Source organism: Sorex fumeus, unplaced genomic scaffold (assembly GCF_029834395.1).
Source record: "Sorex fumeus unplaced genomic scaffold, SorFum_2.1 ptg000061l, whole genome shotgun sequence".
Taxonomy (NCBI): Eukaryota; Metazoa; Chordata; class Mammalia; order Eulipotyphla; family Soricidae; genus Sorex; species Sorex fumeus.
The window spans coordinates 33,007,370-33,066,120 of NW_026606118.1; the positions used below are offsets into that span (position 1 = coordinate 33,007,370).

Consider the following 58,751-nt stretch of genomic DNA (forward strand, 5'->3'; position numbering starts at 1 on the left):
GTTTTTGTAGTTTACCAAAAAAAAAAAATGTTATCAATGATGTCTTGATTTTTTCACAGGGGTGCTAAATTTTACTTTTTTTTACTTTTAACTTAATGAAAAGGTACAGTTGGACCAAAGTAGCAGTATAGTGAGTAGGGTGCTTCCTTGTACCTGGTTAACCCAGGTTTGATCTCCAGCACCATATAGTTCCCTGAGCATTGCCAGGTGTGATCCTTGAGCACAGAGACAGAAGTAAATCCTTAGCATAACTGGGCATAGTCCTGCATATAAATCAATAACGCTAATTAAATGGTAAAATTATACTGATAATTTTAATACTTTAATACTTGAGATGAAGACTTAGCAATAAAACCTGTTGTACTTTTTCTATATTATATTCCATTTTCATTTTGTTTTATGGAATGCTGGAGATTGAACCTGGGTCAGTCACATGCAAGGCAAGTGTCTTTCATGCTGTACTATCTTTCTGATCCATCCTATAATAATTTTTTATTGTTACTGAACAGAAATGTTTTACCTTCTAAAGTTGTCAATCATAATATATTAGTGAAATTGTAAAGTAAGAGCATTCAAGTTGGCAGTCATATATTGTATTAATGTTCCTCCTCCTATCAGTAATAACTGAATGCTGGTTTTGCTTTCAGAAATCATTGGACCTTAGCCATGATCATTTACTCTTTAAAACCACTGATAGCTATTATGACCCTACTCACCATGCATGTCAGTGCCCTGAAGACTTTCATAGCTGCTGTATATGAACATGCTGTCATATTACCAAACAAAACCAAAACACCTGTTTCTCAGAATGATGCATTGCTCCTTATGAACAAAAATATAGATGTCCTGGAGAGAGCAATTCAGCAGGCCGCTAAGCAGGTATACTTTCATTTTGTTAACCAGTTTGTGGGAGGGAGGTACATGAGAACTGGTGGAAGCAATTGAATGCCAATGTAATATAGAGAGAAATTGTCACTGTCCTCCCGTTGTTCATTGATTTGCTCCAGCGGGCCCAGTAACATCTCCATTGTGACAATTGTTACTGTGTTTGGCATATCGAATACGTCATGGGTAGATTGCCAGGCTTTGCCGTGCAGGCGAGATACTCTTGGTAGCTTGCCGGGCTCTCCGAGAGGGGTGGAGAAATCGAACTCCGTCAGCCATGTTGGCCACTTGCAAAGCAAACGCCTTACCTGCTGTGCTATCGCTCAAGCCCATAGAGAGAAAAATATTTTTTAATTTGTATTAGTGCCAGCAATCAATCCTGGGACTGCAGACATGTGACACCTGAGCTGTACCTGGATCTTTAATAATTTTGTTTATTTCTGAGTCACATCCCTCAGTGCTCAGGGTTTACTCCTGGCTCTGCACTCAGGATTTACTGCTGACTGTACTCTGGGATCATATGGAATTCCAGGGATTGAGCCTTAGCTGGCACCATGCAAGGCAAATGGCCTACCTTCCCTACTATTGCACAGAGTCATTTTTTTTTTGGGTTTCGATTATACAATGATCAGATACCCATCCCTCCACCAGTGCCCATTTTCCACCACCATGGATAATATCCCCCCACCCCCATCCCCCCCATCCCCGCCTGCCTCTGTGGCAGGGCAATCCCCTGTGTTCTCTCTCTCCTTTTGGGTGTTGTGGTCTGCAAAAGAGGCATTGAGTGGCAAACATGTTCAGTCCATAGTCTACTTTCGACATGTATCTCCCCTCCTGGGAGGATCCTCCAAACACCCTTTATTTGGTGCTCCCTTCTCTATCTGAACTGCCCTTTCCTCTAGGATACCCGGCTGGCCTCTAAGTTATGGAGTAATCCTCCTGGTGCTGATCTCAGCTATTCTTGGGTATTAATCTCATACTTTGTTACTTTATATCCCCCAGATGAATGCAATCTTTCTATGTCTATCCCTCTATTTCTGACTCATTTCGCTTAGCATGATACTTTCCATATTGTACCACTTGTATGTAAATTTCATGACTTCATCTTTTCTAACAGCTACATAGTACTCCATTGTGTAGATGCACCAAAGTTTCTTTAACCAGTCATCTGTTCTTGGGCATTCAGGTTTCTTCCAGTTTCTGGCTATTGTAAAGAGTGCTGCAATGAACAAACAAGTGCAGATGTCACTTCGACTATACATTTTTGCCTCTCTGGGATATATTCCCAGGAGTGGTATTGCTGGGTCAAATGGGAGCTCAATTTCTAATTTTTTGAGCATCGTCCATACTGTTTTCCAGAAGGGCTGAACCAGTGGACATTCCCACCAACAGTGAAGGAGTGTCCCTTTCTCGCCACATCCACGCCAGCATTGGTTGCTTTTGATCTTTTGAATGTGGGCCAGTCACACAGAGTCATTTTTAAACATTTTATTTAATTTATTTTACTTGGTGAGTTTTAATTTGAAAAACTATTTTGATTCCTGTTTCTTTGAACAGCATGCTCAAATCATTGTGACTCCAGAAGATGCACTATATGGATGGAAATTTACCAGGGAAACCGTTTTCCCATATCTGGAGGACATTCCAGACCCTCAGGTGAACTGGATTCCGTGTCAGGAACCACAAAGGTATTTGAATTCTTCGCGTTGGACAAAGTGCTGTGTTTCTCTAAAATGTGCCCATTTACCACATAAAATGATACATCCAGAGGAATATTTAGATGATATATCCTGTTTTTATACTTATGTTGGCATTTGTTAGATTTAAAATATTGTGCTTATAAAGCACCTGATAGCTCAGTAGATACAGAATGAGACTCTTAAAATATCATACACACATATCTTTGAGCAATCATGTTTGAAAATTTTAAAATCTTGAGAAAATATGCAAATACAATATTTATTAGTAGGTTTAGGAACTAAGGGATAGAGAATATATCATGAGTTTAACTATTAAGTTAATTTCTGAAATGGACAGTGTTCTGTGTTTGAAAAATATTCCAAGGTCCCTATTGAAGATACCTGTGCCAATTTCATGGGATCTCAGCTCCTGAATTTGCTTTCTAGGAAGAAAGTACTTCCCTTTCCATGTACTTTCTAGTGAATCTTAAGATCTTATACTTTGAAGCAGAGCATTTTACTAAGCTCAGAAAGCTAACTTTCCCAAGAATAAAAAAACATAAAAGAATATTTAATATAAAATAGTTCATAATACAAGTGTGTTGTACACATACTATTGTTTAATACAGGTTGAAGATTAAATTATTTAGGCACCTAAAACACTTGTCTATGTTTACAGTAAGTATACATTCTAGTAGAGAATTTAGACAAGCCATTTTTTTCTCAGCAGCTAATAGGATTGAATTCTGGGTTTGCTATAAACGTGATGTGTAAATTATAACAATAACTATAGAAACTGGCAAATTTTAGGGGAGAGTTATATTTCATTTCTTAGTACTGGAAAAAAAGGAACATATTTTTACAGAAAACATAATTTCATGGCCATCTAGTGTAGTTCATTTAACAATTCATCTTTTCATTCGTTCAACCATTCAATGTGTACCAGCTGTATTCAGGGCTTACTCCTGGCTCTGTGTTCAGGGATCCCTTCTACTGGCTCTCCGGGGACCATACTGGTGCAAGGGATTGCGCCTGGGTCAGGCACCAGGCAAATCAGATGTCTTTTTGTCTGTCCTATTTCTCAGGCGTTTTTGGTTGCTGATGGACTGCTCTGATAGAGAGGTTTGTAACTATTAAGTATGTTGGCAGGAGGGTCTGTAGAGATAGGGGTTCAATTCCCAGCATTCCATATGGTCCCCCCGAGCACTTCTAGGAGTAGTTGAGTAATTCCCAGGTTCAGTGCTAGGAGTAACCCCTGAGCATTGCTAGGTGTACCCCCCCAACAAATAAAAACAAAAACATCTTTTTCTTTTTTATCAGTGTTTATCACTGTATCACTGTCATCCTGTTGTTCATCGATTTGCTTGAGTGGGCACCAGTAATGTCTCCATTCATCCCTGTCACATGCTAGTGTAGCTTGATGGCATATTGGGGACTCTTTCAGGGTCAGGGGAATGAAAACCATCATTGTTACTGTTTTTGGCGTATCGAGTATGCCACGGGTAGCTTGCCAGGCTCGGCTTAAATTACTTGGCTTTTACTATTGTTATTATTTTTGAATGGAGTGATTAAAATATTTTTAATTTTAAGTATCTTTCTTAAATTTTGTTGTTGGATAATATTATGAAAAGTTAGAGTACACACGTGTTGATTTGCTGCTCATTATATCTTAATATGACTACTAGTATCGTCTCATCACACTTTTTTAATGGTAAGAATTAAGTCTTAATTGACTAAAATTTGTAGCAACTTTGAAGTTTGTAATAGATTACTGTTAACAAAGATCACTATGTTATTTCTTAGATCTCCAAATCTTATTTATCTATTAGTTGCTAGTTTGTATCCTTAAACTATATTTGTTCAATTCTCCTCACAATTCTGGCCTTAGTAACTTATCTGTTATGTCTCTGTGAGTCAGGCTTCTATATACTCACTGTATATGATATCATACAGTATTTTTTCTTATTAAGATGTCTTAATTAAAATTTGATTTAGATTTGGTTACACACCAGTACAAAAAAGACTCAGCTGCCTGGCCAAGGATAACTCTATCTATGTCGTGGCAAATATTGGGGACAAAAAGCCTTGCAAGTCCTCTGAGTCTACATGTCCTCCAAATGGGTATTACCAATACAACACCAACGTGGTGTATGACACAGAAGGAAAACTGGTGGCACGCTACCATAAGGTAAGAGGGGTGGATGAACGAAATCAAGTCTGTGATAGAGTGAATGCTCTACTTAGGAGTCTGAGCTTCAGTGCCTTTATTATACAAGGTTATTAGAGATTTTTTTCTAGAGCAAACATTAAAGACATTTAAATTATTTTTACATTAAATTATTTTATTTTATTGCCCGATACTAATACATGTACATCAAGGAAATAAAAGCATATTAATGAAAATGATAATATTATACTTTGTGGGATGAAGCTCTTATGGAGTAAGAAGTTAAAATTGGATGAATAAGATTCTTTTGGACAATCTTGGTGGTGCTCAATGGGAGAAGAAGACATTCCTTTTAATTTTAAATTTTTATCAAAAATACCGTAATTTACAAAGTTGCTCATCATACAGTTATTTTAAGCATATATTGTTCCAACACCATGAGTGTGACCTTCCCTCTACCGGTGTCCCCAATTTCCCTCCCAATCCGAACATACCTCCTTAGTTTATATTGCTTGTTTCTACAAAACTTTAAGAAGTGACAAATAGAATGATCAGATGATAAATCAGTAGTAGCCAATTTGTGATTACTAATAATTCTAATAATTCTAACCTATGTAAATAAGGAAATTAAAACAATTTAATACAATATAATAAAATGTCTATTCTTACTTATGGGCTGGAGCGATAGCACAGCGGGTAGGGTGTTTGCCTTGCACACAGCCAACATGGCCACCCCGAGTTCGATTCCTCCGCCCCTCTCGGAGAGCCCGGCAAGCTACCGAGAGTATCTCGCCCGCATGGCAAAGCCTGGCAAGCTGCCCGTGACGTATTCGATATGCCAAACACAGTAACAACAAAGTCTCACGATGGAGACGTTACTGGGCCCACTTGAGCAAATTGATGAACAACAGGAGGACAGTAACAGTAACAGTAACATTCTTATTTACATAATTGAGTTTTCAACTCTGAATCTAAGTATATTGCATTCAATTTTATTTTGTACTAGGATCTCATTATGTTAATAATCATGTCTTCCTGAAAATGACGTTTTAGAGAAAACTAAGCTGAAATAAAAATGTAAGTGAGACTCAGTTACAAAGATGCTGTTTGCATTCAAAAATGACATAACTCTTTGCATATATGAAACAAAAACTTTAATTATTGATAAAAGCTACTAAAGTAAGCTAATCTGTATAGTTTAATAATAAAACAATGGAAAAAAATGTTTCCAAATTAAATGACCTGATTTTACTGAAGTTAATTTTGCTTCTTTCTATTGAATCACTAAATGGTGGTCTTATTTATTTTCTATGCCACTTAATTTAATTCCTTTCTTAAATTTTAAAAAATAAAATTATGAAATTTTAACTCAGCTGAGTGTGGCCAGATATATAGTTCAGTGGTAGAGCTCTTGCATATCTGAGGCCCTAGGTTTGCAAACAAACACACTATAAACTTAATTGAGAGTTAAAATTACCTAAAACAATAATTTTCCACTAAATTCCTCAAAGAGAGAGAGACTCTGACCTCTTAAGTGTGTTTGTAATGCATATAGCTCCTGTGACTGTCCTATTTCTTTCTCAGAGAATCCTAGTGATGCTCAGGGTTTATTTTTTTTTTTTTTTTTTTTTTTTTTTTTTTCCCCTTTATTTTATTTTATTTTTTTTAAAGTTGTAGATTTACAATTTTTTGTGCTTTGGTTTCAATTATACAATGATCAGATACCCATCCCTCCACCAGTGCCCATTTTCCACCACCATGGATAATATCCCTCCCACCCCCATCCCCCCATCCCCCCGTCTCTGTGGCAGGGCAATCCCCTGTGTTCTCTCTCTCCTTTTGGGTGTTGTGGTCTGCAAAAGAGGCATTGAGTGGCAAACATGTTCAGTCCATAGTCTACTTTCGACATGCATCTCCCCTCCTGGGAGGATCCTCCAAACATCCTTTATTTGGTGCTCCCTTCTCTATCTGAATAGCCCTTTCCTCTAGGATACCCGGCTGGCCTCTAAGTTATGGAGTAATCCTCCTGGTGCTGATCTCAGCTATTCTTGGGTATTAATCTCATACTTTGTTACTTTATATCCCCCAGATGAATGCAATCTTTCTATGTCTATCCCTCTCTTTCTGACTCATTTCGCTTAGCATGATACTTTCCATATTGTACCACTTGTATGTAAATTTCATGACTTCATCTTTTCTAAGAGCTACATAGTACTCCATTGTGTAGATGTACCAAAGTTTCTTTAACCAGTCATCTGTTCTTGGGCATTCAGGTTTCTTCCAGTTTCTGGCTATTGTAAAGAGGGCTGCAATGAACAAACAAGTGCAGATGTCACTTCGACTATACATTTTTGCCTCTCTGGGATATATTCCCAGGAGTGGTATTGCTGGGTCAAATGGGAGCTCAATTTCTAATTTTTTGAGAATCGTCCATACTGTTTTCCAGAAGGGCTGAACCAGTGGACATTCCCACCAACAGTGAAGGAGTGTCCCTTTCTCGCCACATCCACGCCAGCATCGGTTGCTTTTGTTCTTTTTGATGTGGGCCAGTCTCTGAGGTGTGAGATGGTATCTCATTGTGGTTTTGATCTGCATCTCCCTGATGATTAATGATGTAGAGCATTTTCTCATGTGCTTTTTTGCCATTCGGATTTCTTCTTTGAGAAAGTTTCTGTTCATTTCATTGCCCCATTTTTGGATGGGGTTGGATGTTTTCTTCTTGTGGAGTTTAACCAGTATTTTGTATATCCTGGATATCAACCCCTTGTCAGATGTGTATTCGGTGAATATCCTTTCCCATTCTGTAGACTGTCTTTGTATTTTGGTCACTGTTTCTTTGGAGGTGCAGAAGCTTCTTAGTTTAAGATAGTCCCATTTATCTATCTCTGTTTTCACTTGCTCGGCCAGTGGCGTGGCATCTTTGAAGATACCATTAGCTTCAATGTCATGGAGGGTTTTGCCAACTTTATCTTCAATGTACCTTATGGTTTCTGGTCTGATGTTGAGGTCTTTAATCCATTTTGATCTTACTTTTGTACATGGTGTTAGGCAGAGTTCTGAGCCTATTTTTTTGCATGTAGCCGTCCAGTGATGCCAACACAATTTATTAAAGAGGCTTTCCTTACTCCACTTCACATTACTTGCACCTTTATCAAAGATTAGATGAGCATATGATTGAGGAGAGATGTCAGTGTATTCAACCCTGTTCCATTGGTCTGCAGTTCTGCCTTTGTTCCAGTACCATGCTGTTTTAATTATTACTGCTTTGTAGTACAGTTTGAAGTTCGGGAGGTTGATTCCTCCCATTTTCTTTTTCCCAAGAATTGCTTTAGCTATTCGTGGGGGCTTATTGTTCCATATAAATTTCAAGAGTGTTTGCTCCATTTCTTTGAAGAATGTCATGGGTATCCTTATAGGGATTGCATTGAATTTATACAATGCTTTCGGTAGTATTGCCATTTTGACAATGTTAAGTCTCCCGACCCATGAGCAGGGGATATCTTTCCATTTCCTCATGTCCTCTTTTATTTCCTGAAGTAGCGTTTTGTAGTTTTCTTTGTACAGGTCCTTTACTTCCTTAGTTAAGCTGACTCCTAGGTACTTGATTTTCTGGGGCACAATTGTGAATGGGATTGTTTTTTTCATGTTGCTTTCTTCTCTCTCACTGTTTGCGTATAGGAAAGCCATGGACTTTTGGGTATTGATTTTATAACCTGCAACTTTACTATACGAGTCTATTGTTTCTAAGAGTTTTTTGGTGGAAGTTATTGGGTTCTCTAAGTAGAGTATCATATCATCTGCGAATAGTGAGAGCTTGATTTCTTCCTTTCCTACCTGAATGCCCTTAATATCTTTTTCCTGCCGAATCGCTATTGCAAGTACTTCCAGTACTATATTGAACAGCAGTGGAGAGAGTGGGCATAGGGTTTATTTTTGACTCTGAGCTCAGGGATCACTTTTGGTGGTGCTCAGGAGAATATAGGAGGGATTAAAGCCAAGTCTACTGCATGCAAGGCAAGTGCCTTATGTCTATGGTCTTGCACATACAACTTTTAAAATGTTTTCTTCACAACTTTGAGAGCTTTGGTTACTTTAAAAAAATGTGTAGCTAAACTTCTATGTCTTCAAAAATGTGTCTCATACTGGAAGTAGAAATGTCAGCTATTCCTTTTCTTGTTTGTGAAACAGTGTTTGCATTTTTAATATTATTTATTTATAAAGGTATTAAAATAACATTACAGAAGTGGGTGCCATTTTTCAGCCAAGGACCATTTGGACATTTATAACGATATTATCAAGGACCATTGGACATTTATAACATAATTCATAGGTTATACATTACAGACAGGGGGATCATGGGGAGTCTGACAAGAACCACATGTGTCTTTCCTGTAATGTACCAGAGGACATGATTTTATGGGCCTTACACACCATGTTATAATCACTATCAAAAGTCAGATCCATACATTACATTTAATTAAAACTCTATGTACATTTCTCCTCTTATCCACCTTTCCCTTTGATTACATTAATTTGTTTTCTGAATCTAAGATTTTTGCTTTACTTCTTTGATTTTTACATAGTAAAATTGTGGGGTTTTTTTACTTGGTTTATTTTACTTAGCATAATAAATACCCTCATAGTTGAAATTATATTGTTGCAAATTACAAGGTCTAATTTTGTTGTTTGATTATGGATGAGTAGTATTTAATTGTGTATATGCACAATCTTAATTTTTAATTCATCTTTAAGTGAGCACTGAAGTTGTTTTCATTTCCGGACTTTTGTGAAAAATGCTGAAATGAATGCAGAGGTATAAAAATGGCAACCAATTAAAAACTGGGCAGAGGATCGAAACAGATATTTCTCCAAAATCAACATGCAAACATCAAACAGGCATGTGAAAAGATAATTATTACCCCTTATTAGGGAAATGCAAACCAATAGACCTGTTAGAATTTGACTATTATATATATATATATAAAGAATATATATATATATGACAAGAAATAATGAGTGTTGGTAAGAATATGGCAAAAGGGCAATGCTCATATGTTTGTTATGGGGCCTAGGAATTAGGGCAACCACTCTGGAAAATGGTGTGAAGATGCTTCCAAACATTAAGAATGGAAATGTCATAATTAACTTACTTTATTTCAGACTAATTGTCTGAAAAATACAAGAGCACTAATTTGAACAAATATTACACATTCCAATGATATTTTTTTCCCTCTGGCTTCTGAGCCATAGTTTCTAGGGATCCAACCTAGGTATTGTAGGACTATTCTCATGCAAAGATGTGTTCTAAATTCTACTATATACAGTTCTAATTCTAGTATTTGGGATTTTGGGGTGACAGCTGGTGGTACCTTGGAGCTACTTCTGGTTCAGTGCTTAGAGATAGCTCCTAGTGGTGCTCAAGGGGACCCTGTGGTATCAGGCTGAAGTCTGGTCTCCCTCATCAAAAATATGCATAGCCCCTATCTTGCAAGTATAATTTTTACTCTTCCATTATAAAAATGTTGGTTTGGTTAAACTAGTAGCATAGGCAAACAGTTTACAAAGCAAAATGAACTGTAAGAAGACTCAGTGCACTAAATGTGGACAAGCAAACTGAGGGCCATTTATTCTCACTTCGCACCTTGGGACTCTTTGTTACCCGTGACCCATGAGATATGTACCTAATAAGAATGGCTTTGTCAGTAAGTTTCAGTAAAGTTAAAGCTGTTTTTAATTTTTCACAGAGAAAATAAAATTAGAAGTTTCAATAGTCTTCTTTATAACTTTCAGGATTCCTTGTATGGTAGGTCGTCTTATTGAAGTGTTTATCCTTATTATTAGATTAGACAAGGTTAGTTTCTCAATTTACCTGGAAAATATGTGGGGTAATTGAATAAAAAAAAACACTCATTTTTGATTGCTATTTTGCTGTGAAAACTCTTTGCATGTACCGAAGTCTAAAGAGGAAGGTGACGCCTCTCGACTGATTAATATTTGTGGAACTAGGATCGGGGAATCAAAGGAGACTCTTGTTTGGTCTAGCTTTTTAAGATGCGCAGAGTGTTTGGGAGTTAGGGGAAGGAGAGAGAGATAAGAGAACTCACTGGATAAAGGGGAGAGAAAGACAAATGAGAATTTTCTTAGAAATTAACTTTTAATTGCCACCTTCATTCTCTTCTCATAGATTGCTACTGGTGACCATAGCAGTCAAAACTAGTATTAAGTTTGGAGGGTCACTTTAACAATAAACAAGACTTTTCTACTTTGTTTTGTTTTTTCCCAACACATTTGTTCCAGTACCACCTCTACTCTGAGCCACAGTTTGATGTTCCTAAAATGCCGGAGTTGGTGACTTTCAATACCACCTTTGGAAAGTTTGGTATTTTCACGTGCTTTGATATACTCTTCCATGATCCTGCTGTTACTCTGGTGAAAGATCTCCACGTGGACACTATATTGTTCCCCACAGCTTGGATGAATGTTTTACCCCTTTTGACAGCTATTGAATTTCATTCAGCTTGGGCCATGGGAATGAGAGTTAATCTTCTTGTGGCCAATACACATCATACAAGGCTAAATATGACAGGTAATTCATGACCAGGTAATACTTCAAAATATGGCAGATACCTCTAAAGACATCTTTTATCTCAGGTATAGCATATTGTAATTTTTTGTTTCTTTCTGTAACTTCTTTTTTTTTCTGCTTTTTTTGGGTCACACCCAGCGATGCACAGGGGTTACTCCTGGCTCATGCACTCAGGAATCACTCCTGGCGGAGCTCAGGGGACTATATGGGGTGCTGAGAATCGAACCTGGGTTAGCCAAGTGCAAGGCAAATGCCCTACCCACTGTGCTATCATTCCAGCCCCTATGTTTGTAATCTAAGATAGTGCTTATTTAATACAATGGCTCTGGTTGTATTAAGACAAATCTTTGTGTTCAATTATATTTATTTTCCTAGCCACTATATGACATGGGCATTGTCCTCCCATTTGTAGACTGGAAAGCTGAGAAACCCAGAATGCAAGTAATGTATCAAAGGTCACTAAGCCAGAAGCAAAGCTGGGAACTAAATAAGTTGTGCTCTAAAACTGGCAAAAGGCAAAGGAATATATTATATATTATATTACATATATAATTATATGTAATCAGCAATATAACTATATAATAGTAAAGTAAAAGGCCCTCCCGTTGATCATCGATTTGCTCGAGCGGGCCCAGTAACTTCTCCATTGGAGACTTTGTTGTTACTGTGTCTGGCATATTGAATACTCTCGGTAGCTTGCCAGGCTCTCCGAGAGGGGCGGAGTAATCGAATTCGGGTCGACCATGTTGGCTGCGTGCAAGGCAGATGCCCTACCCGCTGTGCTATACAATTATAGATTAATTATATTAATTCTCTAATATAATTATATATAATTGTATGTTTATAGAATTATAATAGTATTATAAGATATTGCAATTGTATAGTCTATACTATATTATATAATTATATATTATTAATATGTTTCCATATAACAAATTATCCTAAAAATAAAAAATAAAAGTGACCTAAAATAGTATCACTGTATCACAGTCTTCCTATTGTTCATCGATTTCCTCGAGCAGGCACCAGTAACATCTCCTTCATCCTAGCCCTGAGATTTTAGAAAGTGCCACATTCGAGACTCTTTCAGGGTCAGGAGAATGAGATCCATTATTGTTACTGGTTTTTGGCATATTAAGTATGCCACGGGGAGTTTGCCAGACTCTGCGGCATGGTCAGGATACTTTTGGTAGCCTGCCAGGTTGTCCAGAGTAAGAACTAGATAATAAGATGTCGAGTGGCTGTGAATACCGCTGTGTGCTTCCAGAAGCTGGGTTTTATAGTTTCTGGGTCTTGGCCATTGGTGGGATTTCACGGTGCCGGGGGCAGTTGGTGGGTGTAACACCTACATACTGGAAGATGGGGGATCTGGGTGGAGGAGGTCCAGTCACAATCCAAGCAGGCCTGGAGATCTAAGCCCCGGGTCCCGCACACCTGAGTTCCTCTGCAGGTTCTTTCATGAGTGAGCCTCATCCAAATGTGTGGAGAGTGGTCTTAAGCATGACTGTGGCTAGAACCAGAGGTCTTCATCTGCCGGGGCTCTGCTCGAGGTGGAGAGGGAAGCTCAGCCCACCATCTTCCAAGGGGCCCCTGTGAGGACAGCCAGCAGCGGAAGCAGGAGATTACCTAAAATAGTAATCTGTTAAATTCAATAATCACTCATTACCAGTCATTTCAGGCTGGAGCAATATCACAGTAGTAGGGTGTTTGCCTTGTTCTCAGCTGGCCCGGCGGTGCCGGGTTCGATTCCTCCTCCCCTCTCAGAGAGCCCAGCAAGCTACGGAGAGTATCTTGCCCGCGCGGCAAAGCCTGACAAGCTACCCGTGACGTATTCAATATATCAAACACAGTAACAACAAGTCTCACGATGGAGACGTTACTGGGCCCGCTCGAGCAAATCAATGAACAACAGGAGGACAGTGCTACAGTCCTACAATGCTACCAGTCATTTCATTCATGTTGGTCAGGATTTAGGAGTATATGAGTTGGGTGTGGCTAACTCAGGCTGTCTCTTCAGATTGCTTCCAGCTAGTTTCTGGGCTTATAGTTAACTGAAGGCTTGTAGGGTAACAGTTCTGCTCTAGGCTGGCTCACTCACCTGGCTAATGGTCTGGTCCCTCATTCAGTGACTGTTGAAAGGAGACCTCTATTTCTTCTTTCTTTTGCTTTTTGGGTCACATCCAGCAATGCTCAGAGGTAACTCCTGGCTCCCCATGCAGAACTTAATCTTGGCAGTGCTTAGGGGACCATATGGGATGCCGGGGAACAAATTCGGCTGCATGTAAGGCAAATGCCCTACCCTCCAGCCCCATTCTTCATCTCTATTTGCTTGTGTTTTTTCATTAGGTCTATGTTACATATCTTCATGGCCTGGCATAGCATGGCAACTGGTTTTCCAGACAAGTGACAAGAGAAAGATATTCTCTCTCTCTCTTTCTCTCTCTCTTTCTCTCTCTCTCTCTCTCATGCAAAGGGAAAGGGAACAAACCTACCTATTCGAAAAAAGAGTGTTTAAGAATTGAAGAATTTGTGGTTGCCAAAGTGATAAGCAAAGGCAGAATTTTGTGTCAACTTCCTCTACCTTTCAAAAACTGCTAAATATAAACATTTTATCTTTGATTTAATCTTCCTTAACTGTAATAAGTAATCCTATTATATTCAAAATTAATTTGAAGTTAGACCATCAAACATTTATTTTGTTTTATTTTAAGTCTGCAATAAATAAGTATTTGCCTAGAAAACTGTGGTTAAAGGAGCAACAGCATTTTAATTTTCAATTATTTGTTATATTTTCTTCTTCCCTTGCTGCTATAACTAGGAGTTTATGACCCAGGAGATGGTCATGAAGAGAAATATATATGTATATATATTTATATATTTCTCTTTCTTAGCACAGCGGTAGGGCGTTCGCCTTACAAGCGGCCAACATGGCCGACCCGAGTTCGATTCCTCCGCCCCTCTCGGAGAGCCCGGCAAGCTACCGAGAGTATTCGATATGCCAGACACAGTAACAACAAAGTCTCCAATGGAGACGTTACTGGGCCCGCTCGAGCAAATCGACGATCAACGGGAGGGCCTTTACCTTTACCTTTTACCTTTACCTCTCTATATATATTTATGCCTCTCGAAGAGCCCAGCAAGCTACTCAGGGTATCCCGCCTGCACAGGCAGAGCCTGGCAAGCTCCCTGTGGCGTATTCGATATGCCAAAACCAGTAACTATAACAGGTCTCATTCCCCTGACCCTGAAAGGGCCTCCAATCATTGGGAAAGATGAGTAAGGAGAGGCTGCTAAAATCTCAGAGCTGAGACAAATAAAGACATTACTGGCACCCTCTTGAGTAAATTGATGAACAATGGAATGACAGTGATACAGTGATACAGTGAGATGGTGTAGAGATTGAACTCATGGTCTCTTATCCAGAAACTGGTCCCCTACCACTGAGCTGTGTCCTCAGGCCCTAGACATATATATTAAATCTCCTGCAATAGAGAATATGGGAAGTACTTTGGTGATAAATGAACTAGAAACCTACATGCTCTTTAGTTGTGATTGATGTATTGATATGCCTACATGCCTAATGATAGGGAAACTAGTAAATGGTTTTGATTTTCTTTCTAAGACATTCTATGATTCTCAGGTAGTGGAATCTATGCACCAGACTCTCCCAGAACGTACCATTATGACATGAAAACCGAGCTGGGAAGGCTCCTCTTTTCAGAGGTAGATTCGCATCCCCGATTGTCTCCTGTCTACCCACCTGCTGTGAATTGGACTGCCTATGCCAGCAGCATCAAACCATTTCCTGTAAAGAAAACTTTTGGGGGATTTGTTTCTAGGGATAAGTTCAACTTCACAGAACTATTTGAAAATACAGGAAATCTTACAGTGTGTCACAAAGAGCTCTGCTGTCATCTAAGCTACGCAATGTTAAAAAAAGAAGAGAATGAAGTGTATGTTCTTGGAGCTTTTACAGGACTTCATGGCAGAAGGAAAAGTGAATACTGGCAGGTAATCTCAGCTCAGGTGAAAGGGAGTATTTAGGTATCAATAACTTCCTGGTGAACTTGCAATATCTGTCTTTGGGAACCAACTGTTTTCCCTTTTTTATCACTGCACACAATGCCAATCGAACTCTCTTTTTCTCTCTCACTCATCCTTTTCATGTGCACAATGTTGGGTTTAATCAGAACATATAAGTGCAATGGTGTTAGTTATAATTTGTTTCTTTGGAGGACATTAAAAATATTATCCTAAGGGCCAGAGAAATTATACTTGCTTTGCATGTACTGGTTTGATCCTCTGATCACCACCATGGGTGAAACCTGAGCACAGTGCCAAGAGCAAAACCTCAACACAGATGGGCGTGACCCAAAAACAAAATAAACAAAAATATAAACTGACTGGACTGGAGGGATAGTACATAGTTTAAGGCACTTACATGTGACTGACTCAGATTAGATCTCTTTCCCTTGAGTACTGCCAGGATTGACCCCTGAACACAGAGCCAGAAATAAGTCCCAAGCTCTGTTGGGTGTGGCTGCAAAACAAAGCAAAATAACCTAGCTGTGATCCTTCTATATTTGGTTAAAGAACTACATTACATACTTTAGTGAGAATTTTAAAAACTTCTTTAAGTGGATTTACCAATATATCTAAACATAAAATCTTGTTTTAACTTTGAAAATCAACAATAAATGCGGATGCTTTTATCTTCTTTTCTCTTGTAGCTAATGGTTCAGTGTGCTTCTGGTAGTAAGTTTTAAAAATACAAGCTTTAGAAGCATGCATTTATATCTTAATTTGCTCTTCCCCCCCACTGCTTTCTCCTAAAGAAAAAGATATGGGGAGGGGGAAACCATTGTGAAGATTTTAATCTTCCTCTTTGTTTTAGTATGACTGTTGTTTAAAGGCTTCCACTTTCTTGGTCAAACGAATATACCAGAATAATGATTTAATTCTAATTTTAAAATTGACTTCTTTCTTTGTATTTAGTTACAGGTCAGTAAATGTGTAGGATGTGTGTGTGAGTGTGTGTGTGTGTGTGTGTGTGTGTGTGTGTGTGTGTGTGAAATCATTTGCATTCCATTAGATCAGATAATCATGTAAGCCATTTTTTATCAAATGGAAAATATATTTGCTATGGTACAAGAAACTCTCGTACAAGCAATGAGGTGTAAGGCATGACTAGTCTATCTCTGTTCTACACAGGTATGCACCCTGCTGAAATGCAAAACTCTGAATTCAACAACTTGTGGACAGCCAGTAGAAACTGCTTTGACACGTTTTGAAATGTTCTCCTTAAGTGGCACATTTGGCACAGAATATGTTTTTCCTGAAGTGCTTATTACCGAGTTTCATCTGTCACCTGGAAAATTTGAGGTAGTAGAATTTTAAGAGTATTTCCCTGTTGTCAGTTTTCTGAGACAAATTCAAATTGATGATGATGATTCTATCAGGTTTTTGCTATGTAACACACTTCTTCCAAAGTTAATGGCTTTATGTTATCACCATCTCTTTCCTCCCAGTTTTGTGGCTGGCATGGTGACCTGGATGTAGCTAGATTCCCTGGTTTAGAATTGGCCTAGGTGATTCTGACTGTGATACTCTGTGCAGCAGCACTAGCTGGTGGAGGTGTCTGGGACTGGCTAGTTTGTGTTATCTTTGTTTTTGACAGCTGAGATATCACTGTCTCCCTATAGTTTAGCATGTTCCAGCAATTGGAGCTTAATGGAAGGAATCCAAGAACATCAAAAGGCAGAGCTATAGTGGACAAGTTATGCTGAAAGTTCTTCTTGTATCATGTTTGAGAATATCCATATCTCAGAGCAAGTCATGTAACCAATTTTGATGCAAAGGATAGAGAAAAAAATAGTGCAGAATCTTCAGCGGGAGCAGTCCTAAAGTTCAACAGGTTCTCAGAAACAGATGCTGATGAAATTCCCAAGAAGGATAAAAGTCATTATTGTTTTGAGAAATTGTTCCGTCAGCTAGAGAGCAATGAAATAACATACAAGGAAACTCCATTGGTGTGTCCTATTAAGAGTCTAAGCTATGGATCAGCACTTGTTCTATGAGTTCATAATGAAAACAAGGCATTAAATAAGCATCAGGATGTGTACTGAAGAATTTACTTAAGGTTTATGTTATTAAGCTGGGAGGTAAATGTTGCCAGAAACAGATCACATGTCTGAACATTGTGTCAGTATGATGTCACGTATGGGCAGATGAACTGGAGGAATGAGAAGCTCCCACACCAAACATAGCATGTTAGAATGTCATGAAGGTGTGATATTTTTAGAGTTCAACAGGTGATTTCAGAAGATAAAAATTTAAGGGAATAATTAAAATAGTTGAGATATATTCAGTATAAATCTCATAAAAGATTAGTAAATTTTGTAATATATTTTAGAAAAATGCCTAACAGGAAACCAGTAAAATTTCTAAATTATAACTTGATTCTGAGATATGAATATTTCTCTAAAATAACTAATCCCAAAATGATAAAAAAAAATAGACAAACTACTATTTTTATAAAAGTCACAAAAAATAATGTGTGTTTGACTTCATCCAAATTTCATCCATCTATAAGTTAAGGGGCATACAAAATGTAAAATGTGTGAGTGAAATGAGTTGGGTTGGAGCAATAGCACAGCAGTAGGGCATTTGCCTTGCATGGGGCCGACTCGACTGACCTGGGTTCAATAACTGCACTCCTCTCGGAGAGCCAGGCAAGCTACTGAGAGTATCTCACCCGCACCGCAAAGCCCGGCAGGCTACCCATGACGTATTTGATATGCCAAACACAGTGACAACAAGTCTCACAGTGGAGACATTACTGGGTCTTCTCGAGCAAATCGATCAACAATGGGAGGACAGTGATAGTGACAATGAAATGAGTCAAAGAAACACAAATGATCATATGCAGGATATAAAGAAACATGATTAGAGAATAACTAATGCCAAAATGCAATAGAAGTGAAGAACAGGATAATTGGTCTTTAGTGGGAAGCTTGCCACTGGTGGCTGGGGAGATGGCATAGGTCAGGAAAGGGACCACTATGACAGTGGTAGAGGAAAGTTATCCTTCTGGACTAGGACAGGGTCCTGAAAGGAAGTAAAGGGATATCCATGATACCCTATCAGAAATAGAATTGTAAAACAGTTTCTAAAGGGAGGTGGTGGTGGGGAGGAAAATAGAAACAAAAAGATTGCCTGCCATATAGGAAACCAGAGACAATGGTGGAAGAAAGTAGAAGGAAGGAAGTAGAAGGAAGCAGTCACAGGTGAAGGGATTGGTGTTGGAATATTGTATACTTCACGCATAAAGGAACCGGCAGAGGAATCCAGGTGTGCGGGACCCGGGGCTTAGATTTCCAAGCCTGCTCGGATCGGGACTGGGCCTCCTCCACCCAGATCCCCCATTTTACAGTAGTTAGGCGTCACACCCACCAACTACCCCCAGCACCTGTGTAATCCCATCAACGGCCAAGACCCAGAGACTATAAAATCCAGCTCCTGGAAATGATATCTTATTATCTAGTTCTTACTCTGGAGAACCCTGCAGGCTACTGAAAGTATCCTGCCTGCATGGCAGAGTCTGGCAAACTCCCCGTGGCGTATTCAATATGCTAAAAACCAGTAACAATAATGGGTCTCATTCTCTTGACCCTGAAAGAGCCTTGAATGTGGCACTTTCTAAAATCTCAGAGCAAGGATGAAGGAGACGTTACTGGTGCCTGCTTGAGGAAATCGATGAACAATGGGATGACAGCGATTGCATACCTGAAACTTAAACATGAATAACTTTTTTTAATGCTTTATATAAATACCATGGCTTATAAAGTTGTTCATAATACAACTGTTACAGGCTTTCAATTTTCCAACACTAATCACACCACCTGAGTGACCCCTCCACCACTGTCCCCATTTTCCCAACCACCCCCTCATCCTTTCCCACTTAGCAGACATACAATGATTTGTTTTATTTGTTTTCTATTGTTTATTACAGCATAATGGCTAAAAGAATTATAAAAATACTTCAGTAAAAAGAAAATTTGTGAAAACTGTTATGTCTCATTATGAGGTTGTTATGTCTTTTTTTTTGTTTGATTGTTTGTTTTTTGGGTCACATCCAGCGATGCTGCGATGCTCAGGGGTTACTCCTGGCTTTGCACTCAGGAACTACTCCTGGAGGTGCTGGGGGAATCATATGGGATGCCGGGGATCGAACCCGGGTCAGCTGCGTGCAAGGCAAAGGCCCTACCCACTGTACTATCGCTCCAGCCCTGAGGTTGTTAAGTCTGTGAGAAAATTTACTAAACTGCCCATCACTTGTTGAACCTTCTGTTAATTGTTTTTATTTGTTGAGTTTAGTTGACTTTTATGTTTTCTTATCTAGGTTGGTGTGCTCCTACTGGAATTTAAGTACTGTGGAATTTGGAGGCATGCTTGCTCAGTCCAAAAACTTCAATATCTGTAGAGCTGGGTTTAGTACTATGCAGAGATTCTTAGTGAAGTTGTGATGTTGGGCTGTTGGCGTGGTCACAGCAGTGGGTATGGGTGGGTGCATCTGTCTGGGCTTCTGCAGAGAAGGGACTCTGCCTGCCCCTCCCCAAGAACGTTCCAGAGTGTTTATTCACAATACCAGCGTATTCATGAATTTTAGCTGCTTGGCTCATATAGATATTTTTTTTAAAAAGAATGTATAAAAATACTCTATTTTATTTGTGTTCCATCAATTTCAAACAACTATTTTGAAGCAATGAAGATTCTATACTGAATTAATAATGAATACTGAATTAACAAAAATTTTGTTCACTTAACAATACAGTTAGTTCGTATTTGACAACTTGTCAGTGTTAGTATATATATTATCACCACAATATTTGTCTTCTAGGAAATTTAGTTTAGTTTTTTTCTACTTATAAAGTATCTTCTCAGTTTCCAAGCTTTCCATCCCCAATTATCCTTCAAACAGTCATGGATGAATTGATTTTATTTCGTTCTTGTTTTATTTATTGTTATTTGTAGTTTTTAATCACTTATCACTTAATGATTGGTATTTCTTTCCCTTCTGTTCCTTTACTTTCAGTATGCCTCTCTCTTACAGAGAAGCCTGTGACACCACAGTACAGCTAGTAATTCATGACTTTTACATTCTGATCCCTACTTTTCTTTTTGACAACATCACGTTTCTCCTCTCCACTAATATTTAGCTCTCACCCTTGGTGTGAAGTAAATTATTAATAGTTCACCCTCTTTGGGAAAGTAAAGGAAAAACCATTACTAATAGTATTTAGTCATTTTAATGGTATAAATATTTCTATAAAGATCTGTTTCAAGAACAGTGATATTGGGGCTGGAGCAATAGCACAGTGGGTAGGGCGTTTGCCTTGCACGGGGCCGATCCAGGTTCTATTCCCAGCAAATCATATGGTTCCCTGAGCACCGCCGGGAGTAACTCCTGAGTGCAGAGCCAGGAGTACCCCCTGTGCATTGCCGGGTGTGACCCAAAAAGAAAAAAAAGAACAGTGCTATTAAATAAATCAGTTTTTTTAATTCCTGGAAAAAATTGGGGGGTGATGGAGTGGTAGATGGGTAAGACAAGGGTTGGGCCACATTCAGCATTGTTCAGGGCTTATTTCTGGCTCTATGCTCAGGGGTAACACCTTGGGAATTCAAACTGAGGCTGTCTACATTCAAACTAGGGCAAGGCAATCTCCTTAACCTAGAAACTCTCTCTCCAGTCCTAGTATCTATACATTTACTCTGTTTAGTGAGGTAACATATTGTTCTACCACACCACTGATTCTAAACACACTAGACTGAAAAAGCTGATTGTCTAAGATATGCCACATAATTGTCTCAGAATGAACATTTGCTGTTTCAATGTTTTTAATTTAATTTAAAAATTTAAAAAAATTTTTTTTTATTTATTTCTAATACCCATCCCTCCACCAGTGCCCATTTCCCACCACGACGGATCTCAGTATCCTTCCCACCCCCATCCCCCCCATCCCTCCCTGCCTCTGTGACAGGGCATTCCCCTCAGTTCTCTCTCTCCTTTTGGGTGTTGTGGTTTGCAAAAGAGTTAAGTCTGATTTTCAGGGAGAAATGTTGGATGATTTACTTTCCATTGATCACTTTGTATATAAGGAGATGTCACGCGGCTGCATAAGTGGCCGCACAGTTTGGAAAGAATGTCCTGGTGCCCGCTTGCAGGCTCATGGTCATCATGGTTCCATCTGGAGAAGGCGGGGTGCAGCACCTACCCCATCTGGGACCTTCCGGTGATATCAGCTCTGTTTGGGACCTGGAGCATTCTCCAGGAGTTGTGGGGCCCCCCAGCCGGTTTTCTTCTTTGTTGTTGTGTGCTGTAAGATGGCACTGGGGGGCGGGTCGTGGGCGTGACTTCCAGAATCAGAGGTTGCCTGGAAGCCAGGGCGGGCCCACTGCAGTTTGAAAAGAATGTCCTGGTACCCGCTTGCAGGCTCATGGTCATCATGGTTCCATCTGGAGAAGGCGGGGTGCAGCACCTACCCCATCTGGGACCTCCCAGTGGTATTGGCTCTGTTTGGGACCTGGAGCATTCACCAGGATCTGTGGGGGCCCCCCAGCCGGTTTTCTTCTTTCTAATTTAATTTTTTGTTTTTTGGGCCTCACTCTGTGCTCAGATCTTACTCCTGATTCTGTTCCAAGGAATCATTCTGGTGGGTTTAGGGAAACTGCGGGATTCCAGGGATTGAATCAGGGTCTGCAATGTGCAAAACAAGATCTTCTGTCTCAGCTACTGTCCTGCTTTGGGAAGAAGACCTCGCTAACTTACCCTTTTCGGAACTCTTTCCCAATCTTATACATTAACATGCTCCTCCTCCTCCTCCTCCTCCTCCTCCTCCTCCTCCTCCTCCTCCTCCTCCTCCTCCTCCTTCTCCTTCTGTTCGATATTAACCTTAAGTGTTTTAAGCTTTATCAGTGAATTTCCCCCTTTCCTCATCCCAGAAAAGCTTACAGTGCTCTTATGAGCATCCCTAATTTCCTGAGTTTATCTTTAACCTTTCTGTTGTCCTTTACCTCTCATAGTCACTGCCCCCTCAAGTCAGTCCTGGTTACTTATAAATAAACCTTTCTGGTAACTCTGGACTTTGTATTTTAAATGAATTACTTACTTTTCTATTTCCTTTATAGTCTGTTCATATTTTGCTATAGAGCAATGTTCTTTGCTTAAACACACAAAGACCACTAATGCTATGCTCCTAATATTAGGGAGTTGATTGACTCTGAAATGTATCTACACTTGGGCATCTGTCATAATTACTTGACTCAGGCTTCAATTACCATAGTTCCTAACACCCCACAAAGGGATGTCCTGCCCTGGGACTAGGATGAACCCAGACAAGCAGAAAAGCTACCCTGGTATCAAAATGGACTATCTAGCTAGCATTAAAGGACAATCTTAATGCAAGTTGTTATGACTTAAGAGACAGGACTTGGTGGGGAAGCACAAGCTGAACCAGTCTGAGGATTTAGTCTGGGATTTATGGTAAAAGCCTTGCTTGCCCTCAGAGCCCAGAGAACTAAGTTTTGGGATGTATATCTCTTACTGTGTTTATCCAAATAACTGCCAGTACTAATAAAAAGTAAATTTAATTGTTTAATATACATGCCAAACACAGTAACAAGTCTCACGATGGAAATGTTACTGGGCCTGCTTGAGCAAATTGATGAACAACAGGAGGCCAGTGACAATAGATATATAACTAAAGGGAAAGAGGAAAGCAATGTATATGTCCTTGGGAGACAGAATGTGTCCTTGAGTTAATCCCCCCAAGAGAATAACCTCTGCTGAAAGACTTTACCTCTGTAAATGATAAATCACAGTCTTATACTTTGAACCCCCTCAGATGTTCTATAAGTATGCTAACAGTTCTGCATAAATAGGACATTTTTATCATTTGTCCATAAGGGCCCCATCTCTGTTTCTCTGCTGGGGAAAACTGGGAGGTTGTTCTGAGCCACTAAACGCACCTGTGTGCACCCACACTCTGAACTCTAATTCTTGTTCTTTCTCTCTTCCTCTCTCCCTCTTTATTTTCTCTTTTTTCCATTTCTCTCATTCTCACTTCTTTTTTCTTTTTATCCCTCCTTCCCTCCCTCCCTCCCTCCCTCCCCTCCCTCCCTCCCTCTCTCTTTCCTTCTTTCTTTCTCTCTCTCTCTCTTTCTTTCTTTCTTTCTTTCTTTCTTTCTTTCTTTCTTTCTTTCCTTCCTTCCTTCATTCTTTCTCTATCTCTTTCTCTCCCTCCCTCCCTCCCTCGCTCCCTTCCTCCCTCCCCCCTCCCTTCCTCCCTCCCCCCTCCCTTCCTCCTTTCCCCCTTCTTCCCTCCTTTCCTCCCTCCCTCCCTTGCTTCCTTCCATCCTTCCTTTCTTCCTTCTCCCCCTTTCTCACTCTCTTTCTCTTTCTTGCCAAATCCAGCGGTGCTCAGGGCTTACTCCTGGTTCTGTCACTCTGGTGGGCTCACAGAACCTATGGGGTGCCAAGGTTCAAACCCAGGTTGAACCATGCAAAGCAAGTGCCTTACCCGCTGTAATATCACTCTGGCTGTAACATACTCATTTCTTTATGTTTAGTATAGACCTAGTTTCACTATTACGTTTTAAGAATTTTAAACGATATTTTCATTGTCTAGGTCCTGATTTTCTTTCTAATAGACTGAGTAATATTTCCCTGTTCCTGAAGTTTGACTTTTTCATTAGTTTTTACATTTGATAGTTGAAACTCAAATGTTGAATGCCTTAGAATGACATTGTTCTTTGTTATGGAGCTATTCCCTCCCTGTCTTGCTTGTTCCTTATTCCTGCATGCCTATTTCCAGTCTGTCTGGAAATATTCAATCAACAGTGATGAGCAACATCAAAAAGAACAAGAACAGTCAATTCTGGTGCAGATGTGGGGAGAAAGAAACTCTCTTTCATTGTTTGGTGGGAATGTCAGCTGATCCAGCCTTTTTGGAAAACAATATGGGCATTCCTTAAAAAACTAGAAATTGAGCTTCCATATTCCCGGTAGTACCAATTCTGGGAAAAAAAGCACAGTAAAAATTATATCTACACTTGTATGTTCATTGCAGCACTGTTCACAATAGCCAGAATCTGGAGGCAACCGGAGTGCCCAAGAACAGACAATTGGTTAAAGAAACTTTGTTTTATCTACTCAATAGAATACAATGCAGCTTTTAGGAAAGATGAAGTCATGAAATTTTCTTATAAGTGGATGGTCCTGGAGAGTATCATGCTAAATGAAATGAGTCAGAAACAGAAGGACAGACATATAATGACTGTATTCAATAGTGGAATATAAAATAACGTAATATGAGACTGACACCCAAGGACAGTAGAGATAAGCTTCAGGAATACTTCTCTGTAGTTGGAAGCCTGCCTCATGAGTTGGGGGAGAAGGCAGCTGGAAAAGAGGAGGGATTACTAAATCAATGATGGTTGGAGGGGTCTTTCAGGATGGAAGATGTGTGCTGAAAGTAGATAAAGGACCAATCATGATAGACTCTCAATATCTTTTATGTAAACTATAATGCCCCAAACTGAAGAGAGAGTATGGGGGAGATTGTCTGCCATAGATGCAGGGGGAAGGGTGGGAGGGGAAGATACTGGGAACATTGGTGGTGGAAAATGTGTACTGGTGGAAAGATGGGTGTTCGATAATTGTATAATTGAAACTCAAACATCAAAGCTTCATAACTATATCTCACAGTGATTCAATAAAAATAAAACAATGCTATGCAGTATGATTGAAAATGAGTCTAGAAAAAATTATGTTACAAGCTAAATGAGAATACTTTTCCCACTTATTTTTAGGTATTAAAAGATGGGCGTTTGGTAAACAAGAACGGATCATCCCAGCCCATACTAACACTGTCACTGTTTGGAAGATGGTATGCTAAGGATTCACTTTCCATCTCAGGAGGAAACAGCAAATCAGCAAATACTTACCTCCTAGTATCTATAGTTTTCATGACAAAACTTTGCAAAGCACTGCAATAGTCTGTCACACCTCTTTATCGCATTATATTTTGCATCATGTATTTTACTGATTGTGCTTACTGATTGTATTTACTGAGATTTCCAAGCTTTTAAAAGAAATTTTGAAAGAAAATTTGAAAGGCATTCTGATTAGTATAAACCAGTGATTTTTGAACACATATATGTTTTCTTCTAAAGAATTATTAAAATTTGGTAATTTCTACACTTTTTGATTATTCTGAAATGTTCTATTGTGGTATAATGGATTCTTGGGTTTAAAAAATAAGAAAATAAGAATAAAATCATAACTCAAGTCTCATTTGCTAAGTGTGCTTATATTTGAGAGAAAACAAGAGTTTCAGAACCAGTGTTAAGATTGCTGCCTTTTAAGAAATAGTAATTATGTGGATTGGGAGAATTATTTATTTATTTGTTTTAATGGCCTCCCAGGTGGTGGTTAGTGGCCCCTGGGCCATGCCTTGTGGTACTTGGCCAACTGAATCAGAAGTTCAGAGCTCGGGCTCAAAGACGTAGTGCTACTAAGCTCCTATGTGCAGGGGCTTCTAGGATTTTGCCCAGAGATATTCTGGAAAGAACATGGTACCAAGGAATGAACCGTGGTTGGTCACGTGCCCTAATCCCTGTCCCATCCTTTGACCCTGAAAATCGAAGAGTTTATGATTAAATTCCAAAAGCAATTTGAACTTGAACTTATCTAGTTTTCTGTGCTAGGAAAGGGTTGTTTCCAATTAGATGACAATGTGGAAGCTTACATTAAAAGTGAAAGTTCTTTTGAGATATACTTAAAAGAATGACAGACAGTCCACGTGCATATGAAATGAAGCCTGATTCAAGGTACTCATAGTGTTTTAACAGTCTTACTGAAGCTATAGGATAATTTAATAGGCACATATCCTATAACACACAGTCTATGACTAAATGTAAAACTTTTTATCAACGTTGGGTCTTTTACTTTTTTCAAAATGTATTTCATGCTTCTTGAAATATATGAGTGTATTTCTTGTTCATCATTTAACACGGATAACCTAAAATTTAAGAAATTACTACATTTTTAGATAATATATTTTTAATATTAAACTACTTGTCTATTTTGATATTAATAAAATGAGGGATAATTCATATTTGCTTTTATATATTGTGTATATGTTCTTATAGATTTAATCTAACTTCTCTATTAAAATGAAGTAGGAAATAAGGGCTGCTTATAATTTAGTAGTTACTCTGAAGAGAAGAATTTGGCCATTTAGCCATGTTTTGTTTTTAACTTTGAGAAGAGCTTATATATTCCCTATGTTCAACATTGTTCGACATTGAGACATCAGAGATGGTAGTGAATGTTCATTTTACAAACAGTTCAGACCACATAATCACCAAAATCATATGAATGTTCATTTTACAAACAGGTCAGACCACATAATCACCAAAATCATATGTTCTTTTTAATTAATATGAGACATTTCAAATTTGCTAGGTTTTCCTTGAGGAAGCTCAACACAATAACTTTGTAATGTGTATATCAGGACTCTTTGTTTACCAAAGTTAAAATGTTGACAGTTGGCCTGATTGTAAAAGAAGGTTCACACAAATCCTAAGAGAAAATTCTTCTGAGTCACACTTATAGCTTATTTGTGATTCATTTCATTAAAAGTAAAAACAAGACAGAGAAGGAAAAGATTAAATCTAAAGCAAAAGGAAACACCTCAATTGTAAAATTGCTTGTAATGCAATGTTTAAAACCATTTTTTCTGGGGGGGATTTACATACACACCTTTTATTTTATCATACAACTCAAGTATTGTTTAATTGGGCCTTGATTTTTTGGAAAATGAACCCAAGATATCATTCTTTCATTTCCAAAGTATGTAACATCAGAGTCCAGTTCTTGTTACAGCCAAATTTGTGTCTCAATTTAAAATTTCATGCTAATTCTTTAGTCATAATGAGCCTGGTGGAGTAAATAAGAGTCTACTTTTCATCTTTTTTAATTTAACCTGAAAAGTATTGAAATGTATATAACCTTCTTGGTTTTATTTGTGGCACTGTGTGGCAACCAAAGCATTTCTGGAAGAAATCCCAAAGCACAGAGCTGGGAATAATCCCCAGACACTGCCAGGAGTGCATCCCAGTAATACACCCCCTCCCCAGCTTAAATAAATAATTACAAAGTAATATTGGGTGTGTGGTTCAATGGTAAAGTGCATGCTTGTGTGTGTGTGTGTGTGTGTGTGTGTGTGTGTGTGTGTGTGTGTTGAGGGGAGAAATGCAGGAAGCGCATATCCTGCAGTGCTAAGGGCTTACTCTTGTCTCTGCATTCAGAAATTACTCCTGGCAGTCTCAAAGGACCACATAGGATGCTAGGTACTGAACCTAGGTCAACCTCGTGCAAGGCAAGCACCCTACCAGCTATACTATCTCTCCAGCCCAAGTAAATGCCTTTCTTGCAGGAGATTTTGGGTAGATCTTCTGTAGCAGGAAGGAGGTGGAAAGGGAAGAATACGAGAGTTAGGGGAGGTAAAGACTAAGCCAACAGCTTGAACTGTATAATTCTTTTCTTTCTTTTGCTTCCTAGGCTTTATCGTTCATCTGGAAAAAGTATTACCTTCAAAAAAAAAAAAAGGATTTATTGAATGCTTCAGAAAAAAGCATTTCTGTCAAAAGCATTACCATCTTTCCCCCACCTCTTATTTTGAGTTTTGGGCTCACATGGGGGTGCTCAGGGTTTCTACCTGGCTCTGTGCTCAGGGATTACACTTTAGTCAGCAGATAAAGTTTTATTCAATATACTATCTCTCTGACATTCTCTCTCCTCTTTTAATAAAATTACTAAGAAAGAGGTATTAAAAACCCACCAATGGAATAAATGTCAGGAAATTTGAAGGTCTTTATAAACACAAACTATTTTGCTATCATTGCAATTTAACTTTATTACCCCCTAACACAAAAAGTTAGTGATTAAGAGAATAAGAAATTATACTCAGGTACTGTAACTTTATTTTATTCATTTATTTTATTTCTTGGGCTGGAGTGATAGCACAGCTGTAGGGTGTATGCCTTGGACATGGTCGACCCGACCAGCCAGGGTTTGATTCCTCCCTCCCTCTCGGAGAACCTGGCAAGCTACTGAGAGTATCTCGCCCCCACGGCAAAGCCTGGCAAGCTACCCATGACGTATTTGATATGCCAAACACAGTAACAACAAGTCTCACAATGGAGACATTACTGGGCCTGCTCGAGCAAATTAATGAACAACAGGAGGACAGTGACAGTAATTTTATTTCTTAATTTATTTTTGGTTTAGGTGCCACACCTGGCAGTGCTCAGGTCTTGCACCTGTGCTCAGGTATTACTTATGGTGGTACTTGGAGGACTATGTACCATATTATGTATTGATCCCATGCATGCAAGACTACACAGACATTTTTGTTGCTTCCTGTGTTGGATGTTTCTCTCTCCCAACTGTCCTCTGGCCCTCTTTCAAAGGATACTTGCTACAGGTAGAGGGGTTTGTGGTGATTGATGCCTTTTAACTACAAGCTATGTGGCCAATTGCCTTGGCTTACTCAGTAATGCACTAGAGCATATGGGCCACAGGTTTATGCCAGGCTGAGCAAATGCTTGAAGCCAACTCCATGAGAATTTCTCCTAGGACTTTTGATAGAACAATGGAAAAAAAGTGTTTTCTTCTGTGATCAGAGGTACAATGCGGATGTGAATCTGTGGTTTCCAGACGTCATTTTCACTACATATTGAAAAGAGGATTTCCAAGAAGGAACACACACACACACACACACACACACACACACACACACACACACACACACAAAACCTCATGAGGAAAACCCTGAAGATATTTCAGTCTGGTATCCAGCCAAGTCAAACTGGTATTCTACTAAAATTTCCAAATCACTTTTCAAATTGAGCCAGGGAGTGTCGTCTTTTCAAAATGTTTTGCATTGCACAAAAGATGTTTTACTTGGACAAATGCACTTCCTCATTTTTGTTGCCCTTATCTGATTCCCCAGAAGCCACTAAATGCAAAGACCTTGTGAACTTCATCAAGGACGACTTTAAAGGTGTGGTACTACTCTTTCTGCATTTAGTGGCCTTAGTTTTAGGTATAAAAACTTTTAAAAACAAAGCAACATCCAAAGTGGGCAGCATTAGTTCAATGGAAGATAATTCCTGACTTTTGTCATGTAGAAGAAGGGAAGTCATTGAGACCAGAGAAAGAGCCTGCCTAGAATTTAGAAATACCAGTGCACCAAGGAATTAATTCCCTTACAAAACCTGTGTCTATTAAAAATGCATATTTCAAGCTATTTAATATTTATTAAAATGTTTTATATACATATATGTATATATATGTATGACTGTGCAATATGATCTATAAACCTGTTCCCCAGTTTATTTCTGCCATGAGTATATTATGAGACAACTCTTGTACTTCTCTCCAACATCATTCTTTTTTTTTTCTTTTTTTTTTTTTTAGTGAAACACCATGTGGTACAGTTGTAGATTTACAATTTTTTGTGCTTGGGTTTTGATTATACAATGATCAGACACCCATCCCTCCACCAGTGCCCATTTTCCACCACCATGGATAATATCCCCCCCACCCCCATCCCCCTATCCCCCCCCGCCTCTGTGGCAGGGCAATCCCCTGTGTTCTCTCTCTCCTTTTGGGTGTTGTGGTCTGCAAAAGAGGCATTGAGTGACAAACATGTTCAGTTTATAGTCTACTTTCGACATGCATCTCCCCTCCTGGGAGGATCCTCCAAACACCCTTTATTTGGTGCTCCCTTCTCTATCTGAACTGCCCTTTCCTCTAGGATACCCGGCTGGCCTCTAAGTTATGGAGTAATCCTCCTGGTGCTGATCTCAGCTATTCTTGGGTGTTAATCTCATATTTTGTTACTTTATATCCCCCAGATGAATGCAATCTTTCTATGTCTATCCCTCTCTTTCTGACTCATTTCGCTTAGCATGATACTTTCCATATTGTACCACTTGTATGTAAATTTCATGACTTCATCTTTTCTAACAGCTACATAGTACTCCACTGTGTAGATGTACCAAAGTTTCTTTAACCAGTCATCTGTTCTTGGGCATTCAGGTTTCTTCCAGTTTCTGGCTATTGTAAAGAGTGCTGCAATGAACAAACAAGTGCAGATGTCACTTCGACTACACATTTTTGCCTCTCTGAGATATATTCCCAGGAGTGGTATTGCTGGGTCAAATGGGAGCTCAATTTCTAATTTTTTGAGAATCGTCCCTACTGTTTTCCAGAAGGGCTGAACCAGTGGACATTCCCACCAACAGTGAAGGAGTGTCCCTTTCTCGCCACATCCACGCCAGCATTGGTTGCTTTTGTTCTTTTGAATGTGGGCCAGTCTCTGAGGTGTGAGATGGTATCTCATTGTGGTTTTGATCTGCATCTCCCTGATGATTAATGATGTAGAGCATTTTCTCATGTGCTTTTTTGCCATTCGGATTTCTTCTTTGAGAAAGTTTCTGTTCATTTCATTGCCCCATTTTTGGATGGGGTTGGATGTTTTCTTCTTGTGGAGTTCAACCAGTACTTTATATATCCTTGATATCAACCCCTTGTCAGATGTGTATTCGGCGAATATCCTTTCCCATTCTGTAGACTGTTTTTGTATTTTGGTCACTGTTTCTTTGGAGGTGCAGAAGCTTCTTAGTTTAAGATAACCCATTTATCTATCTCTGTTTTCACTTGCTCGGCCAGTGGCGTGGCATCTTTGAAGATACCATTAGCTTCAATGTCATGGAGGGTTTTGCCAACTTTGTCTTCAATGTACCTTATGGTTTCTGGTCTGATGTTGAGGTCTTTAATCCATTTTGATCTTACTTTTGTACATGGTATTAGGCAGAGATCTGAGCCCATTTTTTTGCATGTAGCCGTCCAGTGATGCCAACACAATTTATTAAAGAGGCTTTCCTTACTCCACTTCACATTACTTGCACCTTTATCAAAGATTAGATGAGCATATGATTGAGGGGAGATGTCAGTGTATTCAACCTTGTTCCATTGGTCTGCAGTTCTCCCTTTGTTCCAGTACCATGCTGTTTTAATTATTACTGCTTTGTAGTACAGTTTGAAGTTCGGGAGGTTGATTCCTCCCATTTTCTTTTTCCCAAAAATTGTTTAGCTATTCGTGGGGGCTTATTGTTCCATATAAATTTCAGGAGTGTTTGCTCCATTTCTTTGAAGAATGTCATGGGTATCCTTATAGGGATTGCATTGAATTTATACAATGCTTTCGGTAGTATTGCCATTTTGACAATGTTAAGTCTCCCGACCCATGAGCAGGGGATATCTTTCCATTTCCTCATGTCCTCTTTTATTTCCTGAAGTAGCGTTATGTAGTTTTCTTTGTACAGGTTCTTTACTTCCTTAGTTAAGCTGATTCCTAGGTACTTGATTTTCTGGGGCACAATTGTGAACCGGATTGTTTTTTTCATGTTGCTTTCTTCTATCTCACTGTTTGCATATAAGAAAGCCATGGACTTTTGGGTATTGATTTTATAACCTGCAACTTTACTATACGAGTCTATTGTTTCTAGGAGTTTTTTGGTGGAAGTTATTGGGTTCTCTAAGTAGAGTATCATATCATCTGCGAATAGTGAGAGTTTGATTTCTTCCTTTCCTACCTGAATGCCCTTAATATCTTTTTCTTGCCTAATCGCTATTGCAAGTACTTCCAGTACTATATTGAACAGCAGTGGAGATAGTGGGCATCCCTGTCTCGTCCTTGATCTTAGAGGGAAGGCTCTCAGTTTTTCCCCATTGAGGATGATGCTTGCTGTAGGCTTGTCTCCAACATCATTCTTGTTATTCTCATTTCCTGGTTCACTTTTCTTTTTGCTTCTTTGGGTCACACCCAGTGATGCACAGGGGTTACTCTTGGCTTTGCACTCAGGAATTACTTCTGGTGGTGTTTGGGGGTTGGGGGGGGGAACCAAATGGGATGCTGGGAATCAAACCTGGGTCGATGCATGCAAGGCAAATGCCCTAGCCACTGTACTATTGCTCCAGCCCCTCCTGGTTCACTTCTGTCAGATATTCTATCCTAAGATATTCTATCCTAAGATATTTTTTCTAGATATTTCACTTTTTTTATTTTGAACTTTTAAATTTCAGGCACCTGATTTACCATATGTTTATTTTTAACTTTTAAATTTCAGACACCTGATTTACCATATGTTAATGGTAGGGATTCATGCATATAATGTTTCAGCATCACACCCCCCACATCCCTGATCATATTGATCTTTTGTTTTTTGCGTACATACATATACATCTTTACTTATTGCTATTTTTCCTTCTCTCGGACTATATATACATGGCATCAAAATTATACATACTTATCTGCATATTTCTTATTAAATTAGTTTGTTTTAAGCATTCAGCATTGTTCATGGATGGTCCTGGATCTGAGCTCAGGGATTGCTTGTAGCAGTGCCAATTTTAAGCACTAGTCCCTCACTCTAAACACGTCTTTCTGTATTCTTTGTAAACTTGGGATAGAAACCAGGCAAACATTTAGCACATGTGCCACCAGGTTCCCTGTTAATGCTTGCAAATAGGGAAAACCAATGAAAGCTTAGAAGAGGATTTTCTTTTCTTTTCTCTATTTTTGGGGGTGGGGGTTTATTCTTTTCTGTTTTTTGAGGGGAGGTATGAGGAGTTTGGGCCACTCCTGGAAGTGCTCAAAAATTACTCTTGGTTCCACACTCAGGGATCACTTCTGGTGTACTTGGGGGACCATATGGGGTGCTGAGGATTAAAACCAGTCTGCTGCTTGCAAGGCAAACACCCTACCTGTTGTTCTATCCCTCTGGCCCTCCTTTCTCTTTTCTTATCTCTGTGTCCTGGAATCAGCAGTCAATCATTGCACCAAGTCGCAATAACTTGCTTTAGGAGCAGTTCATTACCATTTTGCATTTTTCTATACCCTCAGAGCCAGCCTGTTGCTCCTGTTCAGAATTATCTAAGTCAGTCAGTCCTTCTTTAAGAGATTAAAAGTACCAGCAGTGTGTGGACCTCTTATAAGAATCTGATTCATGAGCATGAGCTGGAGGGCATCCCTGTTCTCCCAGAAAAACAGCCTCAGCTCCAAGGTTTCTCTGTGAAACCTCTATTTCAAGTAGGAGCCTTCTACCCTTTGTTCACAAACATTAGACATAATGCTGCTTTCTGCAATTCCTTTCTCTGTACCACTGCAGTATTTTTTTCCTTCCCATTACAGGTTCAATATCAATTTAACAGAATCTTTGTTAAATTCTCTTAAAATAGTGCATGTGAATTTTGCTAGATTCGTTGTATCTTACCTGATAGAGTGTCTACAATAGCATTTATGGGGTTGGAGCGATAGCACATCGGGTAGGGCATTTGCCTTGCATGAGGCTGACCTGGGTTCAATTCTCAGCATCCCATATGTTTCCATGAGCACCACCAGCAGTAGTTTGTGAGTGCATGAGCCAGGAGTAACCACTGTGCATCGCTGGGTGGGCCCCCCCCAAATAAAAAGCAAAAAAAAAATACAATAGCATTGTTTATTGTTGTTATTGTTCTATTGTTGATTCATATGTACAGCAGATTGGGCACTTGTCTGCAGCCCCCACCACCCCATATAGTCCCCGAACTCCTCCAGGAGTCACACCTGAGCACAGAGCCCAAAAGTGAGCTCTGAGCACTGTCCGCTGTGGTCTTGAACAGAAGCAACTTTGCTAGTGGTTTGAAATGTGGATTAGGAAAAGAAAATTCTAAAGTTACGGTCGCCATAGAAGTGACAATCAAAATAGATCCATTGGGAGTGGTGGGAGATCTCTTGGAGACATGCCTGAGAAGTATCAAGGAGAGCAGCACACTCAAGCCTGGCGAGCAGAGGAGCAAGAGGGGCTGATGTGGGAGTCGCAGGAAGTTGGAATATAGACGGTTTGTAGGCCTTGTAAGAACCTGACTTTTATTCTGATGGTAATTGGATGCCACTAAAATGCTTGGATGCAGATAAATAACACATCTATTTCATTTCTATTTTTTATTTTATTTTTTACTATTGAATCAACACAATTAGTTTTACATTCTAATAGAACCAACCTGACTACTGTTATGCAAAAGCACTATTGGTGTAAAAACCATATAGAAAGGTACTGGAATGACCCAGGATGGAGGTGGTGGTGGCTTGGATCAGTTTCCATGCCAGAAAAATTTATGATGAGAAGTATTATGAGAAGGAATCATAAAAATAAATATTTTACTTACGTACTCGAAGTAAGCAAGTGCAAAGACCAAGGAGAAAGGAGAAAAATAACAGGAGACATACGGTTAGAAAGGACAATCTGTCTCTGGGCGCCGTCTCAACACACCAAGAGCCTTGGTCCAGAGACACAGCAGTGAGTCCCAGAAGACAGCAGCTCGCAGGAGATCTCTCCAGACCCCAAACCGAGCCAATTCCACCAGTCACCTCAGGTGGAACAGGTGTGCCTCTTCGTCCTCTCCAGAAGGAAATCCCAGTGGCCACAAGCTTCCAGAAGCAAGACCCAGGTATGCAGCTTCCAGTTCTAAGACTCCAGGCCACACAGCAGTGGCTGTCCCTCCCCATCTCCTCATCCACTTGGGGTCCTGGCTGTCATGCTCACAACTGCCTATGGGCGCCATCTCAGAACACCAAAGGCCTTGGTCCAGAGACACCCAAATGAATCCCAAAATGGATTAGCACCCTACAGAGATTCCAGAGACAGAAATGTCTTTGGAATATAACCATTTACAATTTTAGAATTCCAGAAGCATGCTGTCTCAAAACTCTCCTGATATTCAAAATGTAGCACTGTGTCCCATTGTTCATCGATTTGCTCGAGCGGGCACCAGTAACATCTCCATTGTGAGACTTGTTGTTACTGCTTTTGGCATTTTGAATACGCCACAGAGAGCTTGCCAGGCTCTACTGTGTGGGTGGGATACTCTCGGTGGCTTACCAGGCTCTCTAAAGAGGGATGGAGGAATCAAACTGGGGTCGGCTACCTGCTGTGCTATTGCTCAAAGTGAGCAATGGAAAATAAAGTATCTAGCATCTTCCCCTGGCAGGCAGGCTTGAATGCTGTAGGAAAATTCGAGCAAACTATAATGCCCAAAAGTATAGAGAGAGTATGGGGGAAATTGCCATAGAGGCAGGAGGAGGGCTGGGATGGTGGGGGCCGATATTGAGGACATTGGTGGTGAAAAATGTGCACTGGTGGAGGGATTGGTGTTCCATCATTGTATGACTGAAACTCACATATGAAAGCTTTGTAACTGTATCTCACGGTGATTAAAAAAATAATAATAAGATTAGAAAGTCCATAAAGAATGAGGTAGTGGTTAGCTGTGTCAAATGTCAATGTGTCAAAATGATGCTAAGCTTTTTTGTTAAGGTTTTGTTTAAGAGTTAGTGAATATTTCAGTTATGTGTAGATCTACATTTACCTTGAAATGGCGATGAAATCATGGGGGCATGGAAGGAAAAGAATTAAGACTGTATACCCAACCCTGGAAAGGAATTTTGGTACAAAATGGAGCAGAGAAGTGAGTCTGGAACTGTAAGGGGAATGTCAACCAAGAGTTTCTTCTGAGGTGATCAAAACAACTTTCTTTCTTTAGACAAGAGGCCCTTCTCCCCATACCACTCATACCTTATATATTTAAAATAATTGAACTTCTTAATTCAAATTTTAAACTGTAAACTTTCTAATCTCATAATAGATACAAACTATCATTTTAAGTTACATACTAATAACTTGTTTAAATAACTTACGTATAATTTACATCCAGAGTTTATTCTTCACACACAGATGAGGCATTTAATCCGATTTAATTATTAATTTTTCTATCAATTTCAACATAACGAAAAGTTGGTACGTTTCCTGGCACTACTCACTGGGAAAGTGAAGGGGAATTCCCACATGCTTTTTTTGCATTTTGTTCAGAAAGTCAGGTGAGTCAAGACAAGAAGCCACTGGTAGAATTTTACGAGAAAAAAAAAAATCCAAGTCCATAAAAACATGGAGAGAAGAAATGAACAGAAGCTTCCTTAAAGAGGAAATACAAATAGTCAAAAGGCACAAGAAAAAAATGCTCTGTATCATTAATCATTAGACAAATGCTTGTTTTTTGAAAGTTTGGCATTTTCACTTGCTTTATCATTATTTTTTATCACCCAGCTATCATAAGTGAAGGTGGTTCAGTTGACGGCATAGTTCAACACACCACCCCTCTGATCAGCAGCTCCTTTTCATTGTTCCTGGATCAGAGGTATAGGAGTCAACTTGCTGACTGCACATTTCCACACCGGTTTACACATGACAGGTAAATCACATCAGCAATGTGCCAAGTGACAGTGACAGACTCACTCACATTTCACTGACCTTTAATTCACACTTTTCCTTGATGGTTTTCTTCTTAACTCTGACATGAAAATGAATAATAATAGTATTTTTTGAAAGAAATAATTTTTAAGCAACCTGGTTTCACAGGTTAAAGTGATAAGAGTGATATGCAAAGTACTGTGCTACCCCCCGCCCCCACTTAAGTGCCCAAGCTTCTCCATAACTGACTCTATGTCCCCTCTAACCTCTAGCTCTTCTATTCATTTCTATTCTATTCCCCCTGGCCCCACAGTTGGGTAATATGGATTTTTGCAATACAACTCCAAGGATTTGTCATCCTCCAAAACTTTTTTCCTGGTTTTTGTCTTTCTCTATACCACAGATAAGTGAGATAATATGGTATTTGTTCTTTCCCCTCTGACTTATTTCATGTAACATGATGCTCGCCAGTTCCACCAATGTTGCAGGAAATTTGAACTTCACTTTTTAATAGCTATATAATATTCAACTGTGAATATATACCACAACTTCCTTATCCTTTCATCTGTCATTGGCTATTTAGGTTGTTTCAATACCATGATTATTTTACTTAGTGTTGCAATGAACATAGGCAGAGGGTTTTTTTTTTTTTCTTCTTTGGCAGGGGTGGGGGCACACAAACAGTGCTCAGGGATTATTTTTGGCTTTGCATTCAAGCATCACTTGGGGACACTGGTGCTGGGAATTTACATTAGTGGAGGGAGGGGTGTTGAAACACTGTGTGACTGAAACCTAATCATAAACAGCTTTGTAGGGGTCTATCTCATAGTGCTTCAATAAAAAAATATGTAATTAAAAAAAAAACTAGTCTCTGTTAAGTACCAAGTGCTGGAACCCATGGATTGGTTGTGCTGCGCCCTCAACAAACATTAGGAAATGCTCAGTTTTCCAGAAAAAAGTTGGATGATTACTTCTCAGTAGCAGGTGTATGTGGCAATATTGAATTTTTGTGTCTTAAAAGTTAACATCCTGTGAAGACTGGTAGATAAGAAAAAGAGCAGTACATAGAAATCTATCAGAGTTTCCCTCAAAACACTTGGTCTTAGCAGCAAAATAGCAGCAGTTAAGGAAAAGATTAAAGAGCTCCAAGATGAGATGCAGGAGACGTCTAGTAAACAACAAAAGATAAAAAGAAGTTTAGAAAAAAAATTACCAGTACAATAGAGAATTCTATGATAAGATCAAGGGAACAATATAAGAATCATCAGAGTTCCTGAGGAATAGGAAGGCAAATTCAATGAAGAACCACTAGTTAAATAAATCAGAGATAATAATTTACAAGAATTGCAATAATTTCCAAGTATTCAGGCACTGAGATCTAAAGGATCCCAATGAAAACAGACGAAATCAGAAAAACTCCAGACATGCTGTACTCAGAGTGACAAAAGCCAGAAATAGAGAGAAAATAGTAAAAAGCATCAAGATCACAAAAGGAACTTACATACAAAGGAAAGTCCATCTGATTCACAACAGATCTATCAAATTAGACTCTACAGTCAGAAAACAATGGTGGGATATAGTAAAACCAACACAGAGACAGACACACACACACACACACACACACACACACACACACACACACACATACCAAAACCCAAATAACAGCATACATTTAGTGAAATGAATACCTCATCAAGAATACTCTTTTCACTAGATTATCATTCAGATTTGAAGGTATGACACAGTTTCAACATCTTAGGGAGTTCCTAGCTTTGAAACCAGTTTTGTGAGAAATGTTACAGGAAATTCTTTCAAAGGCAAGAAAATACTTTGCCATTGAATAAAGCTTTCACTCAGGAAGTTTATGGTTGCTCATAAAGTTCTTTGTTAATCTACTAGATTAAGAAAGGTCTGTTTACTTCTTGTTTGCTAAGGGATTTTATATTCTTTTTTTTTCTTTTTGGGTCACACTCGGTGATGCACAGGAGTTATACCTGGCTCTGCACTCAGGAGTTACTCCTGGCAGTGCTCAGGGGACCATATGGGGTGCTGAGAATCGAACCCGGGTTCGTCGCGTGCAAGGCAAACGCCCTACCCGTTGTGCAATCTCTCCAGCCCCAGATTTTATACTCTTTTAATAATGAGTGCAGTCTCCTGCCCCCGCGCCTGGCTGCCCTCGCTGGAGCCCCTTGGAGGGGAGCGGGTTGAGCTTTCCTCCCCGCCCGGACCAGGGCTCCGACAGCCAAAGACCTCCAGGACCAGCCACCACCATGCTGAGACCACTCTCCGCACACCTGAAGGTACTGGCAGAGGGACAAAGTCATGCGGGTTCCGGGGCCGAGATCTCCAAGCCTATTCGGATTGGGGCCGGGCATCCTCCACGCAGGTCCTCCAAACTCCAGTAGGCGGGGGTCACACCCACCAACTGGCCCCCTGGCGCCGTGTAATCCCATCAACGGCCAAGACCCAGAGACTATAAAAACCAGCTCCCGGAACCGCGCGGCCACGAACATCTTATTATGACATCTTATTATCTCATTCCTACTTTGGACAAACTGGCAGGCTACCAAATGTAGTCTGCCCACACGGCAGAGTCTAGCAAACTCCCCGCAACGTACCCAATATGCCAAATACCAGTAACAATGATGGGTCTCATTCTCCTAAAGAGCCTTGAATATAATCTCAGGGCTAGGATGAAAGAGACGTTACTTTATGGTTCTGCCCTGTGTCTTTTCCTCAAGATCACAAATTTGACTTTAACGCCTTCAATTCAACTGAGGAGTCCTAATAATTATTTCTTTTTTAAATTAAATCCTTTTATTAAGAGATCACATTAGCTGAGATATTTTGGACATTGGAGCAGTGTCATTAATTCCACACTAACAAGAGTACCTCTGAATGCTTCAACAGCACTGCCCATTTGAGTCAATGTACTTTCCAGGTGTCAGATTTATTGCATAACATCCTTTCTCGGTGCTTTGTTGTGCAATATATTGATGAAAGAATATAAATAGCTGGTGCAGAAATGGCTTTCATGAAAAGTCCTTTCCCCAACCCCCACAGTATAAGATATAAGATTTTGTCTTGTTTTAACAAAGAGCTAAAAAATTTTAGCTATGATTCTATCACACTTTTCAAAATACGCAGCAGTTTTTACCCTCTTTGTTCTGAATGTTGGTGCTTTGGACACTTTTATTGCTGCAGTATATGAGCATGCTGTTATATTGCCAAACAAAACAGAAATGCCTGTTTCCAAGGAAGAAGCTTTGCTCTACATGAACAAGAACATCGATGTTTTGGAGAAAGCAGTTCAACTGGCGGCCAGGAAGGTATCCGCCCCCTTTATTTTGTTGGTTTATTACAAAATATATTTGGGATTTGGTGGGTTTTTGTGTTTGGAATTTATAAGAATATTTTGCTTCCACTTGCTTTGATAGGGTGCTCACATAATTGTGACCCCAGAAGATGGAATTTATGGCTGGGACTTCACAAGGGAGACCATTTACCCATATTTGGAGGATATCCCAGCCCCTGAAGTGAACTGGACTCCATGTAGAGACCCCAAGAGGTAGAGTTATTACCCTTTGGCTTTTGAACAATAAGCTGTGGTATTGCAAAATACCAGCAACAAATTCAATGAATCTGAGTAATATACTCTCAGGCAAGTATCCAAAGCTTCATATTGTGTAGTATTTGGCATGTCTTCTACTTGGTAAGTGGTTTGAGAGCATGGTGACTCAGCTATTGAATTTAGTTTTCTCCAATGAATTATATGCACGTATACAGTGTTTATGATTGTGTTTAACTGGTGTTCAACAAAGTAATTTCTGTGTTTCTAAATATAAGTCATTCCATGAATATCTTCCTCCTTTGAGGGAATCACAAATGATGAAAAAGCTAATATTTCCAAAGAACTCAGCTATCTCTATCATTTGCAATGTAAATAGTATGATCAGTGGAAATTGAATAGGACTGTTGAAAACACATTTACCACCTTTTATCTGTTGATGTGAGGCAGATAACATAAACAAGTGTTTATGATATCAACTTTCTTTTCTTTAAGATAGACATGACAAAGTTCTCTCTTCCTAACTGCCCTTACAGAATAAAGAGAGTCAAATAAATAATGCTTATTGAATCTGTACATTTTTTTTTTGGCTTGTTTTGTGGCCACATATAAAAGTCCTCAGGGATTATTCCAACTCTTAGGGATCATTCCTGGCAAGACTCAGGGGAGCTTAATGGAGTTCTGGGATTAAAACCTGGCCAGCTGCTGCAAGGAAAACACTCTACCTTCTATACAATCTTTCTGGCCTCTGGATCTATATACTTTATGTTCTTTACAATGTTACCTGTCACTATTTATGTTGAATGGTCATCCAACAGAGATGAGGGAGTCTGGGGGTTACTCTTGTGGATATTTGGCCACTGTGCAGGCAGAATGACTCAATGACTTGGTGATAAGGTGTTGTTAGGAGCAGTGGTGCTCAATTTATTACCTTTTTTTTCAACAGGGGAGCTAAATTTGAGTTTATTTTTTCTTATCCTGTGAGAAATTGTAATAATAATTATTAACTGTAATTAAGGTACAATTATCTTAAAAGTTTGTAAAACAAAAAAATATTTATGAAATAGAATATTTTAGGTTATTTACTCATGGAATACTATGTGTAATTTCATTAAATGGAAAGCACTGTCAGAGTTAGTTATTTAATTTGCAAACTATAAACTGACACAGTTTTGTTCAGAATTTTATTGTTGATCCAAAGAGGAAGCTTCTTTTATAATTTTGATAAATGCAGCAAAGAGAAAAAAGAAAAAGAAAAAAGAGAGAGCTACTATGTGACCCAAGCTCAGTCTGGAATTTTCACCTTTGAAAAATATTGTCTAAATGTTGCATAATCAGTATTTGCAGTAACCATTTAACGATGATGCAGTATATACTTGATTATGTGGTTTTTCCCAGAAAGGACTAGGAAGGACTCATTGTTTCTGGTAATTCACGAGACTCATACTGAAATACACTGTTTACTTAGGCTACTTGGAAGTTATTTCTTAAAGAAATGAGGTCCAAAAGTCTGAAATTAGTTTCAAGTGTGTCATTTTAAGAAGGAAAGTAAATGGCTAATTAAATTTTCATGTTGTTGGAACTTGCAAAAACTTATTCAAATGACAAGTTTTCAATTTTGTTATTTAAAAAAATTGGGACTGGAATAATAGTACAGTGAATAAGGTGCTTCTTGCATGTGACTAACATGGGTTTAATCCTCTGTACCACATATGGTTTCTGAGCACCAACATAGTGAGCACAGACCAGAATTAAGTCCTGAATTAAGTACCCAGAATTAAGTACTGAGCACAGTCGAATACCACCCAAGACAATTCCACCCCACCCCTGCAAAAATAAAAAGTGAAAAATTCAGTATACTAGTACTTTTAGTAAAGAAAACCATTTCTTTCTTAGTAGTATTTTTCTCTGATAGAAGTGCTCATCCTTGGTGTATTTAAATACTATCATTTAGAATACTAACAGATCTCATGCTTCCTTGGACTTTGTTGATGAGGGGCCAATAACTAAAGTATAATTATTCTAATTATTTAGTTAAAAAGCAAAATGAACCAAAATACTTTTTAATTCAAAGGTTTTAATGAATATGAATACTGACCATGTTGGCCCACTTTCCCTAAGCGAGGAGGGTGGGGAGGGGGACTTTATAGTCTGAAACCATGGTCATAAATCTGCCCTTTCTAGTAAAAAATTAGTTGAACATCAATTATGAGGGGCTCCTAAGAGAGTATGAAGCAGCTAAAAGACCTCAAAACAATAAATCCATCAGTTTTATGAGTTGCCATTCTATAGCTCTAAAATTCATATTTGCTGCTATTTATATATTAAGGACCTACTCATCCCCAGGAACTATATCTGGTACAATACATACATTATCCCATTCAACTTATACTCCAGGTTTAACTATTTTCATTTAAAATATAATAGTAGAAAAATATGTAATTAACATGACAGTAATTAAAACACAGCTATTTCCTTTGAATATTGCTAATTCGATGGTACTATGAATACCTATTTGCCGTATATTATATGAGAAAATTTCAAAGACTAGTGAACTCTCTTCTTTTGTCTATGTTCTAGTTACTATTTTTAATTTTTTACAAAAAGATTGGTTTTGGGGTCACAATGGTGGTGCTCAGGGATAACTCCTGGCTCTGGGCTCAGGGATCATCCCTGGAGAGCGTGAACTATATGGAATGTGAGGCATCAAATCCAGGTTGGCCATGTGCAAGGCAAGTACCCTATCCTCGGTATGGCTCCAACCCCAAGTTACTATTTTTTTTCAGTTTCTATTTCTTTAAAAATTATTTTGGCCTTTCTACTGCCTTTATTCTAACAGTCCATTTATATACATATATCTTTTCTTTTTTTTTTTTTTAATAATCAGGTTTTATTTGGAGGATTTCCAAGGCGTGGAGGGGGAGAGAGTGAGAGAGAGTAACATACTCAAGAGAGAACATGGGCTTCTCCAAGGGCAGAGAGAGCCCCTACACACATACCAATTTCCCCTTAAAGATTTAAGGTGGTGAAATCTCTAGGGGGGAATATGATGTAAGCAGGTAGACAGGGAAGGCCACCTCCCAAGGCAATAGCAAAAGCCAGCCCTGCAGAAAATAAGAACTAAAGCTTGATAAGACCCTCACCTGGGGATGGAGCGATAGCACAGCAGGTAGGGCATTTGCCTTGCACGCAGCTGACCACATTAGACATGAAAACATGAAAGTACACATCTCAAGAGGGGAGATGTGGGTGACACAAGTGCTCAACCACCACATGTGCTCGGCTGCATGGGCACAAGCAGCACATGGGCTTGGGCAGCATATGCTTGCCCTTCCTTTGTTCAAGTTGGCCTTTATAGGGTTTCTTCCTTGGTAAAAAATCCGTTGCTATGAAGATTACCAGGGGGGTTGGGAGTGGTGATGGTCTTCTTTGAAATTTCTTTCCTGGCCTTTTGTTCCTGCAGGAGCTTCTTTAGGTCTGTTGCTGCAGCCAGGTGAGGGTCTTTTTTTTTTTTTTTGGCTTCATACCTGGTGATGCACAGGGGTTACTCCTGGCTCTGCACTCAGGAATTACTCACGGCGGTGCTCAGGGGACCATATGGAATGCTCGGAATCAAACCCGGGTCAGCTGCGTGCAAGGCAAACGCCCTACCCGCTGTGCTATCGCTCCATCCCCAGGTGAGGGTCTTATCAAGCTTTAGTTCCTATTTTCTGCAGGGCTGGCTTTGCTATTGCCTTGGGAGGTGGCCTTCCCTGTCTATCTGCCTACATCATATTCCCCCCCTAGAGATTTCACCACCTTAAATCTTTAAGGGGAAAATGGTCCATCTTCTGAAGCTGCTTCTTGCTGAGAGAGGGGCGCAGACCCTGCCTATTCAAGGGGGAAATCTCATGCTACCTTAGTTTATAATGGGCCCCAGGCAATGAATTGGTGGGCTCCTGAAGTTATCTGAAAGAAAAGATCAGATCAGTTAGACTGAGGGATATCACTTTGAAATAAATGGTTAGACCCTGGAGGAGTAGAAGGTCCTTTCTGACCCAGAAAGGGTCTTTCTAAGGACAGAGTTGTTTGGTGTCTTAAAAAAAGAGCAAGAGTTAAGGCAACAGAAACCAAAGCAACATAATGCCATACCCATATCTATCATTAAAATAATGCAAAGGAATAACTCTACCCACAGGTTTGGTTGATAGAAAAATAACTTCCTGTGTCCAGATTTTTCTAATGGACACAGAAACACCAAGCCATTCACTGGCTTTCTCAGTACAGATTGGAAAAGCTTCTGCCCATACACTGAAGCTATCAATAAGAACCAACAAATATTTATACCTTGAGCATATGAGCATTTGATCATTTGCATGAGGTCAAGCTGTCGATCCTCCTCTAAGTTCCTTGATGTTGAACAGGTGTTAGGAGAGGAGGCTCAAGATTTCCACTGGTTCATTCATGGCACAGAAAGCACAGTTCTGATTTACTTCTACCTTACTTCCTGTTCAGTCCCTTCTCATAGAGGATATTTTTCACTAGTGTTAAAGCATAACCCTTTAATAATATTCCACTGCATTGATCCAGGGGTTAGCAATTTTCCTTGTTGGATAAACCATCCATCAACTTCCTTTTGGAAACCTCATTCCAAAGCCCATCGTTCCTCTTCTGCAGAGCATTCTGACTTAGAGGAAATATTCTCTGGTATTAATCCCATTATGCAATAAAAATTAAGAGCTGTTAAAATCTATGTTCTCTCCAAATGAATGTTCATAGAACTAAAAGTGAATACTCTGAACCAGTTTAGATGCCCTTTCTTGACACTTTGGCCAATTCACAGGCTGGGGGAAAGCAATTAATTCTGCACTTTGAGCTGAGGTTCCCCCTAGTAAAGATCTGGCTTCCAATGCTCTGATCAGACTAGTGACAGCATGTATGTACAACATTGAGTTCTTTTATAGATTAGGCTGTTTACCTACAGTCAGTAAACCAAGTTTTATCTAAATTTCCCAAAAGGGGGTATCTTTTAGATCAAGATTAGAATACATATATTCAATCACCTCTGTAGAATTAGAATCTGATTCTTACAAAAAGAAAGTTACAGAAACATGGTTTTCTCTCTTTTCTTTCCACCTTCATTTTAAAACTTTGCCAGATGGCTTAACAAACCTGGCTTGTTTTTTTTTTTTTTTTTTTTTTTTTTGCATAAACACAGCAAGATTAGAGAACTCTCCATTTGGGATACCCCATTATTTACTGCAAAGTCCTGGGGGTCAGCTAAAGACAGGAGACACACCAACAACATCATTAATCTTATATGGCACATTAAAGTTACCCAGGCCTGACCATAAGATGTCCCATGATGAACTGGATGGCTTCGAGTCTTCAGGTTGAACTGGATGTGACTTTGGGCCTCATTTTCCACAGAGATATCCTGGCAGAAAGGAGTCCATCCCATACCTTCTTCACGGCTGGGAGAAATCCTGGTTTCAAGGGGTTTTTTTTCTTGATGCTGAGAGTAGGCCCATCCTTTTTTTTCTCTTTCTCTTTCAGTCTCACTTTGCCTAGAGCTAAGTCTGCTGACTGCCTTCATTAGCATTTGAATTGATCTCAAGCGGATCTCTATCTCATCTGCTTAGACTGAGACTGGATGGGGAAAGGATTTTCTGCCTAGGATTTGATCTCCTGCCCTAAGTTTCCCAGAACCTTCTTACTAGTGGGTTTTTCTCCCATTCCACCCACAGTGAACGGTGACGCGAAACAAACGAGGGATGCCTCTTTGCAGAGACCACTCAGATGCTTGCCTGGCCGGTGGAGAATCTGGCCTTAGTGGTTCAGCATTGTGAGTTGTGACTGGCAGCTATGCCAGTGCCACCCTTGACCTTATGTTCTCCATGGAATCACAGGGAGCCCACTCGAGCTCCGTGACTTTAGAGGGGCTTTAAGAGTGCCAGGTCATGGAGCTGCAAAATCACACTCGATAGGAGGACCTATCAAGGTGCTCACGCACACACACACATTCGCGCAGAGGTTATGACATTCCTCCTTCTTCCCTCCTAGAGATTTCCAAGGAACCATACCTCCATGGCAGATTTTCCACAGATTACCTCCTTCCTCATGGATTTCTTCACTTTATGTCCCTTCTGATGTCGGTGAACCCTCCGGGTGACTTATGTGAAGTGGGAAGGAGAAAGACAGTCAGTTTCTCCCCAACCACCTCTGCCACCCGGGACCCAGGATTACTGGGTTCTTGTCTCGCCTTGCAGAAAGGAATTTCAGGGGTAGAACAAGTAATGAAATAAACAGATTTTATTTGGAGGATTTTTAAAGTGTGGAGGGGGAGAGAGTGAGAGAGAGAGTGACACATTCAAGAGAGAACACAGGCTTCTCCAAGGGTGGAGAGAGCCTCTACACACATTCCAGCATTTGACACAAAAACATGAAAGTACACATCTCAAGAGGGGAGATGAGGGCGCCACTTGTCCTTTGGCGCCACATGTGCTCTGCCTCGTGGGCGCAAGCAGCCCATGGTCTCGGACAGCATATGCGCTGATATCTTTTCTTAATCTCTTATCCTCCTTTAAATTAGTGCAATGTTTGAAATCAGCTATTATTCCTCCAATTTTATTACCTCAGTCTCTTCTTCCTTCTAGGATAACATTCCAAAGTGGATGAATTTGTCATTACTCAAAAAAGCAATTTCACAGCCTGTAACCATCTCTGGGTCTCAGGATTCCTCTCTGTTTGAAGGGGAGCAATACTGATGAATGACTGAAGAGGAAACAGTCAACAGATTGGATTAGTTCCTTTTGTTCTTCTTAAATGAAATCCTCTAATAGTAATGCTTCATTTGTTCTCTATAATGTTGATTTACAGGAGACTATTTACTTCCTATTCTTATTTACTTCCATAATATGACTGTGGCTTGGGCTATAGAGAAGGTTTTTTTAATGAAGAGTCTATTAGGGCTCACACCCTTCATTTGACTTCCTAGGAGAATTTTAGAAAAGAAAGTGTTACTTCTTTTCTTTTTCTGGCATCTTTTCACTGTTAGGTCTTGCATTGCAATCTGGAGTCTGGCACATTAAATTAGATGACCTTTTATTAAGTTGGAGATTGCATTGCATGTGAGATTTTAACTGCTAGTTGTTAATGCACATCTGTTTTGTTACAGGTAAAGGGCAGTTAAAGCAAATTCAGAAATCATAAAACCATTGTAAATTAAAGGCAAATATCTACTGATTTAGGTTTGGCTATACCCCAGTTCAAGAAAGACTCAGCTGTCTGGCCAAGCAGAACTCCATCTATGTTGTGGCAAATATTGGGGACAAGAAAGCATGCAACGCCAGTGATTCTCAGTGCCCCCCTGATGGTCGTTACCAGTACAACACCAATGTGGTATTTGATTCTCAGGGTAAGCTGGTGGCACGCTATCATAAGGTGAGAGATCTTATGTCTTGTCTAAAATTGCTAATGCCTTTTGCTTGTGACATGAATGTGTACTTGTCTATTGAATGCTGGTGGGAGACTGTTAGGAAAGTATTCTTAATTCCAAAGTCATCAGAAAAGGGGGATGGAGAGAAGGTATAGCAGGAAAGGCACTCGCCTTGCATGCAACCAACCTGGGGGTTTGATCCCTCGCATTCCATGTGGTTTCCTAAACACCACCAGAAGTAATTCTTAGTGCAGAACCAGGAGTAGCTCCTGAGCACTGTTGGGTGTTTGCCCCTAAACAGAAAAAAAAAGTCATAGAAAAGGTATTTAATTTGCTTCAGTATCACAGAAACTTTCTGAGTTAGAGTTATTCTTAGAATATGAAAGACTGTAAACCAGATGTAATAAAAGTCTTACAAAGATTTCACAATTCTCTTAAAGAAGTTTGCTTTTCTGTATCATTTAACATCAGTGTTAGATCTGACTCCTACTAAGCATTCGTCATTAATTCTTTAAGTCCTTTTTATGAAAGTATGCTCATAGAAAACCCCAATTTAAATTGGCTTGATAAAAAGAGCAACGGGCATCTGCGAGGGAGCTCGTGGTGCTCACTTTGAATATCATGAGAGCTCTCCCGGTCGTGATTATAAATGTAAATTTCTAGATTTGTAAATGGTTGGATTCCAGAGACCTCTCTGTATGACACTAATCTATTTTGGGATTCAATTGGGAGTCACTGGGCCAGGGCTGTTGGTGCACTAAAATGGCACCCGGAGGTAAATTGTGGGCATCACAGCCAGCCTACTGGGCAGCTGGGGGCCCAGAGAGAGGCAGCCTGGGTCTTCTGTTGCCACAGGGCTTGGAGATTTAGTCCTGGAATCCACATACCGGGGGTGGGGGAGTGTAGGATAACATTGCTTTGTCCTTTCTCCCTTGTCACAAGGAATTCAGGTTTATTACAGTGCTCCTGAGGCACTTCCATTCCATTGTGTTTATCTGTAACCACTTCTATGCTCTCCTCCCCAAACAGTTAATTAGCTTTTCCCCTAATCAGACTCTGTTAATTTGTAAGGTCAGATCCTTCTAGGACACTGAAATTGTATTGTAAGTTAATATTGCCTTTTCTCCTCTCCTTATGTCTTTTGAATGATTTACTTTAAAGCAATGTCCTTTTTGTATAGATACAGGAAGACCGTTAATGTTATGCTTTGTAATTTAGGATTGAATTGGCTTTGAATATTATTCACTCCTGGCCATCTGATTCCTTGACTTAAGCCTCAGTTGCCCTTGGTTCCTAACAACCCAAAAGCAGGGTCCCGAGGGACTGAATGGACTCAGGGCAAGTGGTGAGCTACCCTGGTATCGAAATGGGCCAGGCCAAAGTGCCACGATTTTTTTTTTTTTTTTTTTTTTTTTTTTTTTTTTGCTTTTTGGGTCACACCCGGAGATGCACAGGGGTTACTCCTGGCTCTGCACTCAGAAATCACTCTTGGCGGTACTCAGGGGACCATATGGGATGCTGGGAATCGAACCTGGCTTGGCTGTGTGCCCTACCCGCTGTGCTATCTCTCTCCAGCCCCAAAGTGCCACGATTCTTAACTATAAGTTAAGAGCTTGATCATAGACAAATGCTGTCATGATCCAAAAGTAACGACGAGACTAGGACCCTGCTAGGAATCTGGCCTGAGCACTGTAGTCTGAGATTGAGATGGCCCTAGGAGAGCAATTCTATAAGCTTAAGGTATTTCTTACTGTATCCATACAAAATGATTTATATTATGTGTGCTTACATGTTTGTTGGACAAGGAGAGGAGAAACACACCCAGGGGATTCTGCTCTAGGTGGGTTATCCTGCTGAGAGAGTATCTGTCCTAGAAGCAGCTTTCCCCAAGGGAAAGAACTCTACCCCTATTGATTGTGACCACACCTATGTGTAATTGTTACCCCAACCTCTCATGCTTTGGGATATAACAAGACTGTAAGAGTGGGTTGGGGGATCAGTATCCAGATTCCAGAGTCAGAAGGAGGATGAAGGGGGATCGAGAAGGAGAATGAAGTAGCAGGGGGGAGGGAAGGCAGAGGAAAGAGATAGGAATAAATGGAGAGAGGATTGGAACAAACTGCAACTAAGACCAGCCAGCCTGGTTCTCATTTCCTTCCTTCGCCTGCCCATCGCTGTCGACCTTCTTGAGGTGGGAGAACCTGTGTGAGGCTACCGAACGCGGGCGGTGGGAGAGACAAACCGCTACCGCCGCTGCTGGTTTTTTTTTTTTTGAGTTTACACAGGGGAGGGTCTTGTTTGTGGAAGCTCTTGGTTGCTGGGATTCCATCTGGAGTAGGCAGAGAGAGTGCACCTGCTCCATTGGGGGTGCCCCAGTGAAATTGGCTTGGTATGGAGCCCGGAGAGATCTCCAGCGCTGTGGTATCTACCAGGACTTGCTTCTGTATCTCTGGGTCAGAGGTGTTGGTGCATTAAGATGGCACATGGAGGCCTTTGCCATTTCTTGATTCCAATTAGGTCACCTGTCTTAGTTGGGATGATCACTGCAAGATGAAGAATGGAGCAGAAAGTGGAAAAGTAATGCACTCTCATTAAAATTGGGAAGGGAAAGATGTTGCCACAACATTTGAATGCATACCTTTAGCAAAGTAAAAAACCTCAGCGAAGCATATGATGTACTCTTGAGCCCAAGTTAAGTCAAATTTTTGGAGCAATGACCAGGCTTAAGAAATAATTATATAATTAATGTTTTATCTTATTAACAGATTAGACTTTACACTGACTGTGTTGTTATTTAAAGAATGCACTGGTAGTCAGGGGAAATTTCTCAAAGTACTAGCGGACAAGTTTTGCATGCAGGAGCCTTGGATTTGGTCTCCAGTATCATATGGTCAGCTGGGCAGTGCCAGAAGCAACCCTGAGCACCAAGTCAGAGTAGCCTCTGAGTAACAGAAGATATGGTCTCAAGGACACATTCCCTCTCAATATGCTGTAAGCAACCTTACATTTACAAAATTCAAAATTTTATGACAGGAATGTTCACCTTTCAATATTATTTATAATAAAATTCATTCATTTTAGAACAATGACTTTTTATTATTATTCTATAAAAACTTCATAGTGGTATACTAGGTCTGATCTACATGAATTTATGAGCAACAGTATTAAATATGCATAACATGAAAGAAAAACATGTATGTTAATCCTTTCATCTGGCAGCATTCTAATTAATCTCTCTCCCACTTCTCTGCCCTTTGCATTTTGTCAACAGTACAATCTTTTTGAGCCTGAAATACAATTCAATTTCCCCAAGGATTCAAAAGTTGTGACTTTCGACACTCCCTTTGGGAAGTTTGGCATCTTCACTTGCTTCGACATTTTTTCCCATCACCCAGCTGTGGTAGTGGTGGAGGAGTTTCAAGTTGACAGTATTGTTTTCCCCTTGGCATGGTACAACACGCTACCACTCCTCTCTGCTGTACCCTTTCAGTCATCATGGGCCAGAGCTATGAGAGTCAACCTACTTGCTGCAAACACCCACAATACCAGAATGCACATGACAGGTAACTCACACTGGCAGAATGCCAGTGGCTCTGACAACCTCACTAAGTCTCCACTGATATCTAATTGTCAGTTTTCCTTAATAATTTATTTCCTTTTCTTTTTAATGTATAAGGCCAACAATTTTCTTTTCTTTTTTTATTGAATTACCATGAGATACATTTACAAAGCTTTCACCTTTCAGTTGAGTTTCAGTTATACAATGATTGAACACCCATCCCTTCACTAGTGCATATTCTCCACCACCAATATCCCCAGTATCCCTCCCCCATCCCAACCCTCCCCCTGCCTCTATGGCAGACAATTTCCCCCATACTCTCTCTCCACTTTTGGGCATTATGCTTTGTCAATATAGATACTGAGAGGCTATAACGTTTAGTCCTTTATCTACTTTCAACACACATCTCCTATCCTGAACAATCCCTCCAACCATTCTTTGACTTAGTGATCCCTTCTCTATTCCAGCTGCCTTCTCCCCCAGCTCATGAGGTAGGCTTCCAACTACGGAGCAATATTCCTGGCCCTTGTCTCTACTGTCCTTGGTGTCAGTCTCATATTATATTATTTTCTATTTCACAAATGAGTGCAGTCCTTCTATGTCTGTCCTTCTCTTTCTGACTCATTTCACTTAGCGTGATCCTCTCCATGATCACAATAAATTATTTCTTAATTATGCCATAAATAAATACTCCCATGGGTTTTCCTGTCAGCATTATTTAAGATCATTCTGCCCATGTATGAGTAAAGAAGGTGTTGTAAAATTTTACATAAAGCAGTTAAAGAGAAAATAAATCATCTCAAAATTTAAAGTCAGGTGGCCAAAGGGATAGTACAGTGGGTAAGGCACTTGCCTTATACAAGGCTGACCTGGGCTCAATCCTTAGCACCACATATGATCCCCTGAGCATCATCAGGATTTATCCCTGGGCACAGATGAGTGTGGCCCCATACACTGCCTCCCAATTTAAATTAAATATAAGGATCCTAGAAGCCTGAATCTACGAGCAATACTGAAATGAATTATGTTCATGTGATTAAATCAATTCAGGCTTAATCAAGTTTGTACAGGTTATCTTTGATAGTGTCAGGGTCAAGAAAATGCAAGATCAATGCAATCCCACATAGGCTGCACTAGTCTGATATTTGTTGATCCAGATAAAGTGTCAGAAATGAAAACAGATTAACTCAATGGTGAGCTAAAACCTCATGCAAGAATTTTCCAAGTTTTTGTGAAGCTGGCTGAAAGGATATCCACGTTAATAGAAAATCAAGTTTACCAAGTTATAGGATAATTTTAGCACAAATTGTGCTTTATGAAGGACACAGAGTCAAACTTTTGATGAAACTTAAACCACTGTAACAAGATATCCACTTTCAGAAAGGGTCCCCAAATTATTTGACCTACTGTCTACTTTTTCTGAAAAAAAAATACTCAGTACTTCTTTGGAAATCTTCCTTCTTTAAGTGAACAGAGTTTCCTCCAATTGCACCGAAGTTAGAACTACACTCTGGGATCACTCCAGCATCCCCTGGGGGATGTTGAGAGCAAGACTGATTCTTGGCTGTTTTGAAAACCCTTATGCTTAGAAAAATTGTTATTCGAGCACTCATCAGGATGATTCCATTTGTGTCCATCTAACATTTGAAACAGGGTATCTGTGTTACTTTACATTGCTCATAGGAAGTGGAATCTACGCACCAGAAGCGGTCAAAGTCTATCACTATGATATGGAAACAAACAGTGGCCAGCTGATGCTCTCTGAACTGAAGTCCAGGCCTCGGAGTGATCCCGCTTACCCCACACCAGTTGACTGGAGCGCTTATGCCAGAGGTGTCAGGCCTTTCTCCTCCGCACAGTCGGATTTTCCAGGAACAATTTATTTTGATGAGTTCACCTTCACGGAGCTTAAGCAAAACACAGGAAATTACACAGTTTGCCAAAAAAACTTATGCTGTCACCTAACCTACCAGATGTCTGAGAAGCGAGCAGATGAAGTGTATGCTCTAGGTGCTTTTGATGGGCTGCACACAGTAGAAGGACAGTATTACTTACAGGTAAAAGTGCTCATATATGCTAAAATGACTGTTTTTATTGGTGCTTCCTCTAAGTCATCACTGTGTTTCATTAAAAGTTGTGCTGGATTCAGTTATTTGTTTTAAAGTTACACAATTCTCTGATATTGCCTCCAGAACACTTCATCTGTTCAGACTTAGCAAGAACAGAATTTGTTCTCTTGACTTTTAAGTAAACACACACAGAGCAAATTACTTTGTTCCCAGCAGGTCAAATAATAAAAAGAAAAAAGTTTCAACTTCTATGCATGCTCGTTTTTAGTCAGATTACTTTTAGAGCAATGTTTTTTCAAATTGTCTGACTTAAACCTGAAATAAGTAATCCAAGCCACTGTAGAATTCAGAGCAGTGCAGTTACATAACCCAGTTAAAAGAGATTTTTTTTAAAGTATGCTTCGAATAGTTGATATTAGAATCAGAAATAGCATAATTATGTGTTGTGATTCTGTGTAATTCATTTAGTGCAAATTTAATACTCTAGTTTGTCCAATTTTGCTCCATTTAAAAATGAAGATCTGGGGCTGGAATAAAATACAGTGGGTAGGGCATTTGCCTTGTACAAGGTCAATCTGGGTTCGGTACCCAGTATCCCATATGGTCTCCCAAGCACCACCAGGAGTAATTCCTGAGTGCACTAGCAGAAGTAACCTGAGTATTGACACTTGTGACTCAAAAAAAGTTAAAAAAAAAAAAAGAGCTAATCTTGATCCAATAAATTGACCTTAGGACTCACTAATAGGTTAGGAACTACATTTTGAGAAGTGCTGGAAGACCACTTTCACATATTCTTCTAATTGTACAGCAGAGAAAATAGTTTCAAATGTCCTTTTCCTATACAGATATGTACACTGCTGAAATGTCAAACCACAGACCTGAGGACGTGTGGGGAGCCTGTGGGGTCAGCTTTTACCAAGTTTGAAGAATTCTCCCTCAGTGGCACATTTGGAACCCGTTATGTTTTCCCACAGATCGTTCTCAGTGGGAGTCAGCTTGCCCCGGAAGGATACTACGAGGTAAGAGGCTTTCTGGAAGATAAATATCTTTGAACAAATGTGATGAATATGCTTGAAATCCATTACAAAAACACTATTGCAGTGTTTTTGTTCATAATCTATGAACAATCCTTTAAAGACATGTGGATATCAGGGCCAAGGTAATACAGTGAGTAGGGTAATTGCAGTGCATGCAGCAGAGCTTTCATTCCTAGTACCACAAAGGGTTCTGTGAGCACTGCCAGGAGGAGAAAGTGCTGCACACAGCCTGGTGTATCCCTAAAACAAAAAACAAACCAAAAACCAAAACCAAACCAAACCCAGAAAACACAAAGACATCTGAAACTATGACAGGAAAGACAATTTGCAGTTCTAGATCGTTTTAGACTATGATGGAAAATACGTGGTTCATCTTTCTATAGGACTCTGATACTGCAGCAACATTAAATTGATGGAAAGATTAAAATGATAATGGTTTCAGATAGTAGCAACAGATGTTCTCTTCATTTGCATGGTGTAGAAGGTCCAGTCAAACATGTTTAATACTGAATATGCAGCTTCTCTGTTGGTGCACTGTCATCTGAAGTTGTTAGAATGAGAGTGATTGTAATGTCGAGTGTTTATTGATGACAAGTCATCTTTATACATTATTCCATTTAGCCACTTCTGCCAGTTTCTTTGCTGTAATTTCCCCCATGCTCTTCTGTAATTAGGCCTTTATATCTGAAATAATGTATCTTCTGACACAAAATCCTTTATGCTTTTGAATCTTACATGTAATTTTATTATATTATTATTTTATTATTATTATTATTATTTTTGCTTTTTGGGTCACACCCGGTGATGCACAGGGGTTACTCCTGGCTCATGCACGCAGGACTTACTCCTGGCAGTGCTCGAGGGACCAGATGGGATGCTGGGAATTGAACCCGAGTCAGCTGTGTGCAAGGCAAATGCCCTACCTGCTATGCTATTGCTCCAGTCCCCATATTCTTAAAATTAATATTTCATCCTCTCAAGCTGTGCTCAGGGGCCAAAAGCCACTCACAATGGTTCTTGGCAACTGGACCAGTACCAATGCTATTGCCCAAGGGAGGACTTAGTGAGGCTTGGGCCTTGTATTACCAAGGGCCAACAGGGCTACCCCCAGTTGATTTTCAGGGCCAGAAACAGCTGTACAACCCCCAGGTGATATTCAGGATGCCTTATGATGTTGGGATTGGCCTCATGACAAGCACATGCTTTAACTGCTGTACTCCCTCATGCCATGTTAGGCTACTTTTAGAGTGAGGTTGTCAGAGATGGCTTCTACGCCAGAAACCAAGTTCTACATTAGAATTAATGCTTTGATTTTCTTTTTTTAATCAGATTTTAAGAGATGGACGTCTGAAGAGCCGAAGTGGAAGCCCTTTGCCTATCTTGGTTATGGCCTTGTATGGAAGAGTGTTTGAGAAGGATCCTCCACGCTTAGGGCAGGGACCTAAGAAATTGCAATGATCTCCTTCAGTTCTAGTTTTCAGTGTTGGTCCAGTAAAAGGAGGAACAAAATAGGGGCCGGAGCTATAGTACAGCGGGTAGGGCATTTGCCTTGCATGCGGCCGACCCAGGTAATATCCCCAGCATCCCATATGGTCCTCCGAGCATCACCAGGAGTAATTCCTGAGTGCAGAGCCAGGAGTAAACCCTGAGCACCACCGGTGTGACCCAAAAGTAAAAAAAAAAAAAAAAAGGAGGAAAAAAATTAAGAATTTAGCTCTAGTATGGAAAAGATGTTATAATTTTGCTGAAACAAACTTAGATTAAAAAATAATGAATGTATGTGAATTATTGATCCTTTACATATTCTATTATGTGTTTTATTATAGTACATAGTTGATTTTATATAGAAACTTTTCTTTTGTATAGGTGCCTCTTTCATGTAGGTGTTAGTATGTGGATGTATAGAGCAACAGCTATAAATGTAAGGATTGCTAGAAAAATATTTTTCTATCCTTTTTGTGGTGATTGATGTTTGTAAAACTTCTTCCCATCATTTGTAAATGTGCAGGGTAAACAAGTATTATTTAAAAGTTCATCATACTCAATTAATGTACAAATAATTAAAATGTAAGGGCATTTAGAAATAACTATGAATAATGTTTTTGTTAATTATAATTCATTTTTATTTCTATCACCTCTTATGTTCATTTATATGAAATCATATTTTTTAATAGTGCACCAAGATTTATTTAAAGGCTTTGTTGATCAGGTTACAAAGTTGTCTTAATCTAAGCCTAGCCTAAAATTGCCCTTCTACTCAGGCATAACATTTCGAAAGTTTTTGCCCCATAAAAAAGTGTTCAGCAAAGTCTCTCTGCTCTAACTTACAAAAAATCCAATGCTGTCAAGAACTATATGCAACTCCCGAATATCTGTTTAATTAACAAAGGTTTTACTGCTTTCTACAAGGATTGACCAGGTTTCATGATAACATGGGCCAGAGCGATAGCATAGCGGGTAGGGCCTTTGACTTGCACGCTGCGACCTGGGTTTGATTCCTCTCCCCCCCCGCCCCTCAACCCCCAGAGCCCGGCAAGCTACCGAAAGGATTCCGCCCCCACAGTAAAGCCTGGCAAGTTCCCCATGACGTGTTGGATATGCCAAAAATACTAACAACTGTGTGTTTTCAGAAGGTCCGGTGGCGCTCTATCTCTCCCGCCGCCCACGTTCGGTAGTCTCACGTCATTTTCCCCACCCCAGGGAGGTTGATGGCAACGGCAGGCGAAGCAATGAACGAGGGCTGGTCGGTATCAATTGTAGTTTATTCCAATCTTCACTCTTGCCTCTGATTCTGCCCTCTGGAGCCCGAGCCCGCGCCTCAGCTTGAGCCTCAGTCTCTGCTCTCTTGAGCCCAAGCCCCCTTTGAGCTTAGTCTTAGTTTATATAGCAATCACGTAGGGTGGTGACACAAAGGTGGGTTGAACATTAACAAATCAGCAAAGAGAGGTAAGACTACTCCTCGAGGAGATTAACTCAAGGAATAAATTTCATCTAAAGAGATTTATTCCAGATTACTAGGAGATCTGCTCAAGGGTGGGGTCCCAACAAGGGTGTATTCTTTCCTCAGCTAGTAATCTACTTAAATAGTTGTAGTAAGTCTACTTCTAATATTTCTAGCAATGTCATTCTGTATGAGCACAGTAAGAGATAAACTTACAGTTTGGCTCTTCCTGAGGACATCTCACTATATATTCTGATATATATATCACACCCATGCTGAGACCACTCTCCACATGCATGAAGGTAACAGTAGAGGAACACAAAGGCATGCCCGTCCTGGGGCTGAGATCTCCAAGCCTGCTTGGATTGGGGCTGAGCATCCTCCACCCAGATCCTCCATCTTCCAGTAGGCAGGTGTCACACCCACCAACTGGTCCCCAGGTGCTGTGTAATCTCAACCGCCAAGACCCAGAGACTATAAAACCCAGCTCCCGGAAGAGAACAGCACAGAGCCTCCTGCCCCTGTGCCTGGCTGTCCTCCCCGGGGCCCCTTGGAGGGGGGCGAGTTGAGTTTCCCTCCCCACCCTGAGCTGAACCCCTGCAGCTGAAGACCTCCGGAACCAGCCACAAGCAATGCTGAGACCACTCTCCACATGCATGAAGGTAACGGCAGAGGAACAAAGGCATATGGGTCCCGGGGCTGAGAACTCTAAGCCTACTCAGATTGGGTCAAGTTACCGAATGTAAGCTGCCCACACAGCAGAGTCTGGCAAACTCCCCGTGGCGTAGCCGGTCACGGTCATGGTCATGATCCTCCCGTTGTTCATCAATTTGCTCGAGTGGGCCCAGTAACTTCTCCATCGTGAGACTTATTGTTACTGTGTTTGGCATATTGAATACATCACGGGTAGCTTGTCAGGCTCTGTCGTGTGGGCGAGATACTCTCGGTAGCTTGCCGGGCTCTCCAAGAGGGGCAGAGGAATCGAATTCGGGTCGGCCATGTTGGTTGTGTGCAAGGCAAACGCCCTACCCTCTGTGCTATCGCTCCAGCCCGTGGCGTACCCAATATGCCAAATACCAGTAACAATGATGGGTCTCATTCTCCTAACCCTGAAAGAGCCTTGAATGTGGCACTTTTTAGAATCTCAGGGCTAGGATGAAGGAGACATTACTGGTGCCTGCTCGAGGCAATCGACGAACAACAGATGATCGTGATATATATATATATATATATATATATATATATATATATATATAAAACAGTCCTCAGGCAAGGTTCGTCTTCCTAGTCCCAGCTGGGTCCTAGTCTCATAGTTACTTACTTTTGGATCATGACAGCATTTGTTCATGATCATGCCCTCAACTTATAGTTGAGTATCGTGGTGCTTTGACCTGGCCCATTTCAATGCCAGGGTAGTTCACAGC

General features: G+C 40.0%; 2 protein-coding genes across 3 annotated transcripts; both read left to right on the forward strand.

Annotated features, from left to right (window-relative positions):
• The first annotated feature begins 797 nt into the window (after positions 1 to 797).
• On the forward strand, positions 798 to 34,328 carry LOC130034746 (pantetheine hydrolase VNN2-like). Its single transcript, XM_056126362.1, has 9 exons — positions 798 to 879; positions 2,443 to 2,573; positions 4,560 to 4,752; positions 11,029 to 11,317; positions 14,958 to 15,328; positions 16,529 to 16,699; positions 25,187 to 25,346; positions 29,643 to 29,709; positions 34,181 to 34,328. The coding sequence occupies exons 1-9, from the start codon at positions 826 to 828 to the stop codon at positions 34,326 to 34,328; spliced, it is 1,584 nt and encodes a 527-aa protein (XP_055982337.1). The 5' UTR covers positions 798 to 825.
• A 5,463-nt stretch (positions 34,329 to 39,791) lies between these two features.
• On the forward strand, positions 39,792 to 56,679 carry LOC130034579 (vascular non-inflammatory molecule 3-like). Of its 2 annotated transcripts, XM_056126194.1 has the most exons (7): positions 39,792 to 40,065; positions 40,174 to 40,304; positions 47,534 to 47,726; positions 50,993 to 51,284; positions 52,964 to 53,337; positions 54,195 to 54,368; positions 55,716 to 56,679. In XM_056126194.1, exons 1-7 carry the CDS (start codon positions 39,853 to 39,855, stop codon positions 55,842 to 55,844), a joined length of 1,506 nt encoding a protein of 501 aa, XP_055982169.1. In that variant the 5' UTR covers positions 39,792 to 39,852; the 3' UTR covers positions 55,845 to 56,679. The 2 variants fall into 2 exon arrangements, with proteins under 2 accessions (XP_055982169.1, XP_055982170.1); XM_056126195.1 differs by lacking the exons at positions 39,792 to 40,065; positions 40,174 to 40,304 and adding an exon at positions 43,872 to 43,981.
• Positions 56,680 to 58,751: the final 2,072 nt, after the last annotated feature.

Bases quoted from the DNA above. Each gene is read 5' to 3' on its own strand.
- LOC130034746 (XM_056126362.1), top strand. From the start codon at position 826: ATGAACAAAAATATAGATGTCCTGGAGAGAGCAATTCAGCAGGCCGCT. The intron at 4,753-11,028 runs GTAAGAGGGGTG...CATTTGTTCCAG, and splicing joins TGGTGGCACGCTACCATAAG to TACCACCTCTACTCTGAGCC. The intron at 16,700-25,186 runs GTAGTAGAATTT...ACTTATTTTTAG, and splicing joins TGTCACCTGGAAAATTTGAG to GTATTAAAAGATGGGCGTTT.
- LOC130034579 (XM_056126194.1), top strand. From the start codon at position 39,853: ATGATTCTATCACACTTTTCAAAATACGCAGCAGTTTTTACCCTCTTT. The intron at 40,066-40,173 runs GTATCCGCCCCC...TTGCTTTGATAG, and splicing joins TTCAACTGGCGGCCAGGAAG to GGTGCTCACATAATTGTGAC. The intron at 54,369-55,715 runs GTAAGAGGCTTT...TTTTTTAATCAG, and splicing joins CCCCGGAAGGATACTACGAG to ATTTTAAGAGATGGACGTCT.